This window comes from Phascolarctos cinereus, unplaced genomic scaffold, assembly GCF_003287225.1.
Source record: "Phascolarctos cinereus isolate Bilbo 61053 unplaced genomic scaffold, phaCin_HiC Scaffold_726;HRSCAF=1367, whole genome shotgun sequence".
NCBI classification, from domain to species: Eukaryota; Metazoa; Chordata; class Mammalia; order Diprotodontia; family Phascolarctidae; genus Phascolarctos; species Phascolarctos cinereus.
Window position 1 is genome coordinate 320435632 of NW_027556098.1, and position 60948 is coordinate 320496579.

General features: G+C 41.3%; 3 protein-coding genes and 1 pseudogene across 3 annotated transcripts in view; 2 read left to right on the plus strand and 2 right to left on the minus strand.

The window, feature by feature from the left end:
* The window catches only part of KCTD14 (potassium channel tetramerization domain containing 14), a 26727-nt gene extending 19242 nt beyond the window's left edge, over positions 1-7485 (minus strand). The window contains exon 1 of the mRNA XM_020989499.2: positions 7061-7485. Coding sequence (XP_020845158.1) covers positions 7061-7081 — 21 coding nt within the window. The 5' untranslated portion in view covers positions 7082-7485. The remainder of the gene's footprint in view (positions 1-7060) is intronic.
* Positions 7486-31114: 23629 nt separating this feature from the next.
* Positions 31115-36878, plus strand: THRSP (thyroid hormone responsive). The gene is made up of 2 exons (XM_020989494.2): positions 31115-31630; positions 36013-36878. The coding sequence occupies exon 1, from the start codon at positions 31186-31188 to the stop codon at positions 31603-31605; it is 420 nt and encodes a 139-aa protein (XP_020845153.1). The 5' UTR covers positions 31115-31185; the 3' UTR covers positions 31606-31630; positions 36013-36878.
* Positions 36879-49154: 12276 nt separating this feature from the next.
* Positions 49155-58861, minus strand: NDUFC2 (NADH:ubiquinone oxidoreductase subunit C2). The gene is made up of 3 exons (XM_020989492.2): positions 58618-58861; positions 51632-51775; positions 49155-49343 (listed from the first exon to the last, which is right to left on the minus strand). Exons 1-3 carry the CDS (start codon positions 58781-58783, stop codon positions 49294-49296), a joined length of 360 nt encoding a protein of 119 aa, XP_020845151.2. The 5' UTR covers positions 58784-58861; the 3' UTR covers positions 49155-49293.
* LOC110210527 (small ribosomal subunit protein uS8 pseudogene) lies at positions 55384-55804 on the plus strand (annotated as a pseudogene).
* Positions 58862-60948: the final 2087 nt, after the last annotated feature.

Here is a 60948-nt window from a genome sequence, read left to right on the forward strand (position 1 = left end):
GACACGTTAAAAAGAGGGTAGGAATATAAAAAACAAGTTTGGCCCCAAAGAAGAGATGTGAGAAGACACTTGCCCCACTCTTTCGTAGAAATTAAGGTCCATCAGCATGGAACATTGCATATAATGTCATATTGTTGTTGTTTGACATATTGACCAGTTTTGATTATTTTTTCTCTTCTTTTTTTTTAAAAATTATTTTTCATAGGTGATGGCTGTCTGGGAAAAGGAAAAAGGGGTACATGGGAAATCTAGACAATGTAAAAACATGATATCTATAGAATGATCTCAATAGCAATCTTTTTTTTTTTTAAAGTCAATATAAATTAAGAGGATAGGGAGAGAAGGCCAAAAATGTAAGATGGCATCCTATTCTGGAGCCTTGAATCTGCGTTCAGGGACTTGGATTTCATTTAGCTGGATTGTACGTTATAGGTAGCCATTTAAGGTCTTTATTTAAGCAGAGAAACATCATAATGATAATCACTCACATATATGTAGTACTTTAAGACATATTAGCTCTAATAAAAAAAAAGGGAAAAGAACCTACATGTACAAAAATATTGATAGCAGCTCTTTCTGTGGTGGCAAAAAACTGCAAATTGATGGGATGCTCATCAATTGGGGAATGGCTGAACAAGCTGTGATATATGAATGTAATGGAATACTATTATTCCATAAGAAATGGTGAGCAGGTGGATTTCAGAAAAACCTGGAAAAACTTACATGAACTGATGATAAGTGAAGTGAGCAGAACCAGGAGAACATTGTACACAGTAACAGCAATATTGTACGATGATCAACCATGACTAATTTAGCTCTTTTCTGTCATACAGTGATCCAAGACAATTCCAAAGGACTCATGATGGAGAATGCTATTCACCTCCAGAGAAAGAACTGTTGGAGTCTGAATGCAGATTGAAGCATACTGTTTTTACTTTATTTCTTTCATGATTTTTTTCCTTTTGGTTTGTTTCTTCTTTTACAGCATACAAACACACAAAAATATGTTTTACATGATTGCACATATATAACCTATATCAAATTACTTACTGTTTTAGAAAGGGGGGGAGAGGGAGGGAGAAAAATTTTGAACTCAAAATTTTGTAAAAGCGAATGCTAAACAAAACAAAACTTATAAGGAAGCAAAGAAAAGACAGATGGCTCTCAGCATGATGTTTAGTATTTATTATATAGGCTTTCTTGAAATGTAAATTCATTGCTGTATATTTTGAATCCTCTCTCATGTTCTGCTGCGCACATAGCAATGATTTTTTTCTTTTCTTATTTTGTATTATTTTCATTTTAGTATTTAAGTTCCTTTTTTCTTTGCTTATTTTGTATTTAGGTTTAAAATAAAATAATTTACAAATAAAAAAGAGAATGCTAAAAATTGTCTTTAACATATAATTGGGAAAAATACTATTAAAAATGACTAATCCCAGCAGCCCCACCTGAAACAATAGCAGAAACATTTTTGTTCCAGGTATGGACGTTTTTGACAATAAAAAAAGTCTGCCTAAGAAACAACCCAAATTAAAAAAACAAAAAGACATAGTAACTCTATTAGTACAAAGCAATAAAGTTTTAAAGTGAGATATATTATTTCATTTGAGCCTCAGAACAATGCTCTGATGTAGGTATTACAATATTAACTCCATTTTATAGATGGGGAAACTGAGGCCACAGGACTAAGGTAACATAGCTAGTAGATGTCAGAAGTGGAATTCAAACCCATTTCTTTCTGACTCCAAGTTCAGTGCTCTGTCCACTCTATCTTCCTCATTTGCTATGGTGCTTTTCTGATGAACAATCTTGGGAAATAGGTGGCACAAGTACTATTATTCCCCTTTTGCAGAAGAAGAAACCAGGGCTTAGAGAAGTCCAAAAGTACACAGAGGTCAAGTGTCAGAGCCAGGTCTTGAACCCTAGTCTCCTAGATCTAAGCTGAGCACTCTTTCTCCTTGGGGCTGTTCTAGGTGTGTGGAGAATGGATTGGAGAAAAGAGACTTGAGGCTAGTGAGACTAGTGCAAAGTCTGGTAGGGTAGCCTGGGAAAGAGGAATTGTGAATGGGAACCAGGGTGGTGGCCAGAGGGTGGAAAGCAGGGACACACGGAATGGACCTTTTGGAGATAGCAAATCCCAAAGAGGAATACCAAAAAATGGTCTGAGTAATGGCAACTTCTGTGGAATCAGTGTGCTGCCTCCCAAAGGAAATAGCTTGAAGGGGAAACCTTCATGTGGAGGCAACGTGATTTAGTGGAAAACTATTCACTTTCCAGTGAGGTGGCCTAGGTGTTAGTCCTAACACCATCACCTACCAGCCACGTAGCCTCAGTCAGGTCATCAGCCCTCTTTGTCTTCTGCCAAGTAAAAGGGCTGAACTAGACCAAAGGGTCCCACCCTTTTTTATGTGTCATGGATTCTTCCGAATATTGTTTTTAAATGCATACCATAAAATACACAGGATTTCAAAGAAAACCATAGGTTAGTGATAATAAAGATGCATGATTTCCCCCCAGCCAAGTTCAAGGATCCCCTGAAATCCATTCCTGAAATCCAAGTTAAAAACCTCTAGACTAGATGATCCCTAAACTCTCCTCCAGCCATTCCACTTTGAACATAAGTTCTGATCTGTTTGTTAAAAAACCAGTTGTGTGACTTTCTAGTCTTACCTCCTCTAAGTCTTGCCAAACCTGGGATAGAAGGGCTTCCTCCAAACAAATTTTTTCTCATAGTCTCTCCTGGAGTAAGAACCCAGGCTTCCCTCTCCTCTTATGAAGTTAGGGGTTCCCCTAAAGTTGTGATATCAGACTTCGGTCAAAAGGAGGACACACCCTTCCCATTTCTTTCCTTCTCAGCCGCCTGAGTTAATGTTGATCAAGTGAGAAGATATCACTAAAAACACTAGAAAAGTAGGAAGAGGAGAGGCAGAATGGGATAGTGGATAGTGAATTGACCTCAAAGTCAGGAATGAGTTAAAAACCAACCTCTAAAACACACCTCCTGTGTATCCAGGGGAAAGTTACTTATCTCTCAGTGCCCCAGGCAGCTGTCCAAGGCCATAAATTATGCAAGAAGTATCTATCTCTGTTGGTAGAGGGAGGTTCACTCAGGGGAAAATTCCCACTACCAATAAATTCACAAATCCAGTGACTTAAGAAAGAAAGGAAGGAAGAAAAGAAGAAAGAAAAAAGAAAGAAAAAGGAAGGAGGGAAGGAAGGAAGGAAGGAAGGAAGGAAGGAAGGAAGGAAGGAAGGAAGGAAGGAAGGAAGGAAGGAAGACAGACCAATAAAAGTCTCCTTTCTGCCTTCTAAATGTCTAAGTCCTGATCATCCTTTAATGCTCATCTCAAATCCCACGTTCTCCACGGAGACCTCCCTTAGTGATTACTAGATTACTAAGTGATCTTGCTTTTCTCTGAACTCTTACAACTTAAATTCCAGACCACATAACTCAGCCCTTAGCTACATACTGTCCCATACTTAGAAGCTCCCTAATCACATTACTTGTGTTCCCTTTTCCTCCTCAGATCATAGGATCACAGCTTTAGAGCTGCGAGGGACCTCAGGGGTCATGTAGCCTAATCTTCTGATTTTAGAGAGAACAGAGCTAAGTCCTAAATAGGTTTAATACTTGCCCAAGTAGTAAGGATGTTAAGTTGGAGAGTACCTAGAGGAAGGCAACAGAGATGGTGAAAGACCTTAAGATTGTGCCATATGAGGATCACTCGAAAGAACTAGGGATTCCCAGTGGTGTGTGTATGTGTGTGTGTGTGTGTGTGTGTGTGTGTAGAATCTGGAACTGAAAATAAAATAAAATTGAATTTAAAGAAAAGAAAAAAATTAAGATAAAAAAAGAAAGAACTAGGGATATTAAGCTTAGAGAAGAGAAGACTTATGACTTGTTCTGCTCAGCCTCAGTAGGCAGAACTAAGCAAAGAGTGGGAAGTTTCAGAGGGGAAGATTTAGACTTGATGTTAGGAAAAAAACGTTCTAGCATGTCATAAGTATCCACGAATAAAATGGGCTCTCAGGATGTAGTCTGTGGGTTTCTGCTTGCTGGAGACACCAGAATATTGCTCCAGGAGACAAGACATTTTACTGCAGTCTTTTTTCCCTACTGATCTTGTCCCAGGGCCTAGACCACCTCTCTCTTTTTTAAAATAATATTTAATTTTTCATGGGGCAGCTAGGTGTTGCAGTGGATAGAGCACCAGCCCTGGATTCAGGAGGACCTGAGTTCAAATGTGGCCCCAGACACATAACACTTACTAGCTGTGTGACCTTGAGTCACTTAACCCCATTGCCTGGACTGCCCCAAAAAATTATATTTAATTTTCCCATTACATGTAAGGACAATTTTTGGCATTCATTTAAAAAATGTTTGAGTTCCAACTAAGATAGTAAGCAATTTAATATAGATTCTACGTGTTCAATAATGCAAAACCATATTATAGACCACCTCTTCATGTGTTAAGGAGAGACATGGGAAAAGGGTTAGACTTGTTTTGCATGGCCTAAGAGGAAGGAGTTAACTCAGAATTACAACAAGACAAATTTAAGCTTGGTATCAGAAAAAACTTAATTGATGAGTGAACATAAATTTATTAAGTATCTATTATATGTCTGCTGTTAGGGATACAAACACAAACGTGACCCAATTTCTATCTTAGAGGATTTTAAATTTTATAAGGAGATACAAGGCATTTAAACAATAGGGCCAAAAAAGGAAGTTTTAATATGAGCAGTTATAGAGATTGTGAATAGGACCACAGGGCAATAAATTGTCACACTCTGTCTAGTAGCAATGGTATCATTGATTTGCTTACCATTAGCAGAGTAAGAAAAAGAGGTAGAGGAGGAGGGATGTGGGCACAGACAGCATGGCAGGGCAGAGAGCCAGATGCCCCCACTGAATAGGTCTAACAAAGAGAGCTATTAAAAAAAAAAACTGGAATGGTCTGTTTTGGGAGGTAGTGAGTTTATGCTCCCTGCAGAACGCTTGGGTGAGTCCCAGCTTAGCCACTTACTTACTACCTGGGGGGCAAGTCATTTGACCTCTCTGGACCTTGGTTTGCTCATCTTTAAAATAAGAGGGTTAGACTATAAAAGGACTAATTAGGGGAAGATCTCCCCATCTGCTCTGGCTTTGATGCTTCCTTTCTGGAGGTGATTATCTCCAACAAGTTGTTGCAAAGATGACCCAATGGAGGTGGACCTGAATCTAGGGGCTCTCAACCTCTCCAACTTAACAAAGTTACTGCTAACAGAAATTGGGGAAAATATGTGCCACAAGTTTCTCTGATAAAGGTTTAATTTCTAAGATATATATGGAACTGAGTCAAATTTATAAGAACAAAAAGTATTTCCCAATTGATAAATGGCCAAAAGATATGAAGAGACAGTTTTCAGAGGAAGATATCAAAGCTATGAATAGCCAAATTTAAAATGCTTTACATAACTAATAATTAGAGAAATGCAAATTGAAACAACTCTGAGGTACCACCTCACCCCCATCAGATTGGCCATGATGACAAAAAAGGAAAATGACAAATGTTGGAGGGGCTGTGGGAAAACAGGCATGCCAATGCACTGCTGGTGGTTCTGGGAACTAGCCCATCCATTTCAGAAAGCAATTCAGAATTATGCCCCAAAACTATTAAACTGTGTATCCCTCTGACCCAGTGATACAGTGACTAGATCTATACCCAATGAGACTGAAGAAGAAAAGAAACTATATGTACAAAATATTTATATCAGCTCTTTTTGTAGTACCAAAAAATGGGAAACCAAAAGAACTAATTGGGGAATGGCTGAACAAGTTATGGTATATGAATGTGATGGAATACTATTATGGGGTAAGAAATGATGAAGGAGATTGTTTTTCTTTCTCCAAAAATCTTGGGAAGACTTTTATGAACTGATGCAAAGTGAAGTAAGCAGAGGCAGGAGAAGAATTTATACAGTCTCAGGGATACAGGAAAGATCAACTCTGAAAGATTTAGTAACTCTGATCAACACACAATGACCAACCATGATTTCAAAGGACTCAGGATGAAACATGCTATCTCCATGTGGAGAGCTCAAAGGGCAGATTTAGCATACTTTCTTTCTTTTTTTTTTTTGGCACATGGCTAATGCAAGAATTTGCATGACTCTATATATTTGGAATGGTTTTCATTTTACTTTATTTTACTTTACTTCTCAATGAGTAGGGGAAAGGGAGAAAGGAGGGAGAGAATTCAGAACTGAAAATAAAATTGAATTGAGAAAACAAACAAAAGAAAACCCAACAACAAAGTTACTGCCAAAGCTGGGAGCACCCGTCTCAGGATCACCATGCAGTCACCTTTGTTCAGAGGAAGAAAAACAAAGCAGAAGGGGCCTCTAGAGATTCGAGGACCAAAATCAGGCTTATGGAGACCAAGACAGTGTAGTCACCATTGCTGCAGGGGAGGGAAGTGAGATCCCCCTCCCTCCCCTCTCAAATGAGTCAAATGAGCTTGAAGTGTCTTGTCACACCTGACAGATGGAGAAAACAATAGCAGACATCATCTTTTTAAAAATCTACTAAATGGGGAGCTTTTCCTGCTCAGTAAACAAATCTCTTTGGCACAGGACCTCATCACAGAGACCTCTGTTCTCACATGCTCTTTAGCCTGGTTAGGGGCAGCTAGGTGGCGCAGTGGGTAGAGCACCTGGCCTGGAGTCAGGAGGACCTGAGTTCAAATTGGACCTCAGACACTTGATACTTCCGGGTTGTATGACCCTGGGCAAGTCACTTAACCCCATTGCCTAGCCAAAAAAACAAAAACAAAATAAAGAAACCAAAAAAACCCCCAAAAAGTAAAAGTAGCCTAGTGTTGGGAAGTACCCCGGCCAAAGCATATCAGGAGTTTCTGCTGATTATCCTCATTACACATGCATCTGTATCTTACTGTCCACCCTACACACACACACAACACACACACACAGCACCCACCTGGCTTAGGGTTGAGCACATAGGAGATCAGTAAATGTTTGTTGAATGAGAAAGTGCTGACTGGCATCAGTTACTCACCTGAGGTTTAATGTGAATCATTTGAGGACAAACTTAAGCAGAAACCTTGGTGCAAGTATTTCTGATTGTCTCGTGGCTTTGCTGCAAGTAAGTTATCTCAGGTCCTCCACCCATGTACATGCAGCCACACTGGCACAATGAAGAAGGTAATCACCAGTCCTGAAATCAATTTTTTTTCTTGTTTGTTTCCCTGAATTGGCCCACCCCTGTGTGTTCCTGTGGTGCAGTGCAAACAATTCCTTTTCCTCTTGTTGGCAGGCCAGACAGTGAGTCAAGCATTGTGGCTGTCAAAGGCTTATGCTAGTTCTGTGCAGAGCCTTCCTTAGTGCCCCCTGGTACTGCTTAAGTGTGAGGCCAGAGATGGCCCAGACAAAGGCTGACCCCAAGAACCCTCCATGGAGCAAGATTGTGATCTGGGCCAGGGCCAGGCAAATGGAAGGTCAATTATCACCAGGTGCTGAGCAGGCTGGGGCAAGAAGTAGAATGCATGTCCAACATGGTGAAAGAATCAGGTTCCAAAGGACACAATGGGCAAATGTAGCCTAAGGTCAGACAAAGAGCCAAAGAATTGTATATACAAGGAGATCTGAGCTAAGAGAAATGGTATAGTTCCCTGTGTGTCTAATTTACCTTAAAAAACCTTTCTTCTGTTGAGCCAGAACATTTAGGGTACGGCTATCTTCCCTCTTCTGTTGAAGGCAACCCCATTTTTCTGCCTCCTAGTAATCTTGGTGTTATATTCAACTCACTCTTTCCCCCTACCTATGCAATCATAAGCCCTGATCCCTCTTGATAGGGACCAGGCCACTTGTAACCTGAAATGCGTGTGCCTTGGCCTCTTGCTGAAGAGCATGTAAGAACAGAGATTTCTGGTTGGTACCTTGGTCCCTGTGATGAGAGGCTGGGCCAAAGCAGATCGGCCACCCAGCAGGAAGAGCCCCCCACTTAGTAGATTTGAAGAGAGACAACACTTGCAATTGTCAGGCATGGCAAGGCACTTTGGGCTCTTAGACTTGTTTGAGGGGGGAGGGAAGATAATCTCGCTCCCTGTCCCCACAGTAATGGTGACTGCACATGCAGATGCTGGTCTAGACAAGCCTGAGAATGATCCTCAAGTTTCTAGCAGATGCCTTTTCTGCTCTTTGTAAGGAACTTCCATTAAGGAGTTTTCTCTACCAATGCAGATTTCCTTCCTTGTAACATCTGGTGTTAGAGTGGCCTGGGTCATTCAACTAGTATGTATCAGAAGCAACACCTGAATCCAGATTTTCCCCACTGCTTCCAATCCCTTTATTTGAAAAAGGAGAAAACTGTGAGTTCAAATCCGGTCTCAGACATGTGACACAAATTGTGTGATCCTGGGCAAGTCACTTAACCCCGATTGCCTCAACAACAACAACAACAACAAAAAAGAGCAAAAAAGGAGAAAACTGAAGTCCAGGATAAGTTACTGCCAAAGCTGAGACTATAACTCCATTCTGCTGACTGATAGGCCAGCATTTAAATGTACATTATAACTGACTTTATAGCCAAGGATATTCCTATGTATGGCACTCTCCCAAATCCCACTCATGTTTGTGGTCTTTCATCTGGGGTCCTGGCGTCACTGACTACTTCTTCTCAGGGTTCTAGGGGTAACCCTGAAGGATTGGGGTTTCCTAGGACTGTTGCTCCCCATCCAGTGTGCTCCCCATGGATGGTCAATTAGCCAGTCAGAATTAATTAGCTTTTAGAAAGGGATATTTACTAAGATGGTATAATGAAAACAGTTGGTATAAAATCAATCCCCCTCAAGAATCTGGCATTTCCCCCACAAACTCTACAGACTCCAAGGGAAAAACGGTTCAAACGTAGTACAAATGGCCTGGAATAACTCCCAGCTCTTGATTATGAGGAGCCCTTTTAACTCTTTGTGAAGACTTTATGGATTTCCCCTTAGGGGGTGCTCTCTCTCTTCTGGATGACAAGAGTCAGCGGGCTTATCTAGTCCTGAAGCTACCTTTCCTCAATGTGTCTGGTTTAGGGGTCTTTAGCCTGGGGAGTGGGAACTTTTTAGAAAATATATTTTGATAAATACATTTTAATATTTTTTCTAATCTTACATATTATATTTTATATGCTTAAAAACTTTATTCTGTGAAAATGAAGGGAGTGTCCATCAATAAAGGAATGGCTAAACAGCTCATGGAATATAAATGTAGTGGGGTAGTTTTGTGCTATAAGATGACGAAGGGGATAGTTTCAGAGAAACCTGGGAAGATATGTAACGAACTGATACGGAGTGAAGGGACCAGAACCAGTAGAACAATTTATACAGTGACAACAATATTGTAAAGACAAAGAACTTTGAAAGATTCTGATCTGTGTAATGACTAACCTTGATTCCATAGTGGAATGTAATACCTGCTTGCCTGAAAGAGAGCAGATGGTGTTTCAGAGACAAGATGAGACACAATTTTTGGAGGAAGCGTGGCTAATTAAGAAATTTAGCTTGACTACACATATATGTAATAGTGATTTTGTTTTTCTTTCTTTCTCAATTGGGGTGTGTGTGGAGGGGGTTGAAGGTGAAAGAGAAAGAAGGTGGATTTTTGCTGATGGAGAAATTAAATTAAAAAAATTAAAATTAAAAAATACTTTGTCTACTTTACAGGTCCTTAGCTTTTAAAAATATATTTCAATAACTGTATTAAATTATAATTTTTTCTAATTCTATATATTACATTTTATGCATTAAAAAACATTATTCTGCAGAAACTGAGGGTGTCCATAAGCTTCACCAGACAGGCAAAGTAGTACATGTAGGAGTGTGCTGGAACCAGCTCCTAGAACTCATTCAATTTTTTGAGTGTCTAAGTTAATAATCAATATTGGCTTGTTGCCTATGCTTCCTTTCTGCATAATGTAGTTTCCTTGCTTATCTCTTTTTGATTTTTTTGGTTATTCAATTCTTCTCATTTTTTTCTCTCCATTAAAGTCTAAATCAAGTCTTCCCCCATTTTCTCTTCCCCTTCAACTAGTCCTGTTCATTAGTTTTTAAATTTTCATTTTTGCACCCCTTTCCAGAAAGGATTTCTCTCATTTTCTTCATTATCCATTTTCTCTTTCTGTCTACTCTAGACCCTCATTCTCTGATTCCTGATTCCTATAATTATATTGTCTCATTCTCCATTCTCTGTATTCCTAATGGAATCAAAACTTCTGAAGTATGTGTTCTGGGCTCTCCTCCCTAAGCAGTTTCTGCCACTGCCCCATAAATTCCCATTTTCCATTCTGCCTCTTTCCCAGAACGGTGCCAGTTCCTTCAGGTGACAGAGAGGACAGTGGCCCCATGGTAGAACCCTCTCCTCCTAAAATTGCCAAATACACCAATTTACTGACCTCTCTGTTCTTCCATATTTTGGAAGGTCAGAGTATGCCTGTGCGAGAAGTGCTGCAGTTTTGGGGCTTTCTCTTTCTCTCTCTTCTCTGCCATCATTGCCTGACGAAAAAGGCTTCCATTGCTCTGAGAGCAGCTTGGCTTTGAATTACTTTGTTTGGTTTATTTTATTTTTATTCTTTGGAACGCTGCCTTCTCTTATCCCTAACTATACAGAGACTGTGGCAAATGTATATATAGTTTTTGGATCTAGTAGACTGATGAGACAAGGCAAAATCTGGGCTCCTGATCTCTTTTGCTTTGTAAATTCATAAAGGAGTGGGGATGAAGGATAGCTAAAATATTTACAAAACGTTAAGTTCCCTTAGAACTTTTGCCAGTATGGAAGGGAAAAAACGTAAATTAAAAAAAGACATCCATTTATCTATATGTTCATGTGTGTATATATACAATATATGTATATATGCATATGTGTGTATATGTGTATGTGTATATATGCATGTGTGTGTGTGTGTGTGTGTGTACACACACACACATTTATGAAAACACTCTCCCTGGTTACCTTCTTTTCCCATTTGCCTCAAAATCTTCTCCCTGAGTCCATGCCTTCATACTCCCCTAGAATCCAAGTTGCCTGTAGGAATTCTGACTTGCTCCTCTTGAGAGAGAGAACAAGCCTCACATCCCCTAGACAATACCACTACAAGGTCCCCATCTCTCTTCACCCATAGGAGCATTCATTAGTGGAACCCCTTCTCATCACCAAAACAAAGCCTCCCTCTTCCTCTTCCACCTTTCATTGCTTTCCCCTTCCTCACACGCTCACCTGCAGGTTCTTTTCCTGACAGACCGCAGGGGTTCCCTTCCCCTCATTGCCAAGCCCTGGATTTTATCAGAGCACTTCACACATTTCCCTGTGTTCCCCTCCCCCCCTTCCCTCCCCTCTTATAGCCACCTCCTATTTTGTAATGTAATATCATTTAAAAACAAACAAAAAACATTGATTCACCCATAGGCAAGATATTGCAAGGTTCCACCCATAATGCCCCAGTTCTGCTTCTCTACTACTGTTATTGTTTAGTCATTCAGTTGTGTCTGACTCTTCATGACTCCGTATGGGGTTTTCTTGGTTTGCAGTGGATTAAGGCACTTCTGCCCTCACCCCTGGCTCTTTGTGTACATTCAGAAAGGACTTTCTCATTAGTCTCTCTGTTGTCGTTTTGTTTCTCTCGCTGTCCTTGGGTTCTGCATTTGTTCATCTCTCCTGCATTTCTCCTGTCTGGGGTGTTTGAAAAGCACATAAGTCACCTGGGGTAGAGGTTTGGTTTTCTTTCTAAGAATGCACATCCTTCTTCGCTTAGGGTTAAGCTCAGATTTTCAGAGTAGGTCACACTGGGCTGCATCCTGAGCTCCGGTGCTCTGCGGAACACATTATTCCATTCCCTCCTGTATTCTTGGTAGGTGCAGAATAGTGTTGTGTGGTGTGTGGAATTCCCTCAGCCAATTCCAATGTAATTCCTGCATGATATCATTTGGTTCCATCCAATAATCAAAGTACCTCACTCATTCAAGGACTTGTTTATACCTTTGATGGACTAGTTGATTCAAGAGAAGTCTGGGCCTTCTCTGTATTTCTCTCAGTCACCGCAGAACCTATTGTTTCTGAATTGAATTGTTATTATGTGTCTTGGAGTTCACAGCCTTGAAGTTTTTGTTTGTTTGTTTGCTTGTTTTTGTTTTTGATTTTTTTCTGGACCTAGTTAATGAATTATTTGGATTGTTTGTTGAATATTTTCCCTGTTTCATGCTTATGTTCAAGGCTTTGGGGTTTTCTTTTTCCTGAGATCTTTGGTAATTTCAGTCTTTTCCCCCCTTATTTTCCTTTTTTCCTCACTTTCTGACTCCTTTCTCTCTGATGGTGGTTTCCCTGGGGGTTGGATTTCAAAGCTTCTCAGACTTCTCCCAAGCTGGAATATTCATAGTTCACCAGCCTAGGTCTTTGCCCCAAGTGGCTTTTGGGGGACCAACATTAGCCCCCCCACACACCCAGTGTCCTGTCCTGGTACCTTTCTCTGCTTCCTTTGATACTCAGTTTTCTGACCCAGGAGTTCAGAGCACAGCCACATTGATGCTATTGCAACCTCAGATGATTTCTATAGTTTTGAGTTTGAGTCTCCGTGGCTCTGGAAGGAGGCAGTGCTGTGTGTGGGGTTCCATTTTATTTTAAGCCCAGACACACGTCCTTCCCCATTTCCTTTGCTCCTCTATTCTCCTGTAGAAATCTTTTGTAGCGCAGCATTCTTCTACAGCACTGACCCCTAAGGTCCCAGCAAACTTCTGCAGCGTAGATCCCAGATCTCTACCTGACTGGAAAGAAGGGAGACCAGAGTGTGAGGTTGGGTTTCATTTTAAGCCACGGGTCAGGTCCTCGGGTGACCAGCCTTGGGGCTGGTAGAGTGGTCAGTCATTGAGGAAGAGGTGCTAAGTGAGCCGAAGCAGTCACCAGTTCATGGTTTGTTTTTTAACCTTCTTTTGGGTTTCAGGCGTCCTAGACCATGGAGGTGGTTGAAGTTGCTTTATCTTTGGTACGTAACTTCTGTTTTGGAGAGATTTGAGAGGTCCTAGAGATCAGAGAATCCTCCATCTTGTGGGTGATACAACCCCAAAGTCCTGATTGTTAAAATTTCAGTGTGAACATTTATATCTTGGAAACCAGAAAAATCAAGACAATTTATTGTTTTGTTGATTGTTTAGACTTAAGAAATTGATGGAGAAAATGATAATAATGCTGATTAAACTTAAAAGTATGTCCTGCATACATTTTTTTTTCAAAGAACCAGGTGTTAAACATTTGCTAGCATACCCCTGGGTCCATAACACAAAAAGGACCAAGGATCTCTGGTTCAATTTAGCCTCAATACTATGCCCAAAGAGCTGTGAAACTGCATATCCTTTGACCCAGAAACACTACTGCTAGGTCTGTATCCCAAAGAGAATAAAAAAGGACCTATATGTACAAAAATATTTATAGCAGCTCTTTTTGTGGTGTCAAAGAATGGAAATTGAGGGGAATGGCTGAACAAGTTGTGGTATATGATTATAATGGGATATTATTGTGTTATAAGAGATGAGGAGCAGACAGACTTCAGAAAAACCTGGAAAGACTTACATGAACTGATGCAAAGTGAAATGGGCAGAACCAAGAGAACATGGTGCACAGTGATATTGTATGATGATCGACTATGAACGACGTAGCTATTAAGACAGTGCCTAAACACTTATAATAAAAAATTTCCATCTGCAAAAAGCCAAACTGATGGAGTATGAATGTAGATCAGAGCATGCTATCTTTTTTATGGTTTTTTTTGGGGGTGAGAGGGGTCTGCATTTTCTTTCACAACATGACTAATATAAAAATATGTTTTTCATGAATGTACATGTATAACCTATACCAAATTGCTTGCCTTTCTCAAGGAGGGGGGAGAAGAGGGAGGGAGAGAAAAGGAATTTGGAACTCAAATTTTTAAAAAATGAATGTTAAAAATTGTTTTCCTGGGGTTCAGCTAGGTGTCACAGAGGACAGAGTACTGACCCGGGAGTCAGGAGGACCTGAGTTCAAATCCAGCCTGAGACACATAATACTTGCTAGCTGTGTGACTCTGGGCAAGTCACTTAACCCCAATTGCCTCACCCCCCCCCAAAAAAAAATTGTTTTCATAAGTAATTGGAAAAATATATTTAAATATATTTAAAATATTTTAATATATTTTTAAAAATTTATGTATCTCCATGTGTCTCTTGGCTTCTGATGTCATCAATGACTGCTCTCCTTTCTTTCTCTCCTCCTTCTGGGGATACTGGTACTGACACCAAAGGGAAGTCTACATCTTCCTGCCTTTCAAGGATTGTCCTCTGGCCAATGAGGAAGGAGAAGAGAGAGAACTTAACCTCCCCTTCTGCCTCAGCCCTCCAATTTCCTTGACCACAGCTGGATTCATTGCAGCTGGAATGCTCTTTATGAAATGCCCTAAGTGGCTCTAAACTGGTGCAGTATATACACATGGTCCCAGAGGTGCCAGGTTTCCTCAAACAATATACTTCTTTCATGGTGTCATAATTTGTTCACACCTCATTTAGACCTTTGATGGACTGGTTGATATAAGAGAAGTCCAGGTCTTCAGTGTTTGGGGGAAGGACTGACTCCCACTCTTACACTGAGAACATAAAATGTTTTTTAAAAAAAAAGAGCCTTAGAATATAGAACACTTGAACTAATCATGCCTCAGAAATGCTCCAGGTCTAATCTAACCTCTTCATTTTGAAGATAAGAGTACTGGGATCCAAAGAGCTGAAGCAGATTTCTCCACCACCACCCCCAACAGTATTTTATTTTTTCCAATTCTCTGTTAAGATAATTTTCAACATTCACTTTTATAAGATTTTGAGTTCCAAATTTTTTTTCTCCCTCCCTCCCTCCCTCCCTCCCTCCCCACCAGCATGCAATCTGATATAGGCTACACACGCATAATCATATAAAACATCTTTCCACGTTAGTCATGTTGTGAAAGAACTGGAACGAAAGGGAAAAACTACGAGAAAGAAAAAAAAGAAAAAAAGAGAAAATAGTATGCTTTAATTTGCATTCAGATTCCATAGTTCTTTCTCTGGATGTGGATGGCATTTTCCATCATGAGTCTTTTTGGGGTTGTCTTAGATCACTGTATTGCTGAGAAGAGCGAAGTCTACCAAAGTTGATCATTGCACAATGTTGCTGTTACTGTGTACAACATTCTCTTGGCTGTGTTCACTTCATTCAGCATCAGTTTGTGTAAGTCTTTCCAGGTTTTTCTGAAATCTGCCTTCTCCTCATTTCTTATAGAACTGAAGCAGATTTTTTTGGTTTTGTTTTGTTTTTTTGGCTAGGCAATGGGGCTAAGTGACTTGCCTAGGGTCACACAGTTAGTGTTTTTATGTGTCTGAGTTCACATTTGAACTCAGGTCCTTCTGCATCCAAGGCCGGTGCCCTATCCACTGCGCCACCTAGCTGCCCCTTGAAGCAGATTTCTTAAAGGCCATAGAGAGACTTAATGGTGATCCTGGGCCTAGGTTCCAGTGCTTCTGGCACCCAGTCCTGAGTTTTATTCCTTCACTGTGAGTTCATCCATGAATATATTGTCTCCTCTTCCTTTCACCTGTGGGAGCCAGGTGGCACAGTGGATAGAGTGCCGGGCCTGGAGTTAGGAAGGCTCATTTTCCTGAGTTCAAATCTGGCCTCAGACACTTACTAGATGTGGGACCTTGGGCAAGTCACTTAACATCTGTAAAATGAACTGGAGAAGGACCTGGAAAACCACTCTAGTATCTTTGCCACAAAAATTCCGGGGGTCACAAAGACTGAGACTTGACTGAACAAAACCCTTTCTCTTCCTCTTATCCTATCCTTTTCCTCCTTTCTTTTCTCTTCCCTCTCCTCTCCTCCTTTCCTCTACTTTTCTTTTCTTTTCTTTTCTCTGTCTCTCCTCTTTTCTTTCAATAAGACACTTATTGAAAGGAAAACCAGATCATGCCAGGCTTATGAATAAATAGTGTCTGGCAGACTGGTTTCCTCTGTCAGGGGCAGCTTAGTGTGATAGAAAGGGGCAGCATGATGTAGGAGATACAGTGTATGATTTGGAGTCAAGAAGAACTGGATCTGAATCTAGCCTTGATATACAAGCTGTATCATCTTGAGCAAGTCACTTAACTTTTCTGAGCCTCTCTTTCCTCATCTGTAAAATGAGCATTTGGACCTAACTCTAATATCCCTTCCATTTCTAAATCCTGTGGTCTCTATGAATACTGGCCTTCGAGTCAGAAGACATGATTTCAAGGGAGGCCTCTGGGACCCTGGGCAATCACTGAGAAGATAGTTTTCTCATTAGTCAAATGAGGGAGGGGGTGTTGTGTGGAATAATAGCTGTACTTCTGGAGCCTAAACATGCTACAGACATATAAACTATGACTATTGATCACTACAGGGCTCGTGCATGGGGATCTCAGCTCAGCAGAGGCTATCTTCTGGCTGCGTATTCAGAAGTGAGGAAAGGTGGCTAGCTATTACACCCAACTCCAAAATATTAGCCGTCCCATGAGGAAAGTGGGATGTCAACTGAGCCTCTGCGTATGGTGGTAAAAAGTGCACTGGACTCGGATTAAGCTGAGACCTGGATTCAAATTCTGAGTGTAATACTTAGGAATGAGACTGTGGTCAAGTCACCAATTGAATTTCAGCCTTACTTTCCTCTCTGTAAAATGGGAATAACAAATATCTGCAGTACCTAGTTCACAGAGTTTTGTATATATCAAATGCATTAATGGATACAGGGTGCTTCATAAATCTTAGTCAGCTAACTCTTTTTTTTTTTTGGATGAAACTGAGGTTAAGTGACTTGCCTAGGGTCACACAGCTATTAAATGGCAAGTGTCTGAGGCTGGATTTGAACCCAGGTCCTCCTGACTCCAGGGCCAGTGCTCTATCCACTGCACCACCTAGCTGCCCAAATCAGCTAATTCTTATCAATATGTCTCTCGCAGACCCACACTGCATATTATTTAGGCCAAGATTATTATAGCCACTTATTTGGTTTTAGGCATTATCTCCCAGAGGTCCCTGATAAAGTAGTCCAGAAAAATCGATTCTACTAATGCAAGAAGCATGACTAGGATGCACTATGTGTGAAAAAGACTTGAAAATCTTAGTACACTACAAACTCAGTGTGAGTTTGAACCTTTTCCTCTTCCCTAGGATATTTCTATACAGGTCAGTATATGTGAAATGGAATGAAATGAAATAATATTGAAAGTAGGTTGGAATTAGATGGGCAAGGGCTTTGAGTGCCATGCTAAGGAGGTTATATTTCATCCTAGAGGCAATAAAATCACCCAACATTTTTGAGCTGGGGAATGATATGGTCAGAACTATGGGTTGGGAAAATTACTTTTGAAGAATGGATTAACATCAAAAAAGCTCCACATTACTAATCACTAATAATCAAAAAATGTAAATTAAAACAACACTGGGGTTCTACTTCACACTCATCAGATTGGCAAAGATGCAAAAAAAAAAAAGGAGGGGTGGTTGCAGTTGGAAAATTATACCAATTCACTGTTGGTGGAGCTGCAAATTCATCCTGTCATTCTGGAAAGCAATTTGGAGCTAAGTCCAAAAATGTCACTAAATGGTACATACCTTTGAACTCAATGATACCACTTCTAGGCCTAATTTCCAAAGAGATCAAGGAGAGAGAAAGGGGCAGCTGGTGGCACAGGCACAGTGGATAGAGCACCGGCCCTGGAGTCAGGAGGACCTGAGTTCAAATCCGGACTGAGACACTTACACACTTGTGTACTAGTCACTTATTGCCTACAAAAAAAAGAGAAAAAGATTTAAAAAAAAAAAGGAGAGAGGGATGGGACCAAACGTTTAAGAATACCCTGTAATAGTACTATGCCTATGTGGCATAAGCTATGTATGCCCTCAGAGGTCAAAGAGAGAGAAAAGGGGCCCATGTGTACAACAATAGTAATAGTCCTTTTTATAGCAAAGAAATGAAAACTAAGGGGTGCCCACTGATTGAACAAATTGCCGTTCAGTTGTTTCAGTCATGTCCAACTTATTGTGATCCCATTTGGAGTTTTCTTGGCAGATACTGGAGTAGTTTGTCATTTCCTTCTCCAAAGGAATAATAAAAGAGATTATTTCAGAGAAACCTGGGAAGAGTGTATGAATTGATGCAGAGGGAAGAAAACAGAACCAGGAGAAAAAATTCATACAATAGCAACAACATTTGTAAAGAAAAGCAACTTTGACCTGCTTAAATATGTCCGATGCAGCCACAGTCCCTGAGGCCCCATGACTAAGCAAGCTACCTACCTCCTGACAGGGAGATGATAAACTCACGCTGTACATTGAAACATATTTTTATACATGACCAATGCAGAAATTTGTTTTGCTTAACTATCCATATTTTTATAAGGGTTTCGTTTTTTTTTTTCAATTTTTTGGGGGGATGGGACAGTTGGAGGGAGAAAAGAGGTTGCTTAAAAAAAACACAGAAGAAAAGAGGGTCATTGAAGCATTTTTAGAAACACAAAAGAGATCAGAGGAAGATCAGAAGGAAACACAAACAGGACAGCTTTGAAATTTACATGTTGAATTTGTTATATACTTAAAAGAAAAATCAAGCTGTACATGATAGAGATTCATGGTTTTGTTAACAATTTTCTTTCTGTTCTACTTTGTATACAGAAATACTTGTTTTATTTGGTGTTTATGTCTAGACTAAAAAGTAATTTTAAAAAAGAGTGGATTTGCAGTGCGAGAGATGTAGGCAGGGAGATCAGTAAGGAGGCTTTTCCAGTTGTTTGGGGAAAAGAAGATCTCTCAGGGTGGTACAGGTGGGAGAGGAGATAATGGAATGGATGTGAGAGATATTGTAGAGGTAGAATGCATTAGGAATTGGCAGCTAGTTGAATGTATGGGATGAGGGAGACTGAAGAATCAAAGGTGACTGAGATTTCTAGACAGGGTGTCTAAGAGGACAGTAGGGAAATTAGGAGGAGGGACAGGAAAATTGGGAAATAGATGGGAGCAATCTAGCCTTGACAACAGAGGCACGTAACAGTAGAACCCTAGCATAGTGGGAGCAAAAGCCTGGTCTAGAATCTAAACCAGAGTAACTTGCCCTCTTGATATCTGAATAGAAAGCCAGGCCTCTGGATTCCCAATCTGTCCCAGTGTTCTGTTCCCCTGAATTATACTTCCTTTTTTCCATATGAAATCATCATAGCTAGAGGATGGGACCAGGAAGCTGGAACCCCAAGCGCTTCCTCCGTGCTCAGCCAAGGTTCAGTGTCTTTAGAAAGATTGTTTAACCTCTCTGATCTCTGGTGTCCATTATCATGATGGCCCTTGGCTGTGTCCTGAAACCTCTCTCTTAGACCAAACATGAGCATGCCTTGCAGAGTCCTGCACATATGATGAAACAGTTACTTATTAACACATCTGTCAGTGATAAATATTGATATACCACACAGTGGGGAGCAAGTTTCATATCCAAGATGTAGGTCAGGGTTAAGAATTGGTCAAACTGAAGCTATGCCAGCATGATTGGCAGGCAGTGCCAACAGCATGATCTGCCAGCCTCATACCAGATGTACTCATCAGTGCTCCCCGTGCTCTCACTTATTAATATGTTCATCCAATTTCCCTGTTTTTCCTTCTGAATTCCCTAATTCTATTGATGGTGCTACCATCATCTCAGTCCAAAACTTCAGTCACTTTTGACTCCTCCTTCTCCCTCATCCCCAACACCTACCCAACCAATCAATCAATAAGCAATCATTAAGTATTTGCTGTGTGCTGAACACTATGCTAAGAGTTGGGGATACCAAAAAAAGGCAAATGACAATCTGTTTTTTCAAGGAACTCAAAATCTTATGAGGGAGATAACATGCAAACAACTATATACAAACAAGCTATATACAAGATAAATCAGAGAGATTCAATAGTGGGAAGGCACTACCATAAAAATACAGAATATTTCACAAACTTCAGTGCCATGTTACAATACCCACTGGGCAAACCCTCTGAATGCTGTTGTCAATTTCTCCCTTGCACAGAATCTCAAACTCGGAAGGGACTTCAGAGTTCATCTAGGAGGAATCGTATCTACAAGACCCCTAAAAAAGTGGTCATCCTCAATTCACCCAAAAACCTCTAGGGCAGGAGTACTCACTACTTGCCTCCTGAGGCAGCCCAGTAAGATAGCTCTAATTGTCAGGAAGGTTTCCTGACATTAAGCCTAAATCTGCCTCTCTGTGGCATCCACCCACTTTTGCTAGTTCTGCCCTCTGGGGCCATGCCAAAAAAATTTTTTTTTCACAAAATAGCCCTTCAAGTACTCAAAGACAGTTATCCTACCTCTCCTAAGTCTTCCTTCTTGACAGCCTAACATGCCAAGTTCTTTGTTTCTTTTTTAAAATAATATTTTATTTTTTCCCAATTACATGTAAGGACAATTTTTAACATTCATTTAAAAAAAATTTTTGAGTTCCAAACTTTCTTGCTCCCTCCCTCAGCAGCACCTTCCCTGAGACGGTAAGCAATTTGATATAGGTTATACATGTGCAATCACATAAAACGTATTTCCATACTAGTAATGTTGTGAAAGAAGACACAGACCAAAAGAAAAAACACACACACAAAAAAAATAAAGTGAAGATCTGCATTCAGATCTCATCAGTTCTTTCTCTGGAGATGGATAGCATTTTTCATCATGAGTCCTTTGGAATTATTGTGGATGAGAATAGCTGTCATCCACTGTTGATTGTTGTACAAGATTGCTATTACTGCGTACAATGTTCTGGTTCTGCTCATTTCCCTTTGCATCAGTTCATGTAATTCTTTACAGGTTTTTCTAAAATGAGCCTGCTCATCATTTCTTATAACATACATAATACTATTTCATCACAATCATATACCACAATTTGTTCAGCCATTCCCCAATTGATGAGCATCCCTTCAGTTCCCAAATCTTTGCCACCACAAAAAGAGCTGCTATGAATATGTTTGTACAAATAGGTCCTTTTTTGCCCCCACCCCCACCCCCTTTCCTTTTATTTATTTGTTTGTTTGTTTGTTTGTTTGTTTATTTATTTTATTTGTTTATTTATTTATTTATCTCCCCCCCTTTTAAAAAAAATCTCTGTGGGATACAGATCTAGTAGTGGTAAATGTCTGCTTCTTTCAGGTACTTCTCACAGGTCTTGATCTCAAGTGCCCTCACCATCCCAGTCATCCTTCTCTGGACACTTCCCAGATTGTTACTGTCTGTATTGGTAGGGCACACACGAATGACTGTTAAATCAGTTCTGAGTCCTGTCCCTACCTCCCCCACCCCCATGGGGTAAATTCACAATCCTTTTCACACATTTTACTGAACTAATTGCTGTTTCCTGATTTTATCTTGTCTTCTCCCACTTCTGTGCATTTGTATAGTTCATCCCTAATGCCTAGAAATCACTTCCTCTTCATTTCCACAGAGCAAAATTCTTCCCATCAATTCTCACTTTAGGCAGCAAGTGGGATGTAGGTATGAATTCTTCCCCAATGTCCCTAGCTGAATGATCTCCCTATGCCTAAATTCCCTATGATACTCTGTTTATATCCTCGGCCCACCCAGACCTTGGCTTTATCTCTTCCTCTCTGCATCGCATTTATCTATGTATATATTATATCTCCCCTATTAGCATGTGCTTATAAAATTTTCGTTTTTATTTGCCCAGTACATAGCAGCTTGCCTTGCCCATGGCCCCACAGCTACTACATGGCAAAGCCAAGATACAAGCTCAAGTCTTCTGATTTGAATTCTTTCTACCACTGGCAAGACTAGCTGGGATGTTGGCCAGTTCCTCCATTCTGGTCCCAGCCTTCCACCTTTTTCAAGTTCCCATTCTGTTCTGGGAACTAATAGGGTGATGCAAGTTTTCCTGCAGCACCTCCCTGAAGGAGCCCACAGCCTTTTCTGAAGGAAAATTTGCTCCTTGAACTACCTGGTTACAGTCAACTCTTGAAGGTCTTCCAGTCTATATCATGACATCCCTGGGAAGTCTTAGACTGATAGAATCAAAGACTTCAGAGCATAAAATATAAGAGAACAACACAAAATGTCAGCTGTAGAAGGAGCTTTGGAACACAGAAGGTTAAAGTTGAAAGGATCCTTGAAATGTAGAGTGTAGGATCCTTCTAAGGTGGAGGTTCTTAACTTGGGATAGTTTCAGGGGATCCATGAACTTGGATAGAACAAAAATACATCTTTATTTCAATATCATTGGTTTCCTTTGTATTTTATTTTATGCATTCAAAAACAACTGTGAGAAGGGGTGCATAGGCTTATGATTTTATGCTTGTAGGTTTTTTTTTTTAGGCAATTGGGGTTAAGTGACTTGCCCAAGGTCACACAGCTAGTGTCAACTGTTTGGTATGAGGCTGGATTTGAACTCAGGTCCTCCCGACTTCAGGGCCAGTGCTCTATCCACTGCACGACCTAGCTGCCCCTTTTAGGTATTTTTTTTTAAGGAGTGCTTATGAGTCTTTAGTGTTCGGAGAACTTTTATAGTGGAGGAGAGAAATAGCTGTTCTGTGCCTGGTATCTATTTTGTTCTTTGAGAACCTTTCCTAGAGGGAACCCTGTTGATATCTTTTGGGGAGATCTTAGACAGGAACCCACCTAAGTTTTGTTTTAGATATTTCACCAGGAGTTCCACTCCAGGAGGATGAGCCAGTTATTGTGAAAAAAGCCTGGCTCTAGTCTTTGGAGTCAGACCACCCCAGCATGAGTCTGGCTCTCTGTGAGTCCAGAGTAGGAGCCTATTTTGGGGAAATCAGCTCCCCGGGCCCATTTGGATGAAGCCACATCTGGGTGAGGGAAATGAAGCTCAGAGAGAAATGACATTGTCAAAGTCAAACAGCCAAGACTCAAATCCAGGACTACTGACTCCATGTCTGCTGTCTTAATATAACTCATTAGGTTTCCCAGCTGTGACTGCTATGTGTAGAGAAACCCATGACGTTGCTCTAGGGTGGTTTTGAGGAAAATCGTACCTTGCATCAGCCTGAGAGTTCTAAATTCCTAGAATATGGCTGAAGAACGTGGAGGTGAGGAAATGGGCAGAATGGGGAAACTGGCCTTCTTTCCAGCTCCTCCTGAATAAGGTCTTCACACTGAGCTTTTGTTTTAGGTTTTTAAGGGAATTCCTGGAACTTCAATTACATCCCTATTCCTGTTTGATCACAGGGCCAGACCTCATGTAGGCAGAATAGGCTGCTGGCTCCACAATGTGACCTGAGGGATGGCCACTTCCCTCTCTGGCCCCTGGCCCTATTGCCTGCAAGATTTTAGCTATGTATTTCCAGGAAGCTAGGCTAATTGCTGCTCCCCAAACAAGGCCCCCAAAGACCTTGCACAAAGTAGATGACAAGTAATTCAGTACTGTGGAAGAGGTAACTCAATACCACTGGGACAGGATTAAGTCCTAGCTAGCCCTGGGGTTGCCAGTAGCTTGTCTCTGGCCGTAAGCATGTGGCTTTCTCTCCCTGGGTCTCAGTCCCTTTATTAGTAAAATACAGCTAATAATATGCCTCCAACCTCACCATTATGAAGATCAAATGAGATTGTCTGCAGAGAGAAGTGCCTGGAAAAATCACTATAGAAATACCACCGATCAGTATATGCCCTGTAAAAGTGTAAGATCCTAAGAAGCGGGACTCAGAAAACCTGAATTCCCACCTGGACTCTGCCACTAATTGGGTCAAGCAGCTTCCCTTTTGGGGCCACATTTGACTCATTTGTAAAATGAGGAAATTGGGTTAGATAATCTATCTGTAATAGGTCCTTCCACCTCTAACATTTTAGATTCTAAGGTTTTATATTTTACATTCTAGGGCTCTTCTAGCCCTGACATTCTGTGCTCTAAGGCCCTTCTAGCTCCAACATCCTTTCCTGCCCACCATTCGATGTTCAAGGGAGCTCTGATATTTTATATTCTAAGATCTCCTGACATTCTGTGTTCTACTGTTCCTTTCATCTCTGGTATTCTGTGTTCTAAAGTCCCTTGTAGCCCTGATATTCTATATTTTAAGCCAGGACATTTCCAATTCCATTGTGTGCTTGAAGGCCCCTTCTAGCTGTGACATTCTAGGATTCTATGAATGTATGCTAAGTAATTACATTAAAAGTAATTGCACTTAACATCTTAATTAGTAGCTAGGTTTGAATTTTTTTTTTGAGTTGGATCATGCCATCGGACAAGTTTGCCTTCAGTGACCTCTTGCCCAGGCTGAGAGCCCGAGAGGTTCACATGTTCAGCTCTCATGTCTCCCAGCTGGGTTTGCACAAGGTCCACAGCCAGGACTTCAGGGCCCCAGGCAGTGCAGGGACACAGTGCTACCCCCACTCCAAACCTGGAGGGCTTTGACCCCAATTCATCAAGTAGCCATTGTGGTGTGTAACTCAGGCTTTGAAACCTTCAGAAGGACTGGGAGCTTTTGGGGTGGGAGGATGGGAGGATGAAGGAGAACATGCATTTATATAATGCCTACTGTGTGCTAGGAATTTTGCTAAGCAGTTTGCAGATTGACTCAGTACTTTGCATGCTCCTGCTGGCGGCAGACCATAATGTAGACTCATGAAGACTATGAGTAGAACACCCAGTTCTCCTACCTGTCTGACAGCTCCTTCTCAGGTTCTGTTGCTGGATCTTCAGGTCATGCCCCTAACCACTGGTGCTCCAAGGGCTCTGTCCTGAGCCCTCTTCCCTTCTCCATCTATACGACTTCACTTGGTTGTCTCATCAGTTTAATTACCATCTCTATGCTGATCATTCTCAAATCTGATCCAGCTCTAACTTTTCTGCTGACCTCCAGTCTCACATCTCTAATTGTCTTTAAGACATTTTGAACTGGATGTCCGATAAATAACTTAAACTCTCCATGGCTGTAACTGAACTCACTATCTTTCCCCCCAAAACCCTCCTCCCTCCCAACTTCCCTATTACTATGCTCTGGGGCAGGGGTGGGGAGCCTGTGGCCTTGAGGCAGCACTTGAGGACCTAAAGGGCCACATGAGGCCTCGAGGCCGCAGGTTCCCCACCCCCAGTCTGGGGTATCTTCCCAGTTACCCAGGTTGCAACCTCGGTCTCATCTTTGATCTCATATCCAATGGGATGCCAACGTCTGTCAATTTCACTTTTGCAACATCTCTTAAATCCGCCCCCTTCTCTCCTGACACTGCTACCAATCTGGTACGAGTCCTCATCACCTCACACCTGAACTATTGCAATAGCCTGCTGGTTGGTCTGTCTGCCACGAATCTCTCTACCTGCTCCAGCCCATCCTCCATTCAGCCACCAAAGTGATCTTCCTAACGACTGGGTCTGACTATCACTCCCTTCTACTCAGTAAATTTCAGTGGCTCCCCATCATCTCCAGGACCAAATACCGAATCTGCTGTTTGGCGACCAAAACCCTCCGTAAACTGGCACCTTCCTACATTTCCAGTCTTATGACACCTTACATCTCCCACACACAGCCTTCAATTCAGTGGCACTGGCCTCCTTGCTATTCCACGAACAAGACACTCCATTTCTCTAGGCTGAACATTTTCTCTGGCTGTCCCTCATGCCTAGAATTACCTCCCTCCTCATTTCTGCCTCCTGGCTTCTCTGGCTTCCTTCAAATCCCAGCTAAAATCCCACCTTCTACAGGAAGCCTTTTCCAACCCCTCTTAATTCTAGTGCCTTCCTTCTGTTCAGTATTTCCTGTTTATCCTGTGTATAACTTGTTCGTATCTATTTGTTTGCATATCGTCTCCTCCATTGGATAGATATGAACAACCTATATACAGGATAAATAGGAAATTCTTAACTGCCTCCTCATCCTGGAAGATCCCTCCTCCCATTGGACCCCTTCACCCATAGGTAGAACCTCTTGGAACCTTCATTTTGAGGCAAGGCCGAGGCCAGTCAGCCTTCCTCCCTCTCTTGGCTTTGCTTCTGACTTTCTGGACTTTTCTACTGCGCCTCATCTACCTTCCCCTCCCGGCCCCAGACCTATTTTTTGGGCTTCCTTTTATAAGTTTTCTTCATTGTTAGAAGGTAAGTTCCTTGAGGTCAAGGGCTGTTTTTCTTTTTGCTTGTACTTGTATGCCCAGTGACTGCCGCATAGTAAGTTCTAGTTGACTTGCCTCTTGATGGACAAAGGGACAACAAATTTAGGAATGAAATCTCTTAGGAGTCTTTTTGGCTAGAGCAGAATTCTGTTTTCATGCAGAAATGGCCTTCTATACCTACATAAAACAACATATAGGTATAAACATTAAACATAAAAACAAAACTCTAGTTAAAATATTTAGACATTTCAGTATATTTGAATATTTATTAAATTTACTTATTTTAACAATACATTTAAATAGATATATTTAAATTTTATTTTATTTTTAAATTTTAATAAATAAAATTTGTTTATTTTTAAAAATAAATGTTTTATTAATGATGGATATTTAATAAACAAACATATTTTGAATATTTAGTTAAATACGTTTTAATAGAAATTTTAAATGAATATTTTAATAAGTATTTTTAGTATATTCCAATAAGTATTTTTTTAAAAGATCCCCATGGTAGGAGGTAAGCTGTCCTTTTCACACCTAAGGTTTTCCCCTATTCTGGGCTGTAGCTCAGTTCCCTTTACCGAAATGTTGGACTTCACAGAGAGGGAGAATGGGTGGGGGGCTCTCCCAAAGGGGGACTCAAATGCAAAGATGGAGACCAAGCTACGCTAGGGAATCAATGACCATTGCTAGCAAGGGGATCAGTGTGCACAGAGGAGACTCAGCCTCAGGTTTTGGCTGCTCACTCAGGCCCTCTGTTTGACTTGGCTGAAGACTTGTTGGATAACCTAGAGTTACATCTGCCCATGAGACCCATTTCAGGGTAATTCTAGGCCACATATTTCAATGGTATGCCCAGATACATCACATCCTATGGTTAGGAAGTCTTGGAATCATAAAATTCAAGTTTTCACACTTCAGGGCATCCTTAACGTTATAAATTCGGGTAGTCCCTCTAACAGTGCATATAGTAACCCCTCCAAACCTTCTCATCCCATGAGACTCTCCCAAAAATCCTCCAGGGGGTATTTGCCACCTTTGAGCTTAGAGGATTACATTTGAAGCCTTTCAGCATAATGGATAGGGCACTGGACTTATCAGCAGGAAGACCTGGGTTCTAATCTCACCTAAGACATTTATTAGCTATGTGACTCTGGTCAAGTCACTGAATTTCTCTATACCTCAGTTTCCTCATCTGCAAAATAAGGGAATTGGACTCCATGGCCCCTGAGGTCAATTATAACTCTAAATCTATACTCCTATGTCCTTGTTCCAATCTCCCAGCATTCTTGGCAAGTATTCATTCAGCCTTTCCTTGAATACCTCAATTGACTAGGTGCTCATTCTCTTACAAGGCAGCCCATTTCACTTTTGAAAACTTCTTATTATAAGGAAGTTCTTCCTAATATCTTTATATCTACTTTCTATAACTTCTCTCTCTCCCCCCATTGGTTCCTATTCTCCCTTCTGAAACCACTCAGAAAAAGTCTACCACCTATTCCCCACGACAACCTTTCAGATATTTTTTCTTTTTTAAATTCAACATTTTTTCCCAATTACATGTAAAAGCTATTTTAACATTCTTTTTTCAAATTTTGAGTTCCAAATTCTCTCCCTGCCTCTCCTTTCCCCCTCATTGAAAAAGCAAGCCATTTGACATACATGTGTAATCTTGCAAAACACATTTCCATGTGTCATGCTGTGAAAGAAAATACAGACCAAAAAACCTTCAGTTATTTTAAGACAAGATCATATCCCCCTTAAATCTTCTCTACTCTAAGAGAAACATTCACAGTTACTCCAAATATTCCAGTTGGTGAGAATAAAATAACTCTTTATATTCGTAAAATGATCTTTACAACTTTTACAAAATTTCTGCTCACATCAATTTCAATTATTTCAACAGCTCCAGGATTATAGGCAGGGCCAATGTCATCAGTCCATTTTTCAGGTGATACAGAAAAATGAAGAGATTTAATGGGGGCCAAGTTCCTGGGAGCAAGGACAGCAGTAGAATCTAGCTCTCTTGAATCTAAAGCCAGCGTTCCACATTGCCTTTCAAAGCCAGGTTGGATGTCTGGTGGTCCTGAGGTTTGAGGCTGAGAATCACAGCCCAAAAGTGAAGGAATGCAAACACAGACCCGACTCAGGGGAAGAGGAGTCCAGCTGCTTCAGCTTGTGTTCTGACATCTACCTTTATGTGACAGGTGCCCTCAGAGGAAAATGAGGATGAGACTAAAGATAGAAGATTCTGCCCTGCTCGGAACCCATTTAGAATTCCATGTCCAGTTCTGGGTGCCAAATTTTAGGAAAGTCATGGACAATACATCTTTTGGGCTTCAATGGACAATAATCATAATCACTCACATTGATACCTTCCACATATCTGTTAACCTATGAATCTTACTTCAGACACAGTTACTGGCTGTGTGACCCTGGGCAAGTCCCTTAACCCCACTGAGCTTCCATTTCCTCATCTGTAAAATCAGGATTATCATGAGGATTGAAGGAGATCATGTATGAAAAACACTTTGAAAACCTTAAAGATCAATTTAGATGTGAATGACCCTATCCCCTCCAACTCCCTTCCAGGCAACACCCCATTTATTAAATTGTTCCTAAAGAACTACATCCATAAAGATGATTATTTTCATGAAAGCAATTAATGACATTAGAAAGGATATACCTAGGGGCAGCTAGGTGGTGCAGTGGATATAGAGCTCCACCCTTGGAGTCAGGAGGACCTGAGTTCAAATATGGCCTCAGACACATAACACTTACTGGCTGTGTGACTCTGGGCAAGTCACTTAACCCCAATTGCCTCACACACACACAGAAAAGCATATACCTATAAGGCCACTTCAGTGATCAGGGTCCCCTGCAATGAAAAGCTTGAAGGGCAGTGGACTCCTCCCATGCACTGCTAGTCCTGTAGTGTCAAAGTCGAGTAGAAATGGAGACCACTAAGCCATACAAAAGTATCTCCATGGCCCACATATTGACTTAGTTTTAAAATATAATATTAGTTGGGCAGCTAACTGGCCTAGTGGATAGAATGTCAAGCTTGAAGTCAGGAAGACTCATCTTCCTGAGTTCAAATCTGGCCTCAGACACTAGTTGTGTGACCTTGAGCAAGTCACTTAACCCTGTTGGCCTCAGTTTCCTCATCTGTAAAATGAGCTGGAAAAGGAAATGGCAAACCACTCCAGTATCTTTGCCAAGAAAACCCCAAATGGGGCCACAAAGAGTCAGATGTAACTGAAAAGTGACTAAATGACAACATTATCTATGTCATGTTGCATTTGTAATTATTTTGTTAAATATTTCCCAATTCCATTTTAATCTGGTTTGGGTGACACTCAGAGTGTTGTGGACTGCACATGGCCTATGCATGTACATGTGACACCTCTCTGCTCTAGACCGTTTGTGACCTTGCAAAAAGACCATTATTGCCTAGATTAGAATAACCATAATGACAACTGAAAATTTTAGAATATTGAATAGTTATCTTCCATTTCTGATGGTCTTTATTCTGATGGTCATGGACTGTCAGAACTGTGAAAATTCTATGTACATAAAAAGTTAGTTAGAGCCTTAGGAGATAAATAGATAGATAGATAGATAGATAGATAGATAGATAGATAGATAGATAGATAGACAGAGGCAGAGACACACACAGAGACACAGACAGAAACATACACACACAGATGGTTGATAGAGAAGAGAGAGATGACACAGAGAGAGAAAGAGAGAGACAGACAGAGGGACAGAGGGAGAGACAGAGACACAGAGAGACAGAGACACATAGACCAAGATATAGAGACAGACAGATGGCTAGAGATAGAAAGATAGAGGTAGATATAGAGACAAAGATAGAGGGATAGAGATAGATAGACAGATAGATAGACTATTGGCAGATAAGTTTGAAAGACCATTAGGGTGCAGTGTGTTGGAGTTGTTTAGGGACCAAGAGGGTAAAATGCTAAAGCTGGAATGGACCATAGCATCATACTATTTAGAGCTGAAAGAAATTTTGGAGATGATTTAGTCCAACACTCATTTTACAGGTGAGGAAACTGAGAACTGAGGAGAGTAGGTGACTCACATAAGGCTACACAGGTAGTAGATGCCAGAGGCAGCTCTCCTGACTCCAGCTCTGTGGTTCTAATTATTCCTTGAGCTGTCTCCTGCCAATCCCCAGTCCAGCTGCCTCAAAGTAATCAGTGCTCATCTGCTTCCAGAATTATAGCTCATTAGACCTAGAGGGACCTTAAAAATCAGTTAGTTTAGGGGGTCTTAATCTGGCATCTGTGAACTTGTTTTTTTTTTATTTTATTACTATATGTTACTATAATGGTTTTATTTTGTAATCCTTATGTATTTTATTTTTTGCATTTAAGAACAAGATTCTGATAAGGGGTGGGTTGGCTTCATCAGACCATCAAAGGAGCCCGTAACACAAGAAACATTCAGAACTTCTGATTAATTTAATCCCCTAATTTTACAGATGAAAACACCAAGAAGAGATGATTTACCCAAGGAAATGGTAACGGAGTGGGGGAAAGTATTAATCAGATTCAGTCAGGAAAGGTTTCCATCATCTATCTATCTATCTATCTATCTATCTATCTATCTATCTATCTATCTATCTATCTATCTACGTCAGTGTGTTGTATGTATTGTAAAACTGAAAGTCTTTCATCATCACTATATTGCAACATAGCCACAGAAATTGGCCAGAAACCCTGGCCTTCTATTTACAAGCAGAAGGTTTCCAGGGAGGGAATAGCCATCTGCTTTATCAAGACCAGAACGGTTCAGTCACCTGACTCCACTCTAGGGTTCCTGAGATTGGCTAGAGATAGCGATGTGTTTATCCACTGGCTGAGATGCAACTCATTCCATTCTCCAGTGCTTTTGTCAGCCTCTTCTCTCTTGCCCTCAGATCACCCTGAACCTTGGGGTACAGTCTATAAATAACCAGGCTATTTGCAAATCCGCAAGCATCTCCCTGAGCAGTTACAGTGGAAGAACCAGCGATGCAGGTCCTGAATAAATCCTATCCCAGAAACTGCCTGCTCACTGTTATGGACAGGTATTCGGCCACCGTGAGGAACATGGAACAGGTGGTCATGATTCCCAGCCTCCTGAGGGACATGGCCCTGGAAGACCCCACAAATGAGACAGGTATCCACGACCTCTACAACTACTATACCATGCTCAAGTCCATCCGAGTGGATGTGGACCACGGGCTGCTGCCCAAGGACAAGTGGAAGGCCAAGATTACCGACTCAGACGAGGAGGAAGAGGAAGATGAAGAGAAGAGAGGGGACGAGCTGGACCTTGAAGCTCAGTTTCATCTTCACTTCTCCAGTCTCCATCACATCCTCACCCATTTGACCCTGAAGGCCAATGAAGTGACAAAGAAATATGAAGAAATAACTGGGCTGACAATGTAGACCCCAGTGTCCTGCTCTCTGTTAGGTGAGTCACTGAGCCCAAGCCCAGGGAAGTCTGGATGGAGACCCTCATCTAGGAGGAAGGAGACGTTGTAGGAGCGGAACGTGGATAATAGAATAAGGAGCATCTAGCCCTTGATGGCTTCTTACAAAGCTCTTTCTTTACAATCCCTTTATGAGGTAGGTAGGGCAAATATAATCCTCATTTAATAGATGAGGAAACTGAAACCCAGAAAGGTTTGTCCAGGGTCACAGAAGTAATGTTGTAGAAAGAACCCTGAATTTGGAATTAGGACGCTTAGGTTCAGCTAAGACTTGTGTGACCTTGGACAGATCATTTAGCATCTCCAGGCCTCAGTTTCCTCATCTGTAAAATAAGGGATTGATGGCTTCTGAGGTACCTTCCACTTCTAACATTCTGTGGTCCCTCTCCTCTGTCTCTGGGTATCTTTCTCTGTCTCCCCTCTCTCTCTCTCTCTCTCTCTCTCTCTCTCTCTCTCTCTCTCTCTCTCTCTCTCTCTCTCTCTTTCTTCTCACCTCTTTGGTGCCTTTATCCCTAAATCTGTTTTACTCCCTGTAACAACAGGAAGTCCTTTACACCGCTCACAATACTTTTGCTGTCATGCAATTTCAGAATGTCTAGGAATTTTAACATTTTGTGTACTACCGCTATGACTATTGATATTATTTTGCCAGGCAACCCTGACTTGCCCAAGGTCTTAGCTTTCATTCTGACTTTTCCTGGCAGTTCCAAAAGTGTCTTTGCTTATCTTCATGATTCCAGCACTCCCAGAGGCGGGCTGTATGACAGACAGCAAGCCTTCCTAAGTTAGGCCCAGGGGCCTTCAGGCAACTCTGTTTTTCTCCAAACCACCTCCGCTGATCTTTGTTGCTATTTACTCAGTTAGCTAGGGTCCTCCAGCCCGCTGACTGCTTTTTAATCCTGGCCCTGACCCTAAGGTGGCCTACAAGATAGGTCTGAAGGCTAAATCTACCCATTAGATATTGCCCTCATTTTCACCTTGGGGAACACCAATGGTTTAGAGCCAAATGGGGCTGTTCCTGCCCCTCAACTCAGATTATGTGAAGTTTTTCTTCTCTGTTCAAATAGCATTGAATTAACAAGTCTTTGTGTAAGGAAACAAAGAATTCAATATCAGAAGTACAAAGATAGGCAGTTAAAACCAATATTCAACTGGAGTTTGAGACTACTGGGTTAGCCAACACAGGAGGATTCTCCTGTCTCCAGAAGGACCCCGTAAATAGATACATGCAGATGCACACACACGTGTGCACATGCACACACATGGACATGCATACACATGAACGCACACACACACACAACTGGGAGTTGACCCTAAGCCCTCTTCTGTGGGCACATTCTCACATGGTGCTATTTCCTGTCACTTTATACACAGCAGTTCACAAAATTATGCTTCCTGTGAGCATAGAGATGTTCATTTCTTCCTGGGTATTCTTCAATTTGTGTAACTACCACCAGGAGGCTTTGGTCTTGTGGTCTGAACAGCCAGGCTTCTTGTACGGAGTTACAACAGCATTAACATATTTATACAATATTTTGGGGGGGTGGCTGGGTGGCCCAGTAGATAGAGCTCTGGGCCTGGAGTCAAGAAGACTCATCCAGTCTCAGACACTTACCAGCTGTGTGACCCTGGGCAAGTCACTTCACCCTGCTTGCCTCAGTTTCCTCATCTGTAAAAGGAGCTGGAGAAGGAAATGGCAAACCACTCCAGTATCTTTGCCAAGAAAACCCCAAATGGGGTCACGAAGAGTCGGACACACCTGAAATGACTGAACAATAATACATTATTTTATAGTTTTCAGCACTAGCTGTGCAGTGGGAAAATGCTGGAGTAAAGGAACCTAGGTTTACATCCTAGTTCCATTCAGTCAGTCAACAAACATGTATTAATTGCCTGCTATGTGCCAGGCACATACTGGGGATACAAAAAGAGGCAAAAGACAGTTCCTGCCCTCAAGGAGCTTATAGTCCAACGGGGGAGACAAGATGCGAACAAGGACGTACAAACAAGGTCTATGCTGGATAAGTAGGAAATAATCAGGAGGGAAGGCCCTGGAATAAAGACGGATTGGGAAGGCTTCCTGTAGAAGATGGAATTTAAGATGAGACTTGAAGGAAGCCAGGGAGGTCAGTGGTCAGAGTGGAAGAGTGAGAGCATTCCAGGGATGGGGGACAGCCAGAGAGAATGCCCAGAGCCGAGTGAGGGGGGTTCTGTTTGTGGACCAGCCAGGAGGCCTGTGTCACTGGCTGTAACTAAGGTGAGGAAAGTCACTTAAACTCTTTGAAGCTCAATTTCCTTATCTGTAAAATGAGGCTCATAACACTTGTGCTGCCTGCCAGGAGAGCATTCTCTCAATTGTAACTCACTATAGAAATGTAAATAATGATTAGTGAATCTGATCCTTATGACAGCCTGTGATGTTGCCTGGGCATATTTTCTTATCCCTCTTTTACTGGTGAGGAGACTGAAGCTCAGAGTTGTTCAATGACCTGTTCCAAGTCACATAGCTAGTGAGGGACAGAGGTAACTGGAAGCTGAGTCTTGACTCCAAGAGGAAAGCTGTTTTCACTACTCCACCCTGACTCCTGGGTGGCAACAAGGCTCTGGTGTTAGGCCAAGAAGGTTGTACCAGGGCAGGCAGGGTAAGGGGTGGGAGATAGGATGCCTTGGGGGGCAGGGAGGGATTCAGGATACTCGCTGTTGTTCAGTCATTCCAGTCATGTCCAACTTTTCATCCCCCATTTGGGATTTTCTTGGCAGAGATACTAGAGTGGTTTGCCATTTTCTTCTCCAGCTCATGTGACAGATGAGGAAACTGAACCAAACAGGCTTAAGTGATGTAGCATTTAAAAAGATTCAAGAGAGGCAGCCAGGTGGCACAGTGGATAGAGCTCAGGCCTTGGAGTCAGGAGGACCTGAGTTCAAATGTGGCCTCAGATACTTGACACTTCCCAGCTGTGTGACCCTGGGCAAGTCACTTAACCCTGATTGCCTCACCAAAAAGCAAAGAAAAAAAAACATTCAGGAGATAGAATTTCTGGGTAATTTAATCATTTTATTAATAATGCCAACATTTTAATAAAAAGATGGTCATTTGGCCATCTCTCTCTGAGACCAAAGACAATCATGCAGAAGGCTCACCACTTGTATGCCTATTAGAAGAACGGTGTTCCAGAGGGTGGCAATTAACTCTGATTGGTTAATAATTAATGAAAGAATGAAAATTACAAAGAGGGGCTGGATCTGAACTTTGATTACATCCTCTACTTCCAAGTTACCCTCAGCCTTGGGCAATCTATTCAAAGAATTTATCCCCACCTAAACATCAGTAGAACACAATGGCTTCCCCACCAGGTGGGGTCTGGATAGAGCAGAAGGTTAGCTCAGCCTTCAGACTGAGGTCTCGAAATGAGGATAAAAGGGGGAAATCTGAATTTCCCCAAATCATTGGTTATTAATAATCATTTCTCTCAATGACTTGTCTGGGGTCACATAGTTAGTTAATATCGGAGGTCAGATTTGAACTCAGGAAGAGCTATCCACTGCACCAGCTAGTTGCTCTAATTCATGATCCTAGGTTGTTTTTAAATACTATACCTGTGTTCCCAAAGAGATGATTAAAAAAAAAATTCACTACCTTTTTTATTCTGAGTCTTTCGGTTTACCTTGTATGTGGGCAGGAATCCTTTCAGTAACAGCCCTGAAAAGTGATCACCCAGTCTCCTTAAGACCTCCAATAACAGTGAACTCATTACCTTACAAGGCAGCCCATGGCTATTAGAATAATGCCTATGATGCTCTGAGATTTGAAAAATGCCTTCCTTTTTAAAAAAATTTTTAAATTTTTAAAATTTTTAGGCAATTGGGGTTAAGTGACTTGCCAAGGGTCACACAGCTAGTTAAGTGTCAAGTGTTTGGTCTGAAAGCCGCATTTGAACTCAGGTCCTCTTAACTCCAGGGCTGGTACTCTATCCACTGCACCACCTAGCTGCCCCCAAAAATGCCTTCTTCATGACCTCCAGTGCTTAGTCCAGTCCTAGCACATAGTAGGTGCTTAATAAATGCTTATTGATTGACATCCCTTTGAAGTAGGGAGTATATCATTACTATTATCTTTATCATATCATTTTAAAAAATCATTTTCTCATTTGACAAATGGGGAAACCAAGGTCAGAGAAATTAAGAGGATAGTCTAACGGTCACAAACAGCTAATAAGTATTAGATTTGGAATTCAAAACTTTCTCTCCTGATTCCATGTCCTTTCTGCTGTCCTACGTGGACTCTAGCTGTCAGAAAATTCTCCTTGATCTTGGGCTGAAATCAGTACTGACCTGTGTTTTCCTTTTTTATCGAATCCCATAGAATGCTCCACAATTTGTTTGGCTGAAGACAGCAGCCCCAGGCATGAACAATGAAAAGCTAACGGGCACTGTAACATTTTGTGCCAGGACGCTTGCTGGGGGCTGCAGCGAAGACAACTCGGTCAAGTGTGCCGCTTCCCTGGCTACCCATCTAGGACATTCCTCACGGACAAATCTGCCAGGAACCAGAAGATCCTTGCCAACACCTTTGAAAACCAACTCCAGTCCTGCCTCCCCTGGGTCAAGTTAGTGGGCTTGGTGGGTGGTTTGCTGGGGACCGGAAGAGACCCTCTTATCTTTTTTTCGCCTGAAGCTGCTTTTTCTCCCATCCTACTTATGTTCTTGAGCTTTTGCTTCTCATCTCTTTCCTGATGGTGACTACTTTGAGGTTAAAAGTGGCAGGATTTCCTTAAGGTAAAGAGTCAGGAGAGCCAGCCAGCCCCCACCCCCACTCCAGAACCACCGATGCTCTATATTAAAGGGTTTATGAACCACACCTTCCTACCTCTGTGTTGGAAACCCTCCAGCAGAGCAACATGTCTAGGTCAATTTGGGGGAATGTTATACTTTTCTTGGTTTGAATCTTCATTCATAAATTTGGGGACCCCCTACATTCTAGACAAAACATATTTCTCTCCTCTCAGAAGGTGGATTACAGATGTGGAATGCTGTATACAGTGAGTCACGGTTGACAAGCGTTTGTTTTGCTTAAGTGTTTTTTTTTGTTTTGTTTGTTTGAGGGGGGAGTTGGGGGAATGGAGGAAATGTTACAAGCCAGAGCTGTGTTCGGTGTGATTACTGGACAGTGACAGTGATGTAAAAAAACCCAAAAAGTTAAAAAATAAAGCCTTTTTAAAAAGCAAAAAAGATGTGCTCTGGTTTTTTTTTAAATTCCATTTTATTTTCAATTCCAAATTCTCTCCCTCTCCTTCCCCCATTTCCTACCCATTGAGAAGGCAAGAAAAACAAAATCCATTACAAATATGTATAGTCATGCGAAACAAATTTCTGCATTAGCCATGTCCAAAAAAAGAAACAGAAGAGGAAAAAAGAAAACAAAACGTGTTTTCATCTGCCCTCTGAGTCCACCAGCTCTCTGTCTGGAAATGGATAGCATGCTTCCTCATGTGTCCTCTGGAACCGTGGCTGGTCATTACGTTGATCACTTACTACTAAATCTTTCAGAGTTAATTATCTTTACAACATTGTTGTTACTGTATAAATTATTACTCTGGTTCCACTCACTTCACTCTACATCAGTTCACAGAAGTCTTGCCAAATTTCTGAAACCATCCTATTCGTTGTTTCTTATATCACAAGAGCGTTCCATCACATTCATACTATAGCTTATACGGCCGTTCTCCAGCTGATGGGTGTCCCCTCGGTTTCTAATTATTTGCTATAACAGAAAGAGCCGCTATAAATATTTTTATATGTATGAGACTTTGTCCTTATTCTTTGGGGGCATAGACCTAGTAGTGATATCAGTGCATGGGAGGATACGCACAGTTTAATAGCTTTTGGGGCATTGCTGATGTGGTCTGTGGTTGAAAAAAAAATCTATTTGCTAGCCAGCTTAGGAGACTGGCACAATTTCCTACTTGAAAGCACACTGTCCCTAATCTATCAAAAGAAAGTTTTATTAAAAGGAAAGAAGAAGCAATAAGGAAATGATAGTATTCCCACATCTGACAAGTTCACATATTCAACGCACCCCAAGGTACATTAGTGTTTATTAGGCTGTAAGAGATAATGAAGGGGATGCTTTTAGAGGAATGAGAAAAGATTTGCATGAACTGATGCATGAACTGACGTATGAACTGGGCAGAACTAGGAGAACAATTTATAAAATAACAGAAATATTGTAATGACAAACAACTTGGAAAGACTTAAGAATGCCAACCAACACAATACCTACCACAGTTCCAGAGGATTCAAGATGAAACACGAAAACCACCTCCTTATAGAGAGGTAACAAACTCAGAAAACAGACTGAAGTATATTTTGAGGGGACATGTCCAATGCTTGTTTTTTTGCTTGACTATACATATTTATAACAGAGGTTTTGTTTTCCTTGTTTTCTCAGTGGGGGAGGAGGAGCTATATGGGAGAGGGAGATGTAATCTGAAGATAACATTTAGTTAAAAAAAAAAAGCCTGTGTTCCTCTCCTTGTTGAAGCAAGGTTACAATCAATGGAAAAGCATTTATGTACCAGGCACTGTGCTAGGAACTGGCTATACAAAGAGAAAAATGAAATGGTCCTTGCCCTCAATGAGCCTCTATTCTAATGGCGGCAATCAGTACACATATACTTCTATAAAGGATGAATAGAAAGTTGTTAAAAGAGGGAGGTAGTTTCAGGCGGAGGGCATCATCAGTGAGGGAGATCAGGAAAGGCTAATGTAGAAGCTAGTGCTTCAGGTGCATATCAAGGGAAGAAGAAGGAGACTTCATGAGGAAGAGGTGAGAAGGGAGTGCATGCCAGGCATGTGGAAGGCCAGTGCAAAGGCAAAGAGATGGGAGATGAAGTACCCTGCATGAGGAAAAGAGAGAAGGCCAGTTGGGTTGGATCCCAGATTGTGGGAGGGGGAATGATCTCCAAGTAGGCTAGAAAGACCGGGGTCAGATTGTAAAGGGCTTGAAAGTCTAAAAAGAGGAGTTTATGTTGTATCCTAGAGCCTTCTGATCTGGTATTTGTCTGATCAGCCACCGTCAGACATACCGTACCTTGACCCCAGCATGGTGGCACCATCTTGGTTCTCTTTGAAAACAACCAGCGGAACCAGTGGAGTTGGCTGGGTGGGGGAGTGAGATGATCAGATCTGAACGTGAGGCAAAGCGCTGCAGCGGCAGTATGTAGGACGGAGTAGAGTGGTGACAGAGGCAAGGAGACTGAGTGAGAGGCTGTCCCGATGATCTAGATGAGAGATGGTGAGAGCCTGAACTAAGATGGTAGCTCTGTGAGGAAAGGGAGGGGCTACTGTGAAGGTAGAAATGGCAAGGGTTGGCAAATGCCTGGATGTATGGGCTGGTGAGGGAGAGGTAGGAGTCAAAGACAGTCCTTACGTCATGAACCTCAAACAGGGAAGTTTGAAAGAGAGGAGGGGTTGGGGGAAAGATGACATCAGTTTTGCTTGGCTTAGTTACAAGTCTCCTCTGCAGAGCTCATAGGTCTAGCCATGAGGTTTGAGGACAGGGATTCTTCCTTGATTGTGGCCAGACTCATGCATCAGAACTAAAACTCCGTCCCATCAGTTCCACGATAGTATCCAACACAGATTCTAGTGGCTTGCAGGATTGAAGTTTCTCCCTAACTCTGATAACCTTTCTATTTTTCAACATTAAGGTTGGGTGACCCTTCCTACTGGTCTAGGGGCTAAGGTGCCTCAACTCTTCTTCTCCAGTCCACTATCCCCACTCACTTGTTCTCTTGTTTCAGTCATGTCTGACTCTTCATGACCCCATTTGGAGTTTTCTTGGCAGCGATACTGGAATGGTTTGCCACTTTCCTCTCCAGCTCAGGAAACTGAGGCAAACAAGGCTGAGTGACTTGCCCAAGGTCACACAGCTAATAAGTGTCAGAGGCCAAATTTGAACTCACAAAAATGAGTCTTTCTGACTCCAGATCCAGCAGTCTCTCCACTGAGTCACCTAGCTGCCCCCCTAGTCACTTAATGGAGATAAACCACCACCCGGTGTAATTTAAATACTCCAGTCATTTAATGGTATTTAAATCTCATTGGGTGGAGGTCTATCTCATATCAGTAAGTGTACCTGTCTTTGGGATTTTCCATTGAGAGTAATAATCAGATAAAGCCTGATTACATTTATGTTAGAGGCAGCCAGGTGGTGCAGTGGAGAGAACACTAGGCTTGGAAGTTCAAATCTGGCCTCAGACACTTGCTAGCTGTGTGACCCTGGGCAAATTACTTAACCCTGTTTGCCTCAGTTTCTTCATCTGTAAAATGGCTGGAGAAGGAAATGGGAAACCACTCCAGTATCTTTGCCAAGAAAACTCCAAGGACAGCGAGGTGGCGCAGTGGATAGAGCACTGGCCCTGAAGTCAGGAGGACCTGAGTTCAAATCCGGATTTAGACCAAACACTTGACACTAGCTGTGTGACCCTGGGCAAGTCACTTAACCCCAACTGCTTAAAAATTAAAAAAAAAAATTTAGGGGCAGCTAGGTGGCTCAGTGGATAGAGGACTGGCCCTGGATTCAAGAAGACCTGAGTTCAAATCTGGCCTCAGACACATAACACTTGGCTGTGTGACCCTGGGCAAGTCACTTAACCCCATTGCCTAGCCAAAAAAAACCCCCACAAAAAAAAAAGAAAAAGAAAACTCCAAAATGGGGTCACAGAGGGTTGGACATGACTGAATAATACAACATTTACATTAACTGAAATAGAATGTCTTAGAACTCTCATTGGGAAGAGGAAAATATTCTGGATAGCCGCAAAAAAGGGGACTCCAGGATTAAATCCCCGACAGTGGCACAGGTCTATTTCAGCATTCACATAAATAATAAATGTTTATTGCCAAGTACTAAAGATGGTAGATCATTAGGCATTATTAGAATCAGGGCTGGTTGTCTTGCCCTTGTGCTTCTAGAGAGGAGATGTTACTGCAGAGGACTATGGGTAGGCTAGACCTTGCTACCCTAAAGGACTGAGAAATTTTCATTCCCATGAGAACCCTTTCTGCCATTAGCTAGAACAATGGAACATCCCTACTCAAACTGCTACAAGTCAATTATTCACAAATATGTAACCTTTTTCTCAGAATATTCCCCAAACTCCCACTTAGCTGCTGAGCTTCCCTGACTATTTTGTATGCCTTCATTTTTCTTCCAACATTGTATACCTTCATTAATCTCCCAACTTTGTACCACGCTCATTTAATTTTTCTGTGTTCTCAAAAGATTAAAAATTATTCAGTTATAATTAGCTCAGGTCATTTGGCTAAGACATCTGGTTAGTGCGTCCATGACATGGGACTTTCCTTTTGGCCACAAGTGAGACAAACGCCTTGGCAAAGCCAGAGAATGCAGAGTGGTAAATTGATCTTCAACAATTTCGGAGCTGTTACTTCGACAGATATAACTGATCTTAAATTATGATGAACTAGGCTTGGTGGGCAGGACCTGTTTTCCTACATCAACATTCCAGGGCCCATCTTGGTGAGGGCTAGACTCTTTCCTAGGCTGCCTCGATTGGACTACCAAAAAATTCAAGTATGGCTTGGTCAACACATTCCTCTGAAAAGGGCCCCCACAGATCCCTGTTGGGATTTCCCTCTTTCATTTATGGCATTCAGTGTAAGCTGGTTCCAGGTTTTGAGGCTGGTGCTTCCAGTCTGAAGCTAGCTTGTGATGTCAATACTTGACATGTTTTTATTAACTGTTTGAGATGTATAATAACAATAGCTAGCATTTATATAGCACCTACCACGTACCAGGAACTGTGCCAAGCGCTTTACAAAGATCTCATTTGATCCTCACTACACCTCTAGGAGGTAGGTGCTATTACCACCCCCATTTTACAGGTGAGGAAACTGAGGCAAACAGAGGTTAGGTGACTTGCCCAAAGTCACACAGTGCCTGGCACATAGTAGGTGCTTAATAAATTGATCGATAGTAAGTGTCTGAGGCCAGATTTGAATTCAGGTCTTCCTGATTCCAGGTCCACAGCTCTATCCACTGTGCTACCTAGATCCCTTTGACACAGGGTGTGAAGGGTTTGAACCTTCCCCTGTGGATGTGTCTGTCTCTGGTGACTGCATTTAGGTGAATTTGGCTTGAAGGGGTCTTGGCCCTTTGTGGTGAGATGGCTTTGGTATTCACTGAAGGTCTTAAGATCTGAGTTCAGTTGCAGCTTTGGTCTCTTGGAAAGCTGCGGGCTTTCTTGTCTTGACAATGCTGGTGTCTGTTAGTTTTGTCTGACAACCCTAGAATTTCCTGGCCCTGGCTGCTAGCTCTAAGTCTGTCAGGCCTACAGTCAGCTACGGCTGTCTGTCTTTCTACTACATCTTCCTGATTTATATAAGTGTGATCTTGCAACACAAGAGGGGGTGGCACTAAGTACCCCTGCCCTTCCTGAGAAAGACACTGCTAGCTTATTGTTCGCATACCCTATTCATTTTCAGAATTTATGACTCTAGGGGCAGCTAGGTGGTGCAGTGGATAGAGCACCAGCTCTGGATTCAGGAGGACCTGAGTTCAAATCCGGCCTCAGACACATAACACTTACTAGCTGTGTGACTCTGGGCAAGTCACTTAACCCCACTGCCTAGTCAAAAAAAAAAAAAAGAATTTATGACTCTAGGAAAGGTCTATCGATTTGGATAAAAGACAAGCACTTGAAAAAAAAAACACAAACCAAGAAATAAACCATTAGCAGAAGAGGCACGTAGTGCTTCAGTGGATCAAGCACTAGGCCTGGAGTCAGGAAGACCTCAGTTCAAATCTAGTCTCAGACACTAACTAGCTGTGTGACCCTGAGCAAGTCACTTAATCCTGTTTGCCTCAGTTTCCTCATCCATAAAATGAGCTGGAGAAGGAAATGACAAACCAATTCAGTATTTTTGCCAAGAAAACCCCAAATGAAGCCACAGAGTTGGATGTGATTGAAAATGGCTGGACAACAATAGGAGACTGAGGAGGGAGGGGTTGGGAGGTGGGAGATGGAAATGGTATTCCTAAAGCCTAAATAATTTAATGTTGAGAGCCTGACAAAGGTAGAATTGTAATCTTTATGAGTCTGTGGATGATTGAATGCTTGCTAGTGTTTGTTTTTACTTTCATGTATATATATGTGTGTGTGTGTGTATATGTATGTGAACACATGCACACACATATGTGCAGCTAGGTGGCACAGTGGGTAGAATGCCAGGCCTAGAGTCAAGAAGAGCTCAGTTCAGACACTTACTAGCTGTGTGATCCTGGGCAAGTAATTTAACCCCTGTCTGCCTCAGTTTCCTCATCTGTAAAATGATCTAGAGAAGGAAATGGCAAACTACTCCAGTATCTCTGCCCCAAAAACCCCAAATGGGGTTATGAAGAGTCAGACATGACTGAAAGGGCCTGAACAACAACAAAAATATATACATAGACGCATGTATATGATTAACTGCTGCTGCTAATCAGTTTCAAAGGAAAACAGGAATTTTCTCAATTTGAGGTCTTCTGGTTTTTTTTTTTGGTTGGGCAATGGGGGTTAAGTGACTTGCCCAGGGTCACACAGCTAGTAAGTGTTATGTGTCTAAGGCCACATTTGAACTCAGGTTCTCCTGACTCCAGGGCCAGTACTCTTATCTACTGCACCACCTAGCTGCTCCCAATTTGTGGTCTTCTTTTCCCTTAATCTAGTTGCTCCAGGCCTAAGACTATGTCAATTGCCAAGAGAAAACAACATTCTCTTGTTTCTGAATTTTTATTGAAAAGACTGAATTTATGATAACATATATTTAAGAATCAAATAAAATGAACTTTTGAATATGAATTTGTAAATTATAATGGAAACACAAATCAAGTTTGCACTGAATTTCACAGTGAAGTTTCTCAGAACTTACTCTGGATTGTTAAAATAGAAATGAAGAAATGCAACTATTTTTAATGAGACCTGTTCTTTTATTCTCTCTTTTCTCATGGAGACTGTAGGGTAAAGGAGTCCCTCACACCCTGTACTGACTTTGGTTATCTCTTATGTAACTGATAGGCATTTTTGCAGACCGAGCCCTAGAACTGAAAGTTCATTTTACCTGTCATGTTTTTTTTTTTGCTTTTTGGTAAGGCAATCAGGGTTAAGTGACTTGCCCACGGTCACACAGTTAGTAAGTTGTCAAGTGTCTGAGACTGGATTTGAACTCAGGTCCTCCTGACTCTAAGGCCAGAGTTCCATCCACTGTGCCACCTTGGTGCCCCTCCCTGTCATTTCTCAAGGCAAACTGGGTAAGTTAATTTATTATGAGAAGCCATTTAGTCTCTTCCTCTTCCTTCTAGCAGCTCTTGTCTTTTAATTCTTCTCCAAAATCAGAAAGGAAATCTTTTGGGGAAAGAGCCAATTTAAGTAAATGATTTGGTGGCACTCAATTGCTTAGCACATTGAAGCAAAGTATGTACAGATCTAATTGTAATTCGGGTGGCTAAGCACCGGAAGGACAGTGGGTAGAAAAAAGAAAACTGTTTGGAAAGCTGGAAGTTTCCATTTGGGATAACCCAGTAATAAAATTATGTGACTGATTCATGAATCTTTGCAAAAAGCCAAAAGAAGCTAGTGCAGCCCTAACACTAGCATATTTAAAAATTAAAACAACAACAAACTTTTAAAATAGGTCCATTACACTTGTGTGATTTATATAATATACATAGTATGGTATATATAAATATATTAAATTGCAAGACATGCAGAAACAGTGGGAAAAGAAAAAACTAGACCTAATGATACATTGAAACACATGACATGATTTAGAAGCAGAAAACTTTAAGAAATTAAGTTTACTAATGGGAAAGTGAAATAAACAAAAATAAACAAAAAGAAATCCAGTTACTTGCAACATACTTGGCTTGAATGGAAGACATTTGCAAACTATTAGTTATTCATAAAACTGAACAGTAAGATCAAAGTTGGAGCAAAATAAGAGACAGAAAAGCCTCTACCTGTTGCCAACTGAGCTGGAGGCTTTCTGACAAGCCAATTTCTCTCAATTTAGAAGGGAACACAGCTAAGTGGTGGCAGTTTTGTTAAAATCATGTTAAATTTAATATATACTGAAAAGACTATGTAAGAGACATTCATGATTTCATATACAATCCTCTTTTCTGTTGTTGTTTGTATTTTAAGTAGTTCACATTTGTTAAGTTCATAATTTAAAGACATTTAAAAGATGAACAACTGCTTCCCAGGGCTTTGGGGAAGATCCTAATGATTTTCCATTCTAAATTCACAAAGACTGGATTTGGAAGAAGAAGCTGGAATCATGGACCAATCTTAGACTTGAGCAATTAAAGTTCAGATTTATGCTGGGCCTGATAGATTAGTTGGGGACAATTATCAGCCATGGCATAGTTGATCTGGGCTGTGGAAAGTAAATGATGGACAACAGTATTATATTCTTGCAGTGGTAACATTATTGATAGTTTATACTGTTGTTTTTCCTTTGTTTTTCTTATAATAGCATTTTTTTCCAATTACATGTAAAGGCAATTTTCAACATTCATTTTTTGAAAGATTCTGAGCTCCAAATTTTTCTTCCTCCCTTCTTTCCCCAAGACAGCAAGCAAACCAATATAGGCTATACATGTTATGCTGGTTTTTAAATTTTTAGGCAATTGGGGTTAAGTGACCTGCCCAGGGTCACACAGGTAGTGTCAAGTGTTTGGTCTGAGGTTGGATTTGAACTCAGGTCCTCCTGACATCAGGGCCAGTGCTCTATCCACTGCACCACCTAGCTGCCCCTTGGTTATAGAATGTCAAAATTCAGAAACAAGTGCATGGTGTTTTTTTTTTAAAATAATGTAGGAAATTTGGAAATGTATTCAATTTAACTGGCATTTGATGGAATTAAGTTGTTTCATGTTTCGTATTTCAGAAGTTCATAAAATCACTTCCATTGATGCTGCTTATAAGTTTCAGGTATTATGGTTTTATTAAGTATTATAAGCTATGCTGTTAATATTTGGGAATGATACCTAGTGTACAATGCTTCTATCATATTAAGGGAGTGAGAATCCTCTTCAATACGCGGACTATGATAGCTTAATGATTCTGAGCCTTCACATAGTAGAAACATTTGTCTGGGAGACATGGTGATCTCTGGTTAATGATTAAATATTTAAATGTGTAGATGTTGATACATCAAGAATTATTTTGCTTTTCGCAAAGTTAAAAGACAGTAAGAATTGTATAGAAATGGTCCATATACTGAAAAAAACATGTCAGAAACAGAAAAAATTTTAAGTACAATTAGGAGTGAAGCAGAGCTTAACTAATCATGATCCCAAATGAGTGGCTTCCAACAGAATGAAGGGCAAGTGTATTTATAGCTAATAAACTCAGGTGGCTGGAACATCTTTATAAATGTTAAGCCTAAAAATAAACTGAAACCAGAAATGCTATCAGAAGTCCTCTGGAAAATTAGAAAACTGGGTTTGTATTTTAAGACTTCAAATTATGTTAAGAAGGCTTTGTGGATTTATAAAATTTATACAACTAGATATGAATGTCTGTTCCTCTTTTCCAATCACATGGGAAGATGGAGCTCTAGAGCAGTTTATTAGAATCTGGTAATGAATTCAGGTTTTCTAACAGCTTTTTTTCCTCTGCAATAATGAGTACATAGAATCAACTTTAAGAACGCAAAAAGCATAGTTCACAAGTAGCAGGACTACATGGAATGTTAGCAAAACTAATGGCTGCTTATATTGCAAATTTGGGTATTTGTTTCCTGGAAATTTGTTTTGTCATCTACAGCGCTGCAAACAAATCCCAGTATCTGCCAGTATAGTTGCTAACTTAAAGACAACTGCATCTCATCTACTTGGAAGAACTGGAACTTTCTTATGAGGCGGAATCCCTAGGCTAAGTTTGACTGACTGCTTATGATCTTGGTAAAAATGTTTCTGTAGACAAATCAGTAATTCATCCTGCAAAAGACAAAATGCCAACAGCTGCCAAGTGGGAATTGTAGAGCACATCCATAATTAAACCAATTCTACGTGAACAGAGCTTGCTGAGGTCAGGCTGACAATCTCATGAAGGCAGTCATGGGATCCCCTTGACATATTTCTCATTATTCATCTCTTCTTTGAACAGGTTTCCCACCTTTCAGATCACAAGCCCTTGAGTAATGTGAAGTAATGATGCATAAATCAATTGCTCCATAAAAATCCCTGACTGTTGCCCGAGATCAGTTGAGGAAGCTCTGCTCCAACATACCTATTAAAGGTCCCTCTGTGCTTCCCCAACAGTTCAATAGGGGTATGGCAATGTCCTCTTTTATTTACCCTCTAGCAGTGAAGTCCTCTGACCAATGAAGGCAATATTCCCAAATCCGTATGAGGTTTGTTCTCACTGAGCAGTCCTGAATCCACGATGAGGATTCAGATGGCATCTTATAAAGCTAGACCTTAGATCTGTTATTTCTCCAGTCTCCAGGATATTTTCCTTCCTTCTCCCTTGAGTTCAATGCCTGGTCTATAGAATTTCCACCATAACTCCTGCCCCTCCTACCAGAAGACTTCAACATACATATTAAGTCTCCTTTAAATACACTAACTTCACAGTTCTCCTCTGTTCCACCTCAGCTGCATGGACCTTAATCTTGTCATCACCCACAGTTCTACCTCCATATTCATGAACTTAAAGTTCCTTTATCTGATTATAATCTTTTGTCATTCCATCTCTCCCTATGCCTTATGACCTTAACCCTGTTCTGCATCCTCACTGTGATCTCCAGTGTCTTTCTTGAGCCATAATCTTGCACTGGCTAGACCATCCAGCCTTTCCTACCTTGACCTCTTGATCAATCAGTCTGATACTATCCTTTACATTCAAATTCCCTGCTCCCTTGTCCTACCACTGATCATACCTTGCTAAGGCCCAGCCCTAGATCCAACCCAACCTGGATTCAGAACCTCCTTCATTCCTATTCATATGCTACTGAATGGAGCTGGAGGAAATCACAGAACCATGCTGACTTGGCCCATTACAAATTTGTTAACAGAACCTCAAATGGGTCCTCAATGCAGTTAGCCAGTCTTTTTAGATCACCCTAATTGATTTGTGATCCTACTCACCCCAGTGGTTATTCTAAACCTTTCATCACCATCCTTCCAGTAACCAGGGCCTACAACCTTGAATCAACTGATTCCTCACTTGCCTTCTCACCAATATCCAATGTGTTGTCAAGTCTTGTCATTTCCATTTTCACGACCCCTCGTATAGATAGTTCTCTCCACTCACATAGTAACCACCATGGTGAAGGCTCTCACCGTCTATACCTAGTCTGTTGCAATGGCCTTTCCGTTGGTCTCCTTGCCAAGTCTCCCCATCCCAGTCCATTCTCCCCTCAGGTAACAAAGTGATTTTCCGAAAGCATAAGTCTTGCCCCACCCCCCCTCAATAAACTCCAATGGCTCCCATTTACCTCCATGATCAAATGCACTGTGAATGCTGTCTTTGGCATTTAAAGCCTTTCACAAAGTAGTTTCTTCCTTCTTTGCTGTCTTCTTAAAATCCACTCCCTTATCCACATAGTAAATTAAACAACTACACTGCTCTACTCACTATTCCACCCACAGGACACTCCATTCCCATCTGTATGCCTTTTCATTGTCTGTCTGCTATGCCTGGAATGCCTTCTTCCTCTCTTCCACCTCCCAGCTTTCCTAGTTTCCTTTAGGACTCAGCTCAAATTCCACCTTCTTCAGGTCATTCCCAGTCCCACACCACTCCCTCCTAGTGTATTCCCTCCAAGATTACTTTCCAGTTATTTGTACATTGTCTCCTCCACTGGGGCAGCTGGCAGATAAGAGTGCCAGCCCTGGAGTGAGGAGGACCTGAGTTCAAATTCGGCCTCAGACACTTACTAGCTATATAACCCTGGGCAAGTCACTTTACCCCGTTTGCCTCAGTCTGCTCATCTGTAAAATGAGCTGGAGAAGGAGATGACAAACCACTCCAGTATCTTTGCCAAGAAAACCCCAAATGGGGTCACAACTAGTTGGATGCCACTGAAGCGACTGAACTACAAACTCCTCCATTAGACTGTGAGCTCCCTGAGGGCAAGGGCTGTGTTTTTTGCTTTTCCTTTTATCCCCAGTACTTAGCAAAGTGTCTGGCACGTAGTAAGCACTTCATGAAAGCTGACTAACTAACCGTGTCTTAGGGCTGGTCCTGGTCAATCTCATCTCATATCAGTGCATGAATTAGAGCGTAGACAGCCCTTCCACAACATAGGTGCAGTTTCTTCTAAGTAACTCTTAACGATGTTCTTCAAGATCAGGCTTCAGAAACTGAGAGATGCTTGGAGGCTGGCAAAGTGCCTTTTGTAACCCAGACACAGTTACACCCCCATCTTACTACCATACTTTGCTCATAAGTACTACGGCATAACGCATGTAAGAGGGTAGATGACTGGAAGTCATGTATTCATGTCACTCATTTAATTATAAGATCTTAATTTTTTCATTACACATGAATGAGACATGTTAGAAATACAGCCCATTGAGTTCATGAACAAAAGCTCTTGGGAAAGAAATAAGAGCAGACAGTCAGAAGTTTCAGCGAATTGGATAAAAGTCTTCAAGAATTTCAGCATAAATTTTCTTTTCTACAAAAGAAAAGGATAATATGAGTACTTTAAATATTTTCATGAGAAGTCTAGCTTAAATTTTCTCTATGTATTTAAAGGTGTCACTACTTTAATAAGAATACACATATATAAAAGTGTCACTCAGAAATTTTCCAGAGCAATTGGTTAGAAAGATCTTACTGTTGCTTGCCTTTAGAGTACTGGGTTGGGGGCAAAGGGGGTGAGGTCAGGCTATTAGAATAACTGCAGTGCTGCTGTGTGGAAGACAGAGGGAAAGAGAAAGAGAACCACTGACTCCACCAGTTAGGAGAGGGCAAGCAGCCAGGCACATTCAAATGTCTTTGAGCTCTGGTTTCCAGAATAAATGGCTCACAGAACTACAGTAAGACATAATATTTACACCAGATTTTAAAATGATCTTTTAGCTTTCTCAAACTAATGAAGCCTACTAATCCCACATTCCCATTCCTGTAAATCTATTCTAAAGATGTTATTTTAAAAAAAACCACCCTCAAATATGGATCCCATGCCAGGCTACAATACCACGTACTGATAGAATCTGGGGGAAGTTACTTTGGCCTTGTGGAACCCGAGTCCCTTTATCTGAAAAGTGACGTGCTACATCTGACTGACCAACAGTCGCACAAATTGTGGCACATGAATGAAATGGAATGTTACTGCACGAGCCCAACAGAGAAACATGAAGAATTTAGTGACACATTGAGTAACCGAGGAATTGAAGCAGAAGCAGGAAAATAACATATATAATCACTAATGCAATCATGCAAATGGAAAGAACAACAAAACTGAATGCTATGTAATTCTAATTCTGGCTCCAGAAAAGAGTTAAGAAAAAGCACATTCATGCCCTTTACATGGTTTAGGGGACTTTGTGTGCAGAGCATTCTATATATTGTCAGACAATGATGTTTGGGTGGTTTTGTGAGGCTTTCCCTGTGCCCCACCCCTTTTTAAATATTTTTTTTTATCAGGAAAAGCTCACTGGGTGAGAGGAAGATATCTGGAAATGAATGGGATATAAAAACAAAAAGAACTGGTAAAAACAAAACAAAAAAACAAACCCCCAAATACGGGAAGGACAAACTAGATGATAACTGAAATCTCTTCTAGCTCTAAAACTGTCTAACTGCCCGTAAATAAGGATGCTGACAGTGGTATGAAAGTGAAAAACTGGATGCCTAAATGTCCAAGAATGGGGAATGATGGAGCAAATTATGTACCATCAATGTAATGGATAACTACAGTACCATTAAAAATGATGAATGATAAAGGACACAGAAAAGAATGAAAAGAAAGGGAAAGCAAAAGAACTTTATACACATGAAGGTACACAAATATAAAAAGAATTGTATACTTAATACTGTTTTATATTGATTTATCACGTTAGACTTAGAAATAATTTTTTTTAAAAGACTAGCATTTTTTGTCTAAACAAAAATCACTAAGTATTTGTTTGAAAACAAACTTAATACACTGGACTGTATATCTATAAGATCTGGGTTATAATTATTGTTCCATCACTTATCAGCTGTGTGACTTGAGGCAAGAAACTTAACCTGAACCTCAGTCTCCTCCTATACAAAATGGGAACACTATCACTTGCATTGCCTACCTCATTGGGCTGTTGTGATAATTAAATCAAATGTAGCCCACGCTCCAAAACGACTCTGGGCTCACAGAGATCAATATAATTCTGGGAACTTCTGGTGTTAACTGGGACCTAAATCATTTTGTAGGTCATTGGAACAACAAAATATTTATTCAGGACAAAAATTAATAGTGAACCAATAGAATGCAAATAAAACCCACATTCCCAAGGAATCCAGTCTCATCCCCCTTTCTGCTCTGGCAGAAGCAATATAATATATAAGGCCCTGCCACACAGGCAGGCTAGTTTTTCCCTAAAAGGCAGGGAAGCTGTGCCCAAGACCTGACTGGTCAATTCAAAGGGCTAATGCTTGACCCAATATTATTCTTGCTTTTTGTCATATTTGCCAACTTATTGGGTATGAAAAGCAACCTATGAATTGTTTTACTATGCATTTTTCTTATTACTAGTGATACGGAACAATCTTTCACATGGCTATTTAGATTATATAATTTTTTTTAAGACTATAATTCTTTTGAAAATTTTTGCTCAAATAAACCAGGACAGACTAAAGGACTTTATTTCTATGACTTTATGATGACTTATATACTTCATATTACATAGCCTCATGTGTACTTACAAATTACATATCAAATAATACATAACTTCAACATTTTCTGAAAACTGAAATACTTACCCTTTTCTTCAAATTTTTCTGAACACGATTTCATATACTGAAACATATCACGGTCCTTTTCAGCATACTTAAAGTTTTCTCGTTTAACAAGGTAATATCCCGCAAAAAAGAATGAAGTGGCATACAGGAGCTGGCGATGTAAACCTGAAATTCATGAAAAACCAGAACCAAAAGATAAATGGAAATCAGGTTTTGTGATGAAGAAAGAATTGCATTTTAATATCATGAAAATGGCAGCCTTTTTTTTTTCCATTACTCTAAAAGCATTTGAATAAAAATTCATTCATTCATTCTACTACTGGGCATTTGCTGTGCAAGGCACTGTGGGAGATACAAAGATGACTGGCACAGAAAAAAAGAACACAAGTGGAGGCCTGGTTTCAGGTCCTTGCTCCAATATTTATCTATACAACTTAGCTTGGGCAAATCATCTTTCATTCGGAGGCCTCAGTTTCCTCATTGTCAAATGAGAAAGACTAGTTAAAATGATCTCTAAAGTCACTTTTAACTCTAAAAGAATAAGGTCAAATCTATTCATATCTCAGATTCCATGAAATTTTTCCTGGGGAAACATGAAGAATCTGCTTGTCACAATATAAAATGCAAGAGTTCCTTTGAAATGAACCAAAATTTGTCTGCAAGTCAAGAATTTCTTAAGCATCTATGTGCCAGACATTGTGCCTGAGGATACAAAGAAAGACCAAAACAAGCTCTGTCCTCAAGGAGCTCAATTGGGAGAGACAACACATAAACAACTATGTACAATCAAGATGTGTGTGTGTGAGTGTGTGTGTGTGTAATAAACTGGAGTTAATCTCAGACAGAAGACACTAACATTAAGAAGACTAGGAAAGGCTCCTTGAGGAGGGTGAGATTTTAGCTGCAACTTAAAGGAAGTGAGGGAAGCCAAGAGGTAGAGATGAGCGGGCAGGAATTTCAGGCATGGGAGACAGTCAGTGAAAATGCATGAGTTTGGAAATGGAATGTCTTTCTCAAGGAATAGCAGGGAGGTCAAGGTCACTGGATTGAAAAGTCCATGGAGAAGAGGAAGGTGTAAGAAGACTGGAAAGGCAGGAAGGGGTCAGGTTATAAAGGGCTTTAAAAGCTAAAGAGAGGATTCCATCGACGGTTGTAGTGTCAAATTCAAATAGAAACGGGGGTTACTCAACTGTACCTAAAGATCTCTGCAGGCTGCATATTGACTTAGAAAACTAAATGTTATCTACGTTTTTGTCCACAGTAACAGCAATATTGTACGATGAACAATTATGAAAGACTTAGCTATTTTCAGCAATACAATGATCCAAGACAATTCCAAAGGATTCATGATGAAAAATGTCACCTGCATCCAGAAGAAAGAACTGATGGGAGTCTGAATGCAGATCGAAGCATACTAGTTTTCACTTTTATTTTTTCATGGGTTGTCACTGGTCTATTTTCTTTCACAACATGACTAACATGGAAATGTTTTGCGTGATTGCACATGTATAACCTACATAAAATTGTTTACCCTCTCAGGGAAGGGGGAGAAAAAGGAGAGAATTTGGAACTAAATTTTTTTTTATAGATTTTTAAAAAATTAATTTATTTTTAGTTTTTAACAACCCCTTCCACAACCTTTTGAGTTTTAAATTTTTCTCCCCCTCCCTCCCCTTGACTGTGCAATCTGATATAGGCTCTACATATACATTCCTATTAAACGTATTTTCACATTGGTCATGTTGTAAGGAAGAATTAAAACCAATGGGAGGAACTACAAGAAAGATGAAACAAAACAGAAGAAAAAAAAGAGAAATCATATGCTTTGATCTGCAATCAAACTCCATAGTTCTTCCTCTGAATGTGGATAGCATTTTCCATCATAACACCTTTGGAGATGTCTTAGATCTCTGTATTGCTGAGAAGGGTTAAGTCTATCAATATCAGTTATTGCATATCGTGGCTGTTACTGTGTACAACGTTCTCCTGCTTCTGCTCCCTTCACTCAGCATCAGACCATACAAGTCTTTCCAGGTTTTTCTGAAGTCTGCCTGTTCATTTCTTATAGCACAACAGCATTCCATTCCATTCACATACTACAACTTGTTCAGCTCTTAATTTCCAATTCTTAGCCACCACAAAAAGGAGCTGCTTTAAATATTTTTGTACATGTGGATCCTTTTCCCGTTTTTATGATTTCTTTTTGATGCAGCCCCAGAAGTGCTATTGTTGGGTCAAAAGGTATGCATATTTTTATAGCTCTTTGGGCATAGTTCCAAACTGCTCTCCAAAATGGTTGGATCATTTCACAACTCCACTAACAATGCATTAGTGTTCCAATTTTCCTACATCTTCTCTAGCATTTATCATTTTCCTGTTTCGTCATGTTGGCCAATCTGATAGGTGTGATGTGGTACCTCAGAGTTGTTTTGATTTGCATTTCTCTAAGCAATAGTGATTTAGAGCATTTTTTCATATGACTACAGATGGCTTTAATTTCTTCATCTGAAAACTGCCTGTTCATATACTTTGACGATTTATCAATTGGGGAATGACTTACATTCTTATAAATTTGACTTAGTTCTCTATATATTTTAGAAATGAGGCCCTTATCAGAGAGACTGGTTGTAAAAATTCTTTCCAAGTTTTCTGCTTCCCTCCTACTCTTGGCTGCATTGGCTTTGTTTGTGCAACTCAAAAAAATTTTTTAATGAATGCTAAAAATGGTTTTTATATGTAACTGGGGAAAAAATAAAATATTATTTTAAAAAAGATATATGAAGAGAGTGCTGCCTCTGCTAAAGGTACATAAATAAAATTATAATAAAATAAAATATCTATGTTTTATTGTTTTTTTTGTTAAATATTTTACTATTTCCCAATTACATTTAAATCTGGTTTGGGCTGCACTCAGGAATGTCTCTGTACTAGAGTTTATTGAATGGGGATGACTTGCTCTTTAGGAAGATCACTTTAATAGCTGAGTGGGGAATGAACTGGACTTGGGAGAGACTAGTCAGGAAGGCCAACCAGAAGGCTACTGTAACAGCCAAGATTAAGGTGATTGAGGGCTTGTCTTGGTGGTAGTGTCTGAGGAAAGAAGGTATATACTAGAGATTTTCCAAAGGCAGACTTTACAGAAGTTGGCAACACATTAGATACTGGGGCTGGGGAGGGAGAGAAAGCATTGAGCATTAAGAGTTGAAGTTTGAGGATGACATCTTGGTTATGAGCCTGGGTGACTGGGAGGATAGTGGTGCCCTTGACAACAACAGGAAAGTTAAGAAGAGGGGAAGGTTTAGGGAGGAAGAAAATGAGTTCAGTTTTTGACATGTTAAGTAAGTTTTCTACAGATCCACCAGCAGGTTATTGCAGTGGTTCAGACATGAGGTGATAAGGGCTGGTACTGGGGTGGTGGTAATATCAGAAAAGAGGAGGAGGCATATTTGAGACATTTTGCAAAAGTGAAATCATAAGGCTGTGGCAACAAATTGGTTGGAGGATGCAGGTGGGGGTGAAGAGAAAGATGTGTGTGTGAGAGAGGTAGCAAGGAGTTGAGGATGACACAAAGATTGTAAACCTAAGAGACTGGGAAGGCAGTGCGCATTTAGGGTTAGGGTCAGAAACGAATTTAGGGTCAGTAATAGGAATAGTAATAGGGAAGTCTGGAAGAGAAGAAGATTTTGGGGAAAGATAATTAGTTCAGTTTTAGGTGTGATAAGTTTTAAGATATCCTAGAGACACTCTTTCCGCCATCTTGCAGCGCTGCCACAATGGTGCGCGTGAACGTCCTGGCAGATGCTCTCAAAAGCATCAACAATGCAGAAAATCGAGGAAGACGCCAGGTTCTCATTAGGCCATGCTCTAAAGTAATTGTCCGGTTCTTCACTATGATGATGAAGCATGGTTACATTGGTGAATTTGAGATCACTGATGATCACAGAGCAGGAAAAATTGTTGTGAACCTCACGGGCAGATTAAACAAGTGTGGTATAATCAGCCCCAGATTTGATGTTCAAATGAAAGACCTGGAAAAGTGGCAAAATAATCTGCTACCACCCTGTCAGTTTGGGTTCATTGTACTTACAACCTCAGCTGGCATCATGGACCATGAGGAAGCAAGACGAAAACACACATGAGGAAAAATCCTGGGATTCTTTTTCTATGGTGTAAAACATACATACAAATAAAAATGCTCCAATGGGAAAAAAAAAAGATATCCTAGCGACATCGCCATTTGATGTCAGAGAAATTAGGGCTGGATAAGAAGATTTGCGTATCATCAGTACAAACATAATTTGAATCCATGGTAGCTGTTAAAACCACCAACTGACAGTATAAAAGAATAAGACAACAGGGTCCAGAATAGAACCCTGTGTGACAGCTGTGGTTAGGGGGTATGATCTGGATGAGGATCCTGCAAAACAGACTGAGAAGGAGAATCTGAGAAGTAGGAGAACCCGTAGAGAAGGGGTGGAGGGGAGGATCCTGAAAACCTAGAGAAAAGATTATGGAGGAGGGTGATAAATAGTATCAAAGACTGCAGAGAGGTCAAGAAATACAAGGATTGAGAAAAAGCCATTGGATTGAGTAATTAAGAGATCACTGGTAACCTTGGAGAGAGCAGTTTTGATTGAAGGATGAAGTGAGAAGCCTGATCATAGGGAGTTAAGAAAAGAGAGAGAGGAGAGGAAATAGAGGCACCTATTTTAGATGGCCTTCTCCAGAATTATGGGAGGATAGTTAGTGTGAATGGAAGGATCAAGTGAGGGCTTATTTTTTGAGGACAGGAGGACAGATGGGCATGTTTGTACGCAGCAGGAAAGCAGTCGGGTGAAAGGGAGAGATTGAAGATAAGTGAGAGAGTGAGGATGACAGAAGGGGCGACTGCTGGGGAAGATGGAGCGGCATAGGATCACTGTCCACAGTGATTGTTCTCTCCAAGCCTCCCCACAGCTTCCCCCCACACCCTGTGCTCACACTTAACCAAAGAAACTGAGGCCATGCTCCTAGGCTCCAATTCTCCTCCTCATGCATCACTCAGATGCTTTCCCTCACTGTCCTTGACTCAGATGTCAGATGAAGAGTCCCTTTTCCTTGCCAAGGAAAACCCTTCTTCAGGTACCCTCAATCTCTTCTCCTCCCATCTTTTCCAGGAGACTGCTTCCAGTGTCATCCTCAATCTCTTATCTTCAAGAGATACCTATTGTCTCCTTCCCCAATACCTATAAACACACTTACGTCTCCCACACCCTTAAACCCTACCTGAACAGACTATCCCTGCTAACCATTGCCCCATTTGTCTCTTTCCCTTTCTGGCTAATCTTGAGAAAAGGTACCTCTACTTCCTCTTCTGACTCTCTTCTAAGCCCTACACAGCTTGGCTTCCAACTTTCTCTTTCAAACTAAACTGCCTTTTCCAAAGTTCCAAAATATTTTCCGGCCAATTCTAATGGCCTTTTCTCAACCCTCATCCTTCTTGATCTCTCTGCAGTATTTGACCTTCTCCTAGATATTCTCCCTCCTCTAGGCATTAGGGACAATGTTCTCTCCTGATTCTCCTCCTACCTGACTGTTATTCAGTCTTCTTTACTGGATCTTCATCTACATTATGTGACAAGGGGGGTCCCCCAAGGCTCTACACTGGGCCTCTTCTATTTTTCCTCTACACTATCTCACTTAGTCATCTCATCAGCTCCTATGGAATCACCGATCAGCTCTACGCAGACGATGCCCATATCTATCTATCCTACCCTCGTCACTCTCCTGAGCTCTAGCCCCGCGTTACTCACATCTCAAACCAGATGTTCCATAAGCATTTCAAACATAGTATGTCCAAACAGAACCCATTATCTTTCCCCTTAAACCTTCACCTCTTTCCAGCTTTCCTATTCTAGGGCTCCACCATCTTCCCAGGCACCAAGACCCCTCATTTGCCTGTTCTCTCCACTTACAGACACCTTGTTTCTAGACAACTCTTTCCTTACTCCAATTCATCCTCCACTCAGCTGACAAAATAATTTCCCTAAAGCTTAGGTCTGACCATGTTATAACCCCGAACTCAATAAACTCATTGCTTACTGAGGTGCCTAGCACTATAGGAACTTAACAAATGCTAGCTGACTACTACCTCTAGGATCAAATATAAAGCACATAAAGCGTTTAAAGCTCTTCATAACCTGGGAAACCCAAAGGAAGAGGTAAGGAGCAAGAATATAAGGCGCAAGGCATGGGAGACAGCTAGTGCAAAGGCACAATGACAAAAGAGGAATGTCACACATGAGTAACTGCATGTCACTCATGTAGCTGGATCAGAGTTCCTTAAGTGGAGTAAGACGTAAGAAGACTGGAAACATAAGAGGGGGCCAACCAGGTTAAGGTTGTGAAGTGAATAGAGTGCCAGGCCTGGATTTAGGAAAGACCTGATTTCAAATCTGGCCTCAGACACTAACTGTGTGACCTTGGGCAAGTCACTTAACCCCGTCTGTCTCAGTTTCTACATCTGTAAAATGAGCTAGAGAAGGAAATGGCAAACCACTCCACTATTTTTGGCAAGAAAACCCCAAGTGGGGTCACAAAGGGTCACACACAACTGAACAGCTACAAGAAGACCTAGACAGAGAAGCCCCGAGAGGGGAAGTTAACTCCCGAGGTCAGCGCTCACATTAGTGACTACCACCAACTGTGGAGTCTCAGCTCCCCTTCTGACACCTCCCCGCCATTCACTGTGCAGACGCTGCCTCAGGAAAAAAAGCTGCAAGAAATGACTCACCCAAAGGCCCAAGGAAGAGGACACTAGAAGCCAGGGCCTCTGAGTCCAAATCCAGGGCCCTGGTCCACTGACGCGCAGGCTTTCAAAACACTTCCCCCGCCCCCACGCGCGCAGAACAGTGCGCGCGCCTCTCAGTCCCCGGTCAGGTGCACGCGAGTCCGAGCCGCAGACCGCTGTCTCGTGCACGCGCATCCCCCCCCCGTCTCGTGCACGCGCGCCCCAGGCACGTCCTCACCAGCGGTCACCACAGGCCGGCGATTGAGCAGGTTATTCAACAGCCCCGCGCAGTAGCCCATTAAGCCCGTGTAGAAGATCTGCGGGTCCGTCAGCTTCGGCGGTGGCAGGTTCCGGGCCTCATCGGGCAGGAACTTCAGCGGGATAAAATCGGGCCTCCCGCTCATCTCGCCAACCCCACAGGCGCCGCCGCCTCCTCCTCTGGCTTGAGGTGAAGGCACTTCGCAGTGCACCGGGAAAAGGGTCCGCCCGGCCACGCAACGTCCGGGGCCGCCGCGCCAAGGTTCCTCCCTTCGGAAAGGTCCGCCCCCTTTCCCTCTCCTGTCGGAAGGGAAAGGGACGCGGTCGGAGGTGGTTCTCCTGCAGAGGGCTGCGGTTTTGCCCAAAGTTACACAGCGTACCAGACTTAGAATGGCTCTTAAAAAAAAAATCACCTTCTGCTGTGTATGGTAATTATTTATACATACTTCCCATCTCCTTTGGTGAGCCCCTCAAAGGCACGTCGGAGGGGAGCTACGTGGACTTTACATTTCAACCAAAAACATTTATGGAATTAAAAAAAAACACTTTAATAAGAACTTAATTACTAACACATGAACATTTCAGCATACAGAGAACAGCGGTAAAAGAAAAACGTTCTTTTCTGCCCAAAGACTTCCCTGACACCCCCCCCCCCATTTCAGGACTCGTTCATAGGACAAATCACCATGGGAACGGACCTCAAAGGGAGGGCACGTGGTCCTATCTGCGGCAGCGCAGGAATCCCCTCTGCAGAACGCGAGACAGGGGAGGGGTGGTCTAGCCTTGCACTCCGCAACCTCCAGAGGAGCCAGCTCTGCTTTTGGACAGCTCCCAACGAAATCCAGCCTAAAGCTACCTCTCTGCAACTTCCACTTCTGTTGCTGGGGACAAATAGAACAGGTCTAGTCTCTTTTCCACCAGCATTCAAATACTTGGAGACAGCCGCTATGTACCCCAGAGACCTCTTTTCCAAGCAAAACATTCTCTGTTCTCTTAACCACTTCTCTTATGACAAGACCTTCTTAAAGCTTGACTATGTAGCAGCTGGGAATGTAATGGATACAAAGGTGAACCTGGAGTTAGTAAGACCTGAGCTCAAATCCAACTTCAGACACTAGCTGTGTGACCCTGGGCACGTCATTTAACCTCTTCCTCAGTTTCTTCAGCCATAAAATGAGAGTAATACTAATATCTACCCTCCTTCCAGGGGTGTTGTAAGAATCAAGTGAGATCACTGTAAAGTGCTCAGCGCATGGTAAGAGTAAATGTTAGCTATTACTATTATTCTGGTTGTCCTCTCAGGGTATTGTCCAGCTTATCAATTTCTTTCTGAAAATATGGAGAGAATTGGAGTATGGTGGGAAGAGTTCTGATCTGGGAGTCTGGAAATTTGGTCTTAGTCCCAAGTGAATCACTCTTTGGGGACTGTTTCCTCATCTGTGAAATGAGAGGACAGATAACAGCAAAAAAGAAAATTATCTTAAAAGACTTCAGAACTCCGATCAATGCAGTGACTTTAGAAGACTGATGAGAAAGCACAAATCTACTGTATCTGGGGAGAGAAATGATGGAGTAGAGGTGCAGAATGGATTATACACAGGGTGTCCCAAAAGTCTTAGTGCAGTTTTTAAGCTTTGGTAGCTTAAGACTTTTGGGACACCTGTATGTAATCCATTCTGCACTAAAAAAATTTGAGACACTCTGTATACACCAAAACTTTTGGGACACTTTGTAGAGCCCATTCTGCACTAAGACTTTTGGGACACGCTGTGTATTCAGACATAGCCAGTTTTGTTTGACTTGATGATTTGTTTTGCTTGATTACTCATTTCTTACAAATGAGCTTTTATGGAGGGGGTATGAGTTAATGGCTAGTGACAAAGACCTCCCTCCAAAAAAGGGCATCAATGGGAAAATTAAAATTTAAAAATACAGCAGACATGTAGAAGGTGACAAAAGAGGACAACTTTGTTATTATTTTGTTAAATTTAATACACACTTTAAAAAATAAACTATATGTAATACAAGTTTATGGGTTTGTACACTATCCTGCTTTTTTCTTCATATTCTTCAAATATTTGTTGATGATTAAGTTCCTACTAAAAACATTTAAATGGGAGGGGTGTCTGCTTTTATGGCCTCTTGGATCCCTTCCAGCTCAAATGTTTTATGAGTCTATAATTAGGGATAATTCAGTTTAACTCCTCCTTCCCTTCCTCCTCCACATGAGGAGGTGAGGAGATTAGAGTTTATCCCGGGAGGGGCATCTGGTTCAGGCTGGGCAGCAGCTGCAGAGTGTCTGGTTCACGAG

What these genes read in the sequence shown, in the direction of transcription:
- NDUFC2 (XM_020989492.2), bottom strand. Translation starts at nt 58,783, where the DNA reads ATGAGCGGGAGGCCCGATTTTATCCCGCTGAAGTTCCTGCCCGATGAG. An exon ending in CCGGCCTGTGGTGACCGCTG is followed by an intron (nt 51,776 to 58,617) that starts GTGAGGACGTGC and finishes CATGAATTTCAG; the next exon opens with GTTTACATCGCCAGCTCCTG. An exon ending in AGAAAAATTTGAAGAAAAGG is followed by an intron (nt 49,344 to 51,631) that starts GTAAGTATTTCA and finishes TTTCTTTTGTAG; the next exon opens with AAAAGAAAATTTATGCTGAA.
- THRSP (XM_020989494.2), top strand. Translation starts at nt 31,186, where the DNA reads ATGCAGGTCCTGAATAAATCCTATCCCAGAAACTGCCTGCTCACTGTT.